The sequence below is a fragment of the Misgurnus anguillicaudatus genome, chromosome 21, assembly GCF_027580225.2.
Source record: "Misgurnus anguillicaudatus chromosome 21, ASM2758022v2, whole genome shotgun sequence".
Lineage (NCBI taxonomy): Eukaryota > Metazoa > Chordata > Actinopteri > Cypriniformes > Cobitidae > Misgurnus > Misgurnus anguillicaudatus.
In genome coordinates, this window is record NC_073357.2 from 40,912,785 (window position 1) to 40,984,873 (window position 72,089).

At 37.2% G+C, this 72,089-nt stretch overlaps 1 protein-coding gene across 2 annotated transcripts; it reads left to right on the forward strand.

The window, feature by feature from the left end:
- Window positions 1-39,921: 39,921 nt before the first annotated feature.
- Window positions 39,922-58,903, forward strand: LOC141352951 (uncharacterized). Of its 2 annotated transcripts, none has more exons than XM_073859188.1 (8): window positions 39,922-40,019; window positions 41,754-41,849; window positions 45,058-47,326; window positions 47,442-47,550; window positions 51,081-51,678; window positions 52,928-53,087; window positions 54,607-54,742; window positions 58,460-58,903. In XM_073859188.1, the coding sequence occupies exons 3-8, from the start codon at window positions 47,131-47,133 to the stop codon at window positions 58,488-58,490; spliced, it is 1,230 nt and encodes a 409-aa protein (XP_073715289.1). In that variant the 5' UTR covers window positions 39,922-40,019; window positions 41,754-41,849; window positions 45,058-47,130; the 3' UTR covers window positions 58,491-58,903. The 2 variants fall into 2 exon arrangements, with proteins under 2 accessions (XP_073715289.1, XP_073715290.1); XM_073859189.1 differs by having other exon boundaries at window positions 47,130-47,326.
- Window positions 58,904-72,089: the final 13,186 nt, after the last annotated feature.

Consider the following 72,089-nt stretch of genomic DNA (forward strand, 5'->3'; position numbering starts at 1 on the left):
ATGATGCACCCTTTGTAGTGTGCACACTACGAAGTAAATTTTTTAATAAAAAAACAATAAATCAAAGGTATTTTTGCTTTCTGGTACACTACGAAGGATGCACACTTTGAATTCTCTGAAGTGAACACTATGAAGTGATTTTTTTTATAAAAGAACAAAAAATCCAAAGGTATTTTGGATGCCTTGTACACTATGAAGGATGCACACTTTGCATTCTCTGAAGTGAACACTATGAAGTTAATTTTTTTTATATAAAAAAAATCCAAAGTTATTTTGGCTTTCTTGTATAATATGAAGGATGCACACATTGCATTCTCTGAAGTGAACTACGAAGTAATTTTTTTTTTATAAAAGAACAATAAATACAAAGGTATTTTGGCTTTCTAGTCAACTATGAAGGATGCATACTTTGCATTGTCTGAAGTGAACACTATGAAGTGAATTAAAAAAAAAATCTGAAGGTATTTTGGCTTCCTAGTGTGCATCCTGGATGCACACTATGAGGGATGCACATTTTGTAGTGTGCATTATTTTGGCAAAACAAGTAACATTTGGACACAAAAAATGATAAAAAAATTTAAAATAATAAATACAAAGGTATTTTGACTTTCTAGTACACTACGAAGGATGCACCCTTTATAGGGTGCACACTACAAAGTGATTTTTTTTAAATAAAAAATAATAAATCCAAAGGTATTTTGACTTTCTAGTACACTACGAATGATGCACCCTTTGAAGTGTGCACACTAAGAAAGGATGCACCATTTCTAGTGTGAACACTACGAAGGATGCACACTTTGTAGTGTGTACACAACGAAGTTAATTTTTTTTAATAAAAAACAATAAATCAAAGGTATTTTTGTTTTCTGGTACACTACGGAGGATGCACACTTTGCATTCTCTGAAGTGAACACTATGAAGTGATTTTTTTTATAAAAGAACAAAAAATCCAAAGGTATTTTGGATGCCTTGTACACTATGAAGGATGCACACTTTGCATTCTCTGAAGTGAACACTATGAAGTTAATTAAAAAAAAAAATCTGAAGGTATTTTGGCTTTAGTGTGCATCCTGGATGCACACTATGAGGGATGCACCCTTTGTAGTGAGCATTATTTTGGCAAAACAAGTAACATTTGGACACAACATTTAAAAAAAAAATAAAAATAATAAATACAAAGGTATTTTGGCTTTCTAGTACACTGCGAAGGATGCACACTATGTAGTGTGCACACTACAAAGTGATTTTTTAATAAAAAACAGTAAATCCAAAGATATTTTGACTTTCTAGTACACTACGAATGATGCACCCTCTGTAGTGTGCACACTACGAAGGATGCACCCTTTGTAGTGTGCACACTACGAAGGATGCACACTTTGTAGTGTGTACACTAGGAAGTTAATTTTTAAAATAAAAAACAATAAATCAAAGGTATTTTTGCTTTCTCGTACATTGCGAAGGATGCACCCTTTGTAGTGCGCACACTACGAAGGATGCACCCTTTCTAGTACACTACGAAGTTAATTTTTTAATAAAAAAACAATAAATCAAAGGTATTTTTGCTTTCTTGTACACTATGAAGGATGCACACTTTGAATTCTCTGAAGTGAACACTATGAAGTGATTTTTTTATAAAAGAACAAAAAATCCAAAGGTTTTTTGGATGCCTTGTACACTATGAAGGATGCACACTTTGCATTCTCTGAAGTGAACACTATGAAGTTAATTTTTTTTATATATAAAAAAAATCCAAAGTTATTTTGTCTTTCTTGTATAATATGAAGGATGGACAAATTGCATTCTCTGAAGTGAACTATGAAGTTAATTTTTTATGAAAGAACAAAAAATCCAAAGGTATTTTGGCTTTCTTGTACACTATGAAGGATGCACACTTTGCATTCTCTGAAGTGAACACTATGAAGTTAATTTTATTTATATAAAAAAATCCAAAGTTATTTTGGCTTTCTTGTATAATATAAAGGATGCACACAATGCATTCTCTGAAGTGAACTACCAAGTCATTTTTTATAAAAGAACAATAAATACAAAGGTATTTTGGCTTTCTAGTAAACTATGAAGGATGCACACTTTGCAGTGTCTGAAGTGAACACTATGAAGTGATTTTTTTATAAAAGAACAAAAAATCCAAAGGTTTTTTGGATGCCTTGTACACTATGAAGGATGCACACTTTGCATTCTCTGAAGTGAACACTATGAAGTTAATTTTTTTTATATATAAAAAAAATCCAAAGTTATTTTGTCTTTCTTGTATAATATGAAGGATGGACAAATTGCATTCTCTGAAGTGAACTATGAAGTTAATTTTTTATGAAAGAACAAAAAATCCAAAGGTATTTTGGCTTTCTTGTACACTATGAAGGATGCACACTTTGCATTCTCTGAAGTGAACACTATGAAGTTAATTTTATTTATATAAAAAAATCCAAAGTTATTTTGGCTTTCTTGTATAATATAAAGGATGCACACAATGCATTCTCTGAAGTGAACTACCAAGTCATTTTTTATAAAAGAACAATAAATACAAAGGTATTTTGGCTTTCTAGTAAACTATGAAGGATGCACACTTTGCAGTGTCTGAAGTGAACACTATGAAGTGAATTTTTTAATAAAAGAACAAAAAATCCAAAGGTATTTTGGCTTTCTTTTACAATATGAAGGATGCACACATTGCATTCTCTGAAGTGAACTACGAAGTACATTTTTTATAAAAGAACAATAAATACAAAGGTATTTTGGCTTTCTAGTCAACTATGAAGGATGCACACTTTGCATTGTCTGAAGTGAACACTATGAAGTGAATTTTTTAAAATAAAAAAAATCTGAAGGTATTTTGGCTTTATAGTGTGCATCCTGGAAGCACACTATGAGGGATGCACCCTTTGTAGTGTGCATTATTTTGGCAAAACAAGTAACATTTGGACACAAAAAATGTTTAAAAAAATAAAAATAATAAATACAAAGGTATTTTGGCTTTCTAGTACACTAGGAAGGATGCACCCTTTGTAGTGTTCACACTACGAAGGATGCACACTATGTAGTGTGCACACTACAAAGTGATTTTTTTTAATAAAAACAGTAAATCCAAAGATATTTTGACTTTCTAGTACACTACGAATGATGCACCCTGTGTAGTGTGCACACTACGAAGGATGCACCCTTTGTAGTCTGCACACTACGAAGGATGCACCCTTTATAGTCTGCACACTACGAAGGATGCACACTTTGTAGTGTGTACACTAGGAAGTTAATTTTTAAAATAAAAAACAATAAATCAAAGGTATTTTTGCTTTCTAGTACATTGCGAAGGATGCACACTGCGAAGGATGCACAATACGAAGGATGCACACTATGTAGTGTGCACACTACAAAGTGATTTTTTTTATAAAAAACAATTAATCCAAAGGTAGTTTGACTTTCTAGTATACTACGAATGATTCACCCTTTGTAGTGTGCACACTACGAAGGATGCACCCTTTCTAGTACACTACGAAGTTAATTTTTTAATAAAAAAAAACAAAAAAATCAAAGGTATTTTTGCTTTCTGGTACACTGCGAAGGATGCACACTTTGAATTCTCTGAAGTGAACACTATGAAGTTAATTTTTTTATAAAAGAACAAAAAATCCAAAGGTATTTTGGATGCCTTGTACAATATGAAGGATGCACACTTTGCATTCTCTGAAGTGAACACTATGAAGTTAATTTTTTTATATAAAAAAAATCCAAAGTTATTTTGGCTTTCTTGTATAATATGAATATATGAATTTTTTTTAATAAAAAATAATAAATCCAAAGGTATTTTGACTTTCTAGTACACTACGAATGATGCACCCTTTGTAGTGTGCACACTAAGATAGGATGCACCATTTCTAGTGTGAACACTACGAAGGATGCACACTTTGTAGTTTGTACACTACGAAGTTAATTTTTTTAATAAAAAAACAATAAATCAAAGGTATTTTTGTTTTCTGGTACACTACGAAGGATGCACACTTTGCATTCTCTGAAGTGAACACTATGAAGTGATTTTTTTTATAAAAGAACAAAAAATCCAAAGTTATTTTGGCTTTCTTGTACACTATGAAGGATGCACACTTTGCATTTTCTGAAGTGAACTACGAAGTACATTTTTTTAATAAAAGAAGAATAAATACAAAGGTATTTTGGCTTTCTAGTAAACTATGAAGGATGCACACTTTGCATTGTCTGAAGTGAACACTATGAAGGGAATTTTTTAATAAAAGAACAAAAAATCCAAAGGTATTTTGGCTTTCTTTTACAATATGAAGGATGCACACATTAGATTCTCTGAAGTGAACTACGAAGTAATTTTTTTTATAAAAGAACAATAAATACAAAGGTATTTTGGCTTTCTAGTAAACTATGAAGGATGCACACTTTGCATTGTCTGAAGTGAACACTATGAAGTTAAAAAAAAAAATCTGAAGGTATTTTGGTTTTATGGTGTGCATCCTGGATGCACACTATGAGGGATGCACCCTTTGTAGTGTGCATTATTTTGGCAAAACAAGTAACATTTGGACAAAAAAAATGTTTAAAAAATAAAAATAATAAATACAAAGGTATTTTGGCTTTCTAGTACACTACGAAGGATGCACACTATGTAGTGTGCACACTACAAAGTGATTTTTAAAATTAATACAGTAAATCCAAAGATATTTTGACTTTCTAGTACACTACGAATGATGCACCCTTTGTAGTGTGCACACTACGAAGGGTGCACCCTTTGTAGTCTGCACACTACGAAGGATGCACACTTTGTAGTGTGTATACTAGGAAGTAATTTTTAAAATAAAAAAACAATAAATCAAAGGTATTTTTGCTTTCTAGTACATTGCGAAGGATGCACACTATGTGGTGTGCACACTACAAAGTGATTTTTTTTAATAAAAAACAATAAATCCAAAGGTATTTTGACTTTCTAGTACACTACGAATGATGCACCCTTTGAAGTGTGCACACTACGAAGGATGCACCCTTTCTAGTACACTACGAAGTTAATTTAAAAAAAAAACAATAAATCAAAGGTATTTTTGCTTTCTTGTACACTATGAAGGATGCACACTTTGAATTCTCTGAAGTGAACACTATGAAGTGATTTTTTTATAAAAGAACAATAAATCAAAGGTATTTTTGCTTTCTAGTACATTACGAAGGATGCACACTTTGCATTCTCTGAAGTGAACACTATGAAGTGAATTTTTTATAAAAGAACAATAAATCCAAAGTTATTTTGACTTTCTTTTACAATATGAAGGATGCACACTTTGCATTCTCTGAAGTGAACTACGAAGTTAATTTTTTTATGAAAGAACAAAAAATCCAAAGGTATTTTGGATGCCTTGTACACTATGAAGGATGCACACTTTGCATTGTCTGAAGTGAACACTATGAAGTGAATTAAAAAAAAAAATCTGAAGGTATTTTGGCTTTCTAGTGTGCATCCTGGATGCACACTATAAGGGATGCACCCTTTGTAGTGTGCATTATTTTGGCAAAACAAGTAACATTTGGACACAAAAAATGTTTAAAATAATAAATACAAAGGTATTTTGGCTTTCTAGTACACTACAAAGGATGCACACTATGTAGTGTGCACACTACAAAGTGAATTTTTAAATAAAAACAGTAAATCCGAAGATATTTTAACTTTCTAGTACACTACGAATTATGCACCCTTTGTAGTGTGCACACTACGAAGGATGCACCCTTTCTAGTGTGCAGACTACGAAGGATGTATACTTTGTAGTGGGTACACTACGAAGTTAATTTTTTTAATAAAAAAACAATGAATCAAAGGTATTTTTGCTTTCTGGTACACTATGAAGGATGCACACTTTGCATTCTCTGAAGTGAACACTATGAAGTTAATTTTTTTATATAAAAAAACAAACAATCCAAAGTTATTTTGGCTTTCTTGTATAATATGAAGGATGCACAAATTGCATTCTCTGAAGTGAACTACAAAGTAATTTTTTTTATAAAAGAACAATAAATACAAAGGTATTTTGGCTTTCTAGTCAACTATGAAGGATGCACACTTTGCATTGTCTGAAGTGAACACTATGAAGTGAATAAAAAAAAAATCCTGAAGGTATTTTGGCTTTCTAGTGTGCATCGGATGCACAGTATGAGGGATGCACCCTTTGTAGTGTGCCTTATTTTGGCAAAACAAGTAACATTTGGACACAAAAAATGATTAAGAAAATAAAAATAATAAATACAAAGGTATTATGGCTTTCTAGTACACTACGAATGATGCACCCTTTGTAGTTTGCACACTACGAAGGATGCACCCTTTCTAGTGTGCACACTACGAAGGATGCATACTTTGTAGTGTGTACACTTCGAAGTTAATTTTTTAATAAAAAAACAATAAATCAAAGGTATTTTGGCTTCTTGTACACTATGAAGGATGCACACTTTGCATTCTCTGAAGTGAACACTATGAAGTTAATTTTTTATATAAAAAAACAAAAAATCCAAAGTTATTTTGGCTTTCTTGTATAATATGAAGGATGCACAAATTGCATTCTCTGAAGTGAACTACGAAGTTAATTTTTTTATGAAAGAACAAAAAATCCAAAGGTATTTTGGATGCCTTGTACACTTTGAAGGATGCACACTTTGCATTGTCTGAAGTGAACACTATGAAGTGAATAAAAAAAAAATCTGAAGGTATTTTGGCTTTCTAGTGTGCATCCTGGATGCACACTATGAGGGATGCACCCTTTGTAGTGTGCATTATTTTGGCAAAACAAGTTACATTTGGACACAAAAATCATTAAAAAAATAAAAAAATAAATACAAAGGTATTTTGGCTTTCTAGCACACTACGAAGGATGCACCCTTTGTATTGTGCACACTACGAAGGATGCACACTATGTAGTGTGCACACTACAAAGTGAATTTTTTAAAATAAAAAATAATAAATCCAAAGGTATTTTGACTTTTTAGTACACTACGAATGATGCACCCTTTGTAGTGTGCACACTAAGAAAGGATGCACCCTTTCTAGTGTGAACACTACGAAGGATACACACTTTGTAGTGTGTACACTACGAAGTTAATTTTTTTAATAAAAAACAATAAATCAAAGGTATTTTTGCTTTCTGGTACACTACGAAGGATGCACACTTTGCATTCTCTAAAGTGAACACTATGAAGTGATTTTTTTTATAAAAGAACAAAAAATCCAAAGGTATTTTGGCTTTCTTGTACACTATGAAGGATGCACACTTTGCATTCTCTGAAGTGAACACTATGAAGTTAATTTTATTTATATAAAAAAAAATCCAAAGTTATTTTGGCTTTCTTGTATAATATAAAGGATGCACACAATGCATTCTCTGAAGTGAACTACCAAGTCATTTTTTATAAAAGAACAATAAATACAAAGGTATTTTGGCTTTCTAGTAAACTATGAAGGATGCACACTTTGCAGTGTCTGAAGTGAACACTATGAAGTGAATTTTTTAATAAAAGAACAAAAAATCCAAAGGTATTTTGGCTTTCTTTTACAATATGAAGGATGCACACATTGCATTCTCTGAAGTGAACTACGAAGTAATTTTTTTTATAAAAGAACAATAAATACAAAGGTATTTTGGCTTTCTAGTAAACTATGAAGGATGCACACTTTGCATTGTCTGAAGTGAACCCTATGAAGTTAATTGTTTAAAATAATAATAAAAAAATCTGAAGGTATTTTGGCTTTCTAGTGTGCATCCTGGATGCACACTATGAGGGATGCACCCTTTGTAGTGTGCATTATTTTTGCAAAACAAGTAACATTTGGACACAAAAAATGTTTAAAAAAATAAAATTAATAAATCAAAGGTATTTTTGCTTTCTGGTACACTACGAAGGATGCACACTTTGAATTCTCTGAAGTGAACACTATGAATTGATTTTTTTATAAAAGAACAAAAAATCCAAAGGTATTTTGGATGTCTTGTACACTATGAAGGATGCACACTTTGCATCCTCTGAAGTGAACTACGAAGTGAATTTTAAAATAAAAACATTAAATTTAAAGGTATTTTGGCTTCCTAGTACACTATGAAGGATGCACCCTTTGTAGTGTGCATTATTTTGGCAAAACAAGTAACATTTTGACACTACAAAGTGAATTTTTTATAAAATAAAATCCAAAGGTATTTTGGTTTTCTAGTACACTACGAAGGATGCACCCAGTGTTTCCACTGTCTAATGTTGATCACTGAATGTTGACATGAAAATCGAGTGGCAATCGAAATCGAGTGAATTTTGAAATCTTTTCATTGTCAACCATATCTGTAGTGTTTTGTAGTTCTTTTGTCATTGGTCCGTTTGCTGATTGTTCCCCTGATTACGCTGTGTATTTAAACTCAGTGTTTCATTTAACAAGTGTATTTTTTCAGGTGATTATGACATTTAACCAATATTTGAGATGTATGAAACACTATTTGACTGAAATGGTTATCAGAAATAATCTCAGAAATAATTTATTTAAAAAAGACAAAAACGTTTTAACTAAAACACACTGATACCTCCAGTTGTCTTTTGATTAAAACTAGACTAAAATGATGAGACTTTTAGTTGACTAAAACTAACAAGGACATTTGGTACAACTAAGACTAAGACTTAATTAAAAATAGGTGACAAAATTAACACTACTTTGTAGTGTGCATTATTTTGGCAAAACAAGTAACATTTGGAAAATAAAGATAAACTTTCTAGTATTCAGGCTACAAAGCAGAATTTAAACTTCTGTCTCTGTTAATTTAAAAAAAAAAAAAAAACTATAAATCTAAAGGTATTTTGGCTTTCTAGTACACTACAAAGGATGCACCCTTTGTAGTGTGCACTCTACGATGTGAATAAAAAACAATAAATCTGAAGGTATTTTGGCTTTCTAGTATACATCCTGGATGCACACTATGAAGGATGCACCCTTTGTAGTGTGCATTATTTTGGCAAAACAAGTAACATTTGGACACTACGAAGTGAATTTAAAAAATAAAAAAAATAAATCCAAAGGTATTTTGGCTTTCTTGTACACTATGAAGGATGCACACTTTGCATTCTCCGAAGTGAATAAAAATAAAATAAAAAAACAATAAATCCAAAGGTATTTTGGCTTTCTAGTACACTTTGAAGGATGCACACTTTGCATTCTCTAAAGTGAACACTATGAAGTGAATTTTTTAATACAAAAACAATAAATCTGATGAAGTGAATTTTTTAATACAAAAACAATAAATCTGAAGGTATTTTGGCTTTCTAGTATTCATCTTGGATACACACTACGAAGCATGCACCCTTTGTAGTGTGCATTATTTTTGCAAAACAAGTAACATTTGGAAACTACAATGTGAATTTTTTTATTAAAAACCAATAAATTGGCTTTCTAGTACACTACAAAGGATGCACCCTTTGTATTGTGCACATTATTTTGGCAAAACAAGTAACATTTGTAAAAATAAAGATAAACTTTCTAGTATTCACACTACGAAGGAGAATTTAAACTTTTGTTTCTGTTTATTATCATTTTTTTTTTAAAATAAATAAATCTGAAGGTATTTTGGCTTTCTAGTATGCATCCTGAATGCACACTATGAAGGATGCACCCTTTGTAGTGTGCACACTATGAAGGATGCACACTTTGTAGTGTGCACACTACGAAGTGAATTTTTTAATTAAAAAAACAATTCATCCAAAGGTATTTTGGCTTTCTGAGAAACACTATGAAGGATGCACACTGCATTCTCTGAAGTGAACTACGAAGTGAATTTTTTTAAATAAAAAAACTGTAACTCCAAAGGTATTTTGGGTTTCTAGTACACTATGAAGGATGCATACTTTGCATTCTCTGAAGTGAATTAAATTTTTTTTTAAAAACAATAAATCCAAAGGTATTTTGGCTTTCTAGTACACTTTGAAGGATGCACACTTTGCATTCTCTAAAGTGAACACTATGAAGTGAATTTTTTAATACAAAAACAATAAATCTGAAGGTATTTTGGTGTTCTAGTATGCATCTTGGATACACACTACGAAGCATGCACCCTTTGCAGTGTGCATTATTTTTGCAAAACAACATTTGGAAACTACAATGTGAATTTTTTTATTAAAAAACAATAAATTGGCTTTCTAGTACACTACAAAGGATGCACCCTTTGTATTGTGCACATTATTTTGGCAAAACAAGTAACATTTGTAAAAATAAAGATAAACTTTCTAGTATTCACACTACGAGAATTTAAGGAGAATTTAAACTTTTGTTTCTGTTTATTATAATTTTTTTTAAATAAATAAATCTGAAGGTATTTTGGCTTTCTAGTATGCATCCTGAATGCACACTATGAAGGATGCACCCTTTGTAGTGTGCACACTATGAAGGATGCACACTTTGTAGTGTGCACACTACGAAGTGAATTTTTTTATTAAAAAAACTATTAATCCAAAGGTATTTTGGCTTTCTGAGAAACACTATGAAGGATGCACACTTTGCATTCTCTGAAGTGAACTACGAAGTGAATTTTTTTTTATAAAAAACAGTAACTCCAAAGGTATTTTGGGTTTCTAGTACACTATGAAGGATGCATACATCACATCTCTGAAGTGAACACTATGAAGTGAATTTTTTATACAAGAATCTGAGGGTATTTTGGCTTTCTAGTATGCATCCTGGATGCGTCTTGTTTACCCTGATTACGCCATGTATTTAAAACCCACTTTTTCCACTGTCTAATGTTGATCACTGATTGTTGAACCGAAAATGAAGTGGCGACCGAAATCGTGTGGCGTTGAAAATCGAGTGGCAACCGAAATCGAGTGAATTTTGAAGTCTTGTCATTGTCAACCATATCTGTTGTCTTTTGTAGTTCTTTTGTTCATTGGTCCGTGTGGTGATTGTTCCCCAGGTGTGTCTTGTTTTCCCCTGATTACACTGTGTATTTAAACCAAGTGTTTCCACTGTCTAATGTTGATTATTGAATGTTGAACCAAAAATCGAGCGGTGACCGAAAATCGTGTGGCCGCGAAAATCGGGTGGCGACAGAAATCAAGTTGAGATGGAAGTCGATTTGCAACCTGAGTTCCCTGTGTTCTGTAATGTGAACTAACTGTGTAAAATGAGTACTATATACAACGTTAACTACAGGTTGTCTGCCAAACCTCCGTTTATATAGTGGTGATCCATGATCGGCATCTCCCCTTGTCTTTAGGAAACGTCTTGATGAGGTATTTGTTCCAGAGTTCAGTTAAGCCACTAGTCAGGTCATTAAACAAACACAGACTGAAAGTTAACAGGACATATAATGACCAGTGTTGGCAACGTTACTTTAAAAAAGTAATTAGTTATAGTTACTAGTTACTCCTCAAAAATAGTAACTGAGTTATTAACTGCGTTACATCATTGTAAAAGTAACTAATTACCAGGCAAAGTAACTATTGCGTTACTTAAGAAAAGTTCACATTTTTCAAATAACTTGGATGGCCCCAATATAAAATGTGTTAAATGAATGAAGTAGACAATAAAGAGAAACCACTAATTTTGTGGCATCATGTGATGATGTGGGGTGCTTTATTAGATCAGAATTACAGATGTGAAGAGGCTCTTTCTTACTCGGCATAAGTTGCACATTACATAAACATTCTTGCGTTTTACCTCAACGATGGAAAAGTGCTTGTTATACTTTGTGTTTGCGACTGCTACCTTTAAGTTTGTTGTTCTTGCCATCTCTTTGTTGTTGCGGGTGTGTGGGACTCAGACGCAAGGACCGGGCTGCCTGTGAGTGGCTAGCAGCAGCAACCGCTGCTCTTGAGAAGAGAGAGCTCTCGCATCAGTCTCCAACCATTACAGAAACGATCACAAGATTTGTCCTTGTCGTTTTTTGTAAATAAAGTTGCTAAAGGGGTTTAGAAAGTTGCTAAATCTATCACCAAGCTGGCAACACTGCACTGTGCATGTGTTTGTGTATAAACACTGCCTGCCTCTGGTTGGCTAACGATGGAAGTTATCATCATCGGTTATGTGGTTGTCCCACCCCCCTCTAAAACACACACACACCAATCATCATCAGTTATGTGTCTCTCAGCCCCAACAGACACACACACACACACACACACACACACACACACACACACACACACACACACACACACACACACACACACACACACACACACACACTAGAGAAAAAAAATTGCCTGTCTGGATGAGAGAACCTACTCTGGTGAAATCACTTTAGTGAGATTAATTATAGCAATGCACAGCACTTATTGTCAGTAACAATAACAGCGTTATAACGGAGGAAACAGTAATTTTTTTACTAACGCCATAATTTTTTCAGTAACGATTAATCGTAACTGAAAAAAATAACGCCGTTAGTAACGCCATTCATTTATAACGCCATTATTACCATCACCAATCATGACTTTTTCCATGTTTAAGTGCTATAATTAGGTCCCCTGTGCTTCTATCAACATAGAAAATGTGATAAAAAAACCACACACTAACTTAGTTTTGGTAAACCATTCTCTGCAAGCATGTGGAAAATAGGTCATTGAAAAATCTCCCCTTTAAGTTCCGCCCAACCCTTGTGCGTCCGTTGAAACCGTCTATATTTGAACTTCTCTAAAGGCATATAATAAAAAACCATAGCTTTCAAATCTCATTCAGATTGCAGTGAAATCCCGGAACATCCAAAAGTCAGGGGGCGCTCTCGTGCAGAAACTCCAGTTGTGCCACAGAAGAAGTACCATTACAAACACTATTCCAGGAAGTGTCTAAGAATATTTATATCGCCATTCTTCAAATTGTTTCAGGTATTTTCATGATAATTAAGAATTAGGGGCCAAGCACCGCAGGTCTCTAGCGGTAACTCTATAGCGCCATCAGCAGTTCAAAAATTCAATGTTCAAACTGTAATAACTGGTGATTATTTTGATGTATGAAAATTCTACTTAGTAAATGTGATTGCTCTCGTCACGCTTATTGCTTTTAATGCCTTACAGTAAGACTCCACTCATTACAGTGGCGGCCATTTTAAAATTTACATTATAAAACGGGCAGTTCTGGTTCTTCATTCTGATTGGTTGAAACACGTTCCAAGCCGTGATAAAATACCCTGGTAAACCCACGGTTCAGACCGCATTACAGGAGTATTTCTGCGCCACTGTTGCTGCGTACTGATTTATAAAAATAAACATCACATTCTTTAATCATATTTTTAATTTGTATACAATTGGACAATTATGGTGATATCCAGATAAATTTCAATAAATGTTGTTGAGTCATCTCATCAATAAAGATAAAACTCTCCCTGTGGAGTTTCTAACTCAAATTCATATTTCTGCTTTTATCCACTGGATGGATCTTACCCAACTTAAACACTGACACATTCACTCAACACTAAAAACAGCGTGTTTTGAGCAGGCACTGAATCTGATCTCTTACAAAAGTTCCTCACAAAAATTGAATTATCTCCCCTTTTAGCTAAAAAATGTAAGAGGTAATAAGAGAACAAACGAAGGTAGGAAGAAACGTTTTTTTTTTTTTTTGAAAACGGAGCGTCTGTTCTTTCATTTGATATTTTATGTTTATTTAAAGAAGATAATTTTCCTGCAAGGCATTAAACTAAACTGGGTGGCAACTTAAAAAAAAAAAAAACGCTGACGGGGAAAGATTTCAGCGTGAAAGCATATTTGATCATCACTTCAACAGTTGCACGATATAAATGTTAATGTATAATTAGATGAATGGTGATTTATAAAAATAAACCGACAGTCTTAAGTCATTTTCATTGTGTCTTTGCTGCGTCTGTGTTGGTTGGGAACTGTGCTGTTTCAGTCACACTTGATTCTGAGGAACACCTTTGTTTGGCGGAAGAGTAATATTTATACTAATGTAATTACAACTTATTCGTGTTTTATTTTATAAAATCCCGGTAACGTTATGCATATGAAGTAACCGTTTTATAAACGCAATAACCCCCGCGAAGCAGTGGGGTTACAGTGCATTTTATAACAGCTAAGGGGGTTTAGGCACTCCGTTTCGCGTCGTGCCTAACAACGCCCCTTAGCTGTTATAAAATGCACTGGTAACCCACTGCTTCTTGGGGCTTATTGCTTTAATATTCTGTTTTTCCGCTACTCCTCCTTCAAATTTGATTCAATTGTTATGAAATTTGGTACAGATGATCTATGGAGTGAGCCGCATAGAAATGACTGAAAAGAATTTTGATATTTATCTTAATAAATGTGTAAATTTATCCACGTTGATATAATAATGGTTCTGAAGCTGTATCTTGTTCATTCTTTGATCAATTGAAATGAAACTTGGTACACAAAAGTTACATCGTTGCATACCCCCTATAGCTGTGTCCCAATTCGAAGGCTGCGACCTTCTAAGGACGTATTTTAAGACCGACTGCGTCATAGCAGCGCGACTTGATGCTTGTAAGGGCATCCCAATTCCAAAGATGCTTTAGAATGAAGCCTCAAAAGGATAGAACAAATGTATCCTTAACAGCCGAGGCTATCCTTAGATTCATTGCGTGCCTGAATAATGGCTGGAAATTCTAAAATAAACACTTAAAACCTTTTATAAATAAAAGCGGGCATTTATCAGAAAAAATTCTTGTCACTGTTTTAGTATCAAGTCATATTTTCTAAAATTAATATTTTTCTGACTCCATATTTATTTTAATAAGTCAGAAACGGCTACGCTGGGTCCTGCTGACAAATAAAAATGCAGCAAGGCAAAAGAAAAATCTCAGAAATCAATATCTCAGAGGTGCTTCTCCAAAAATGTCCACCAGATGGCAGAAAATATTGATTTGAAACGAATCGACACAGCTCTCGTCCTTCAGTTAAACATCATCAGAGGATTACTAACATCAGATGTCGTGTTAGGCGATTTGGCACTCTGAGAAAATATCTTTAAAAGGGCTTACAGAATAATGATAAGCTCTTTTCATTTTTAAAGGTGTTTTGACACAATGTTGGCAGGACTTGCTCCGTGCCTCCTCCGGCACCATACAGTGCAATCCAGATGTTTTTCATATATTCATGAATTCATTAACTTTCCTTGGAAAACAGCAAATAGACACATAAAGCCTCCATTAGCACAGAATATCTGGACCACTTATATAATCAGTAGACCGACTCTCTATGTTATGCAAATAGGCTATGCATAATTACTTAAAAACACTACTTATTTATTTACTATGATGAACACAATTAAATATTTCAAAATCCAGGTAATGGGACATCCTATCAATTTTTATGTATTTATTTATAAAACATAGACAGTTGTCAGAGGTGACAACAATGGGTACCGTCAACTGTGTGCTTACCATTATATATCAAAATATCTTCTTTTGATGAACCCTCACTTATAGTATAGTGATATGTTGTTAGATCATGGTGTAGAATGTCAAAATTAGATCATCCCTTGTTGAGATTTCCAGCTAATGGAAAACATTACACTTGACTTGTATTTAAATAAATCTTCCCTGTAGAAATTAAAAAGCTGAACTGTGATATTAAAAACAAACTTTTCCCCCACAGGATAAGCTTCCAGGGAACAATACAGTGTGGCAGTATATGTGAGCTGGCAGCAGCCCCTACTTGACTTGGCTTGGGATGACAGACAGTGTTGGAGATCAGGGGAATTCTGGGTGATGTATGATTTTACAGACAGATGAACTGTGAATGTGGGACAACAGGTTACTCCGCCCTTAGAACCCCAGGAATGTACATAAGAGGGAATCAGCGCTTGTTGGATCATGTTTACATCATCATACTGTAAACCGTAAGTTTTGGCATATCTGCCACACGTCAGATACCTAAATAAACAACCACATGCCTCGACACAATACATCTTTGAGCTGTAATGTATTTGCAGTATTGCTGTTTATTGATAATGGCATAGGCCTTTACTCTATGAACCCCTTGTGCTTGTGAACTTTCTGTAGTTTATATTGCAGTTATCCTGTCCAATATATTGTGCTGCATGCGTCATGTGTCAGTGAAGTACAAATACAACCCTATTGCAATTTAAAGGGAATATTTTTACAACTTTCTTCAAAATATTTACCCTCTTTTTAGTTTAATGCTCTCTCTCCCTCAATCGCATACACATTATTTTTACGTTCTCCAAGTATATTCGCATGCAATGCTTCAACAATTTGGCTCCTTCGAAGATATACCGGAAGCCAGTGTATAAAAAGCTTAAAATAAATTATAATTTATTATTGAAAATGTAAGCTCTTTATAGTCTCCTCACACTTCACAGTTGGCACAGGAGCAAGGAGACTGACACACACCCATCAACACATGATCTTGTGCAGAGATTATCTCACCAAGCAAACCTCTCCCTTATAAAACAAAACACCTTTAAAATCTTGGTAGCACTCCAGTCCGTGCAAGAACAATGAAGTCAATAAAGTTGCGTGAAACGCACCAATCAAAAAGTGACAGCCTGTGGAAAGTTCAATGGTCCAGTCTATAAGACCTCCTTGCAAAATAGTTTAAAATGACATGTAAATTGCTTTATTACATGTAGTTTGACATGTCAAGCGAGGGTAAAGAAAGAGAGAGAAACAATTCAGGAAATTCAACACTCAGGGTACCAATTACTATCAGGTTGTGAAAATTGAAGTTGCCAACCCCAAAAGCAAACACAAAGAGAACAATGGTATAATTTTGATCAATTAGTCAGGTTTGAACTTCAGGCGTGGAATTGATTTGGCATACTGCTAGATTGCCATTGAGGGACTATGCAAGTGTTGTAGCAACACAATGTATAAATAAAAGACAGAGGTTGCTAATGCGCTTCCAATTAGTATGATTGATGCCTGTAAGGTAACAGAGCTATAGTGCCATAAAGACATGCAAACGCAAGACAGTCACGCGCCAGATTATACATTATAACTGATTGATCTATTGAATCTCTCAACACCCCATACATCTGAAACACAGGTGGCCGGGACACCGTATTATTTAAATCTCCCAATATATTGTGCAACCTGGAAGCAATATTTCACTGCTGCCCATTACCCAAGCCTGTTTAGCATTCATTTGTTGTTCGATTAAAAACATTGCAGAGATTAATTCATGCATAGTGTTACCTTAATGGAGCATCAGTCACTAAATTATTGGTTTTTCTTCTTGCTGTCACATTGCACCCTCATAAAAAGTTGCCATTTTCTCTCAACAGATGGACTTGGTCTCACATCTCAGCCTACACGTCTGCTCTGTGTAAATTATTAGCCACAAGCAAATGTTGCTTTATCGCTATGTTTTTTCATCTTACAGAACAAATAGTGCTAGCATTTCAAAGCATTTCTTGGTGACCCAATGTCAACTGGCTGTGCACTCTCAGAAAAAAGGTATGTGAAAAGTTCCCTCTTCAAAATGTACACTTTTGTACCTAAAATATGCATATTGGTACCTTAAAGGTACACCAGTGACGGCTCGTGACTGCTCATGCGAGGGGCGCAAATTTAAAATATGTGTTCGGAGTGTCATGTGTTTTGCTTGCGTTTTCAAAATATGTGTTTGTTGCGTCATGTGAACCATGCGCATCACGTATTTTGTCAAAATAAGTGCCTGCTGCACACGCGTCAAAACCGTTTATGATAAAAAAGATGCTCACGTTCACAAAATACACGCAAGGCACTACGTTAAGAGTAAACTCTGATTACGCATGAGATTATGAAAGTATCTGGCAACGCGAGTGTCTCTTTATCATAAACCCTTTAGACACGTCTGAAGTAGGCACTTATTTTGACAAGACACGTGATGCACATAGGATCACTCGACACGCAGAACACATATTTTGAAATTACGAACCACACACATGACGGGCAACATGCATGTTGTGACGAACTTTGCATCGAGCACCCTCGAAGTCACCGGCCGCCAGTGCGGTACACACTAGTACCTCAGATTTTCATATCTGTACCTAAATGGTACACATTTGGACCTTTTTAAAAGGCTCCTTCACAGTGACAACTTTTGTACGTCATTACATCAGGCCACTTTGACAGTCTTTTGTGCTTTTCTGGCACTGTGATAAGTCACCAGTGAGTGGTTTGTGTTGAATGCCATTATCACCATGTTAACTGTGAACTGACAAAGCCCATAATTTACTGAAAGTATGATGTCATTAAGGTTTGGAAGGATAAAGAGATAAGGCAGTCAGTGAGCTTTATGTGAGATTAATCACAAACACCTGTGTTCATATTATACTCAAAATTAATAACTGATTCAAGAATTTTATTGTCATCTGCACTTAACGCAATAAAACCCTTAATCTTTCAGCTTTATATTTAGGCTTCTGCATAAAATAGTGAGCCAGAGCCTAAGGGCAGATAAGTCACTTTACTGAACACATAAAGAGCTATAAAGTGTTTGTTTATGGTGTAGTCCCACATGATGTTCCAATATACTTGCTTAAATAAAGCATTCAAAACTATAATAAGTAACAAAAGTGCTATGTTTTTAAGATGTTTAATGCTAATATCTCCTCGGCTATTAGTATGATCCATTAATTTGGGACATACAGTACAGGCAGATCTTTTACTGAAACTGTGTAGTAAAAAATCTTAAAGGTACACTGAGTAACTTTTAAAAGGATATCTTGACAGAAAAGCAATATAATATACATAACTATATTATCAGTGGTTTATAAAGACCTTACATAGTAAACTGAATTGTTTTTATTACCTTAGAATGAGCCCCATTTATGTACATATATCGCGGGTCTCCCTACATAAAAAGTCGCTGTCATCTTTCTACAGTATAGCCCTAAACGGACAAACTGTTCTACTGTGCGCATTTCGTCCCTACTTTGTCTCAAGCAATGGCATGTTTGTTCTGTGGCAGCTCCCGTAGCTTCTTATTGGATTTCGAAATTGAGTTTGGTTGCAATTCACCATCTAACCACTAGATGCTGCTAAAATCAGTAGTGTATTTTTTAAACTGATAAAAGCCCAACAGCTCACATGTAAACAATTCTTGGACAGGATATTTTTCTCCACCTATGAGTGGGGCTGTTAATATTAGTTTGTTGTTAAAAAGAGTTTTTGAAGCTTTGATTGTGTTTACAGTGTGCAATATAACATGTGTTCATGTTTCACGTGTAAAAAAATGTATTTTTCACACAATTTACTTCAATTTACTACAATTTATCTCTATAGCGCTGTTTTCACTGTCCTAAAAACGTGCTGATGTCTTCCTTGTTCTATAAAGTCCTTTCTTCAGAAATACGTAATAAGTTCTGATTGTGTAGTTTGTTTAATGTGTTGTGATTCGACAGCAGCTTAGCTTAGCAGAGCAGTTCGAGCCAAAGTTGCCGACTGATGTATTCCTGTGGGCGGAGTTTAGTCAAAAACTCTTGATGTCATTCAACCGGGAAGTAGACGGCTGTAGTTCAAACCGGCCGTTCGCTGTAGGCTTTGAAATGGGAATTCTGTTAAAGAAAATATATCGCCTGGCAGTGAACTTTGAGCTTTATCATTTTGCAGGTATTACTTATGCTATTACAGCAACATTACACACTAACTAAAGTTTGAAGGAAGAATGTGACCTTTAAAGAGTGTGGATTTGCTACTACTTCACTGTCTATTTAAATTAGAATTATTTTGACCCTATTGTTAGAAACCTCATGTTGCCAGCAGCATTGGCAAGCAATGGCAATATTATGTCCACAGTGCAGCATTCGAGCTACACGAATGCATTCATTTAATGACTGATTTAACAGATACTCTCGTTCACACTCCAAGGCATCTGCACGAGAGGTTCTTGGCCCATGCACAGTCAGAAATGACCTCTGCTAAATTTTCCCCATAGTCCTCTTTGGCTGGGCTCCTTGCAGTGCTACCTGCTTGAAGTAATCTTACCCCTAAACTTGCTTTGGATGCCCCACGAGGTGGATCATAACTGTAATGCTTTCTGCACATGGGCAGGGATAGAGCGGGAGTTCTGGAGCAGCAGGGATCTGGGGATGCTTCTCAGCAGGGGACAAGAGAATGAGGATTAGAAAGATAAAACAGATTGTGCCCGGAAAAAAACTCCAAACACTATATTTGGCTTAAATCAGGTGGGATAAGAAACACATGCATATTTGGTCTTAATGTCATTATGAATATTTAAACAACTTTAAAGGCGAGGTGCATGATCCCTGAAAGCAAATGTTGACATTTGAAATCACCTAAACCAGTGGTTCTCAACTCCAGTCCTCGTCCCCCCTCCCAGAATGTTTTAGATGTCTCCTTATTTGAAACACCTGATTTCACTCATTAGACTGCTTCCAGAATGTTTGAAACGTTTCCTTAATTAACACACTAACAAGCTGATAAACTGAATCAGGTGTTTTATATATGGAGACATCTAAAATGTTCTGGGATGGGGGGCCCGAGGACTGGAGTTCAGAACCACTAACCTAAACAAACACGCCCCTACCCAAATAGAATCTGGACCTTCTTTTGATAGACCCACCCCACACATACGCAACCCAGGCAACGATGTTGGTTAGTACGCCCTTTACTGCTGATTGGCTACAAGTGTGTTTTAGTACTCGGCCCGACTCCCTTTTCCAAAGTGTTTTTCAAAAATCATGCACCCCGCCTTTTATTTTATAATGATCATCCCCATAAACTTAACACTTGCAGAAATGTTTGCGATTTTTCACTAATTTAATATGTACTGTAATAATAAACCATTTAATTGGCGGAGATGATTGTCCAACTTTGTAAGGATTGTTTTATTCCCATAATGCAGCTGAAATCAAAACATACACACCTGCACAAACAAACAAATGTAGATTTGCTTCACAAGCCTTTCACATTGACTGCTTAAATAATCTGCTTACAAGCTCAAGTGCAGACATGCTCAAAATGATTGGTTTGCAGAGTCCAAAACACAGGTTCCTCAGTCTTTAGCCTCTGGGACTGGAAGGTATAGCTGCTTTAAGTAATTATTATGAATGAGTGACAGATAAAGAATGAGTGAGGCACCAGTGAATGGACTCATAAGAAGCAAAAAAGGATTAATAGGGTGAAATCAGTGGGTGACAGGGTAAATAGGGTGAAAACAACAAATGGAGATTGAAAGATAGAAATAAGAGAAGGTTTTCCTAAGTGCCAAACGTGGGTCAAGCAAGACATTGACCTTCGCATAGTGCAGATGTTGTGCTCTTTGAAGCACATTCTTACCATCCTAGAGGGAGTCTACCGACACAGGTGTCGACACACTCTCTCGTGCCGGCCTTCGTAATTTATGGCAATGGAGTGCCTGGGGGAGTCACGGGAGAGGGGTATTCCCTGTCAGAGTGAGATCCTGGCTGCTGGCAACAGCCCTGGACTCCAGTGATGAGAACCGATGTAGATAAAGTTATGAGTGCAGAACGGAAAGAGGCCCCTCTTGTCTCTTATATACACAAACCCCTCGGGCCGGCAAGCTTTGAGTTGCATGTTCTGCACTAACAGCCCGGCTCACCATAAACGGCCCCTGCAGCCCAACAGACTTCATGCCTGAGTGAGGCTCCTTCAACCCGCTGAATCATGAAATGTTTAAAGAATGCTGTCATTACCCTAAAGACTGATGTTTACAGCTTGCCACTAGGGGGAGATGGTGAGCAGCTGAAGAGGTGATGATAGCATATCAAAATATTCATAACCGTATCTGAGATCTGCTGAAAACTTTTTTGTTAAAATGTTTGTTTATAAAGGATTAGCTTTAAAAAATGGAATTACATTATTGGCCAGGGCCGCATTATCCATAGGCGGTATTGGGTGAATGCCCTGGGGCACCAGGCAATAGGGGGGCAGCAAGGGCTCTAAACCAGTGGTTCCCAAACTTTTTCAGCGTGCGGCCCCCCTTGTGTAAGGTACATTCCTTCGCGGCCCCCCAAAGAAAATTAGTGACAAAAACTGTTCTAAAACTCCAAATTTTAATAAAAAAAAAATTCAATTATACAAAAAAGTAGTGCTTTTGGTTAGTAGCCTTATTTTTTAGATTTAATTACACAGAATTTATGATAAATTAATGTATTTCATAAAATGTCATAAAACTGGGGCCCCCCTGGCACCATCTTGCGGCCCCCAGTTTAAAAACCACTGCTCTAAACCATAGACATTAAAGGCCCTGTACCAAATAGCACACTTTCGGAAATGTGGACTTTCTCACTTTCTGTCGAGGCCACACTTTGATTACATCATGTAGTGCAGACTTTAGGGACCCTTGACGTGAGTCCATGAGGGTGCATCAAAGTCATATTTTTTGAGTGTCATGCCAGAAATAGGAAGAGAAGTAGCCCATCAGTGGATCCCCTCCCATCCGTCATTTGATTGCTCTTTCGCAAGGACTTCTGAGTTGTTAAAGTATGTGAAGCCTGCATATACATAGACGCCTTATAGACTGACGCTGCCTACTGAAGCGACGTACAGTATCAGCGTGGCTTCTACCTTAGATGGGTCCCCAATGCACACCCCTCTGCATTTATTTCTACAGAGGAACTACAATAATCATAACTCCATGAATTTTTAATGGATTTTCACACGTAAGTAACGTTAGTTATGATGACAAAATATTATAAATGGTAAAATAACAAAAATGATTTTTCAGTGTTACTTATGAAAGGCAATCCCATGCGATCTGGTATCAATACTGCGCCAGTTATTGCAACAGTAAGATGCACAATATACGGGCATAGTTCCTTTCTCTCTGTTGACTCTGATTTACTCTGGTACTAGCATAGAGTCAAGAGACCCATCCAATATGGCGACAACGCTGGATACGTTCCAGCACATCATGTGGCGTCTACGTATATAATGTCTATGCTCCAGACTGCGACCAAGGCCCTGTCCCAAATGACACTCCAGACTTGTGGACTTCCTCAGAGTCCACACTTTGATGACATCATGTAGTGCAGACTTAAGGGACCCTTGACACAAGTCCTCGAGGGTGCATCGGAGTTATATTTTGGGACAGTCTCGAGCGTCACGCCGGAAATAGAAAGAGAAGTTGCCTATTAATTTGAACCCCTCCCATCTGTCTTCTGATTGGTCTGATTGCTCTTTCACAAGGACTTCTGGGTTGTTAAAGTTCATAAAGCCTGCACTAGTGCGAGCTTCACCGAAGACCACATCAAGGGTGCACACTTCGGAGCGTAAAAATGACAGATGGGACACCCTGCGGACTCGTAGACTAAGCGAGCATGCACAATTTAAGGCCACAAGACCGAGATCCACATGAAGTGCGCCATTTGGGACAGGGCCCAAATAGAGTTTTTGACACAGCGTGCCATGTTCGGGCACCCATGACAAGATATATGCAATGTGGTATGTATCTTATGGCTAGAATTACTCAAGGGGGTTGTATGATTATTTGGTACATAGCTTCCTATTCTGAAAGTTTCATCAATTGTCCATAATGACATGTGCAGCAACTGCATAGAGTTAAAAATATTTAGTATTTTTCTGTAATGAGGTTGTTTTAGGGAAAATGTAAATAACTGTATTGTAGTCTGATTTAAGGTGTGACCTAAATTTTCTGCTTGCGCTCCTAAAATTTTCAGTTAGGGGCTATAGTGCTCCTAATAACAAAACGTTAGTCTGGAGCCATGAATGACTAGACTTTTAACCCTTTAAAGGGCACTCATTGAAATCTTTGGAAATTCTCATTTTTAACCTCAGAAAGCTAATGGGGGATGTTACAGGACATTCTTTTAAAAAAAATGTAACAATATTTTTCACCTTTGGCTGAGAGAAAACTACATTACTCTATTACTTCAAATGAAGGCAGGGGGAGGGCACTTTGAATATGTGCGGAAGTGACTAAATATAGTCACTTGCCCCATAAAGGGTTAAAATATTTTTTTTTTGGGGGGGACTTTAAATGTGGTTACCCTAGGGCACTAAACTGTGTTTATCCAGGCCAGATTATCGGACATTTTTTATAACACATCTGTTGTTTTGCGTATAGAAGAAAATTATTATTGCTCAGTTAATTTTTGTGATTTGTATTTTTTTTCTCTTACTTTTTATGAACCTAAGTTACAATGAGGAAGTCACCCATCCTTGTGTTTTACACGTGGAGGTCATGTATGAAACTGACCGGGCTTAAGGAAGAACCACCATGTTACATACATACAATATGTCGCCTTAAAGTAAGAGTAATGTAACTGAATCTCAGAGCAGAAGTTGAAATGAAAATCTTTTTTCATGTCCTCAGCTGTTTGTTTCTCAGGGACAGAAAACACAATCTGTCCACTTTTCATCTCAACTGTGACAGCAGGCTTAGAGAGATCACTCTCTTTTTTTAATAAAGCCTTTGGATGATATTGTAACCGCAGTATTCCCTTTCTTTAATCTTTCTTTCCGGTGACATTTAATCCTCATCATTGTCCATCATTGTCCTCAACATTGTGCACATGTCGTGTCCTTAGTTGTTTCATAGATATACAAGTTAAACATTGTACAGTTGTTGCAAAATTAATAATTAATATAGCAATGACAATCTGCAGTAATTCAGGTGCAGTTAATTACAGCCATCCTGATATTCAGTATGCAAATGTGCCATTGTTTATATATGATTTTATAAATGAACAGTTACAGCAATATCAAACAATTTGCTTCTTAAAATTTCACAAGCTATTCTGAATGTTTTTTTCTGGACAAAAGGATAGTGCCAAAAGAAGGCAAATGTGCAACTTTATATGTTGCCAAGCAATGCACAGATTGACAGCCTCGAGCAGAATATCCAAGTAGATCAACAGAAATGGTCGAGGTGTTCTGTATTATCCCACACCAGTATCAATCTGGGATTTTCCTTGCCCACTCCTTGCTTGCTGGTGAGAGAACCCATTCCGATTGATCCTGGAGTGTAAGGAAACACACTTCTGGCTTTAGGCAAAATTACACAACTCTGCTTCCACTCTGCTAACAACTCACATACTTGAATGCAGTGAACACAGACAGAGTAAAACACTGAAACCGTATGTTGGGATATCATTAGAATCCAATAAAAAACAGTTGAATTTTTTTGCCATAGTATTACGGTAGACACATATCTAAAAAAATAAGTTTTTCCCATTAGCCATCTTATAACATTAATAAAATTTATTTTATTACACATCTGTTTATGTTAATTTGCTTTAGGGGTTTTTGTAGAGTATGTTAGCTAAACTCGATTACTAAAGATTTTTTTAAAGGGGTGGTTCAATGGTATTTCATGCATTCTGACTTATTAACACAGTTATAGAGTTGTTTCCTCATGCTTAACATAGGCAAAGTGTCAAAAAAGCAGTTGGGCGTGTTAGGGGCCAGTCACACCAAAAGCGTTTATGGCAGTTGCATGCGCCTTTTTTGAATGATATTCTATGGGCAGGGCGCGTTTGCGCGCTGTTTATGCGCGCTGAGCGCCTTGCGTTTTTTTGCCGCCTGCCGCGCACGCGTTTTTCAGGAGCGCTGAGAGCGGAGAAGCGCCCGACGTCATTCTTGTCTTTCCATTGTCCACTCGAATGAGGGGAGAGGCGGGCCTTACGGTGTGGTGAGGGAAGTTTACAGTTGCTTTGAAGAACCGGACTCCACTCGCTCACTCTCTCCTGTGTGTTTGTGCACCTCTCATCCTCAAACAAGGTCAGAGCAAGCGCCCTCTTTTTAAAGTTTCTGCTAATATGACAGTTAACAGCAAAAGAGCGCTCACGCTTTAATATTTGATTGACAAGACAGCTGACTCGATGGTTGCTTAGCAATATGAAAAGCCGCGTCGCACTGCTCTTTTTTTTTAAAAAGGCAATGCGTCGCGCCTTGCGTTTGCAAGTGTTTAAAGCGCTTTTGGTGTGACTGGCCCCTTACAGAGTATTTGTTTTATTTTACTGTCATGTCTCTGATTGTTATTGCAAACTGAAGTTCATTCACAAAAATAAATGTTTGATTAAAAACACGAATTGTAAATAACGTGACATTTTGGCACTATGCATATATTTGTACATCAGTATTGTTGACCTCTTATTGTAATAACTACATACCTAATTATTGCATCATTATATTTATAGACAACACTTATCAATTTGCTGGAGTTCAAACATTTCTGGGCACAACAAAAATGGTGGTTCCTTGTTCTACCCACCCACCCTCTATAAAACGAGTATATTGGTTAAAATGAGAACTTCAATCTTTAGCCAAATCACAAAATACAATACATTTGGCAGGAAATTTGAGAAAATTGTTAACAGAGAAAGTGCTTGTAAAAGATTTGTAAAAAGTACACACATCGGATCACCCATTACCTTATATTTTGTGAAAGAGCTTTAATTTTATGTGGAGAGTGCTGATATATTAACTGATGATAAAAAATCGAATCAAATAGATTTCATTAAAAAATGTATTCAAATTCACGGAGATATTGTTTGTACAAAGAATATATATATATATATATATGCTGGAGCTTAAAAGATCCATGTTTGTTTGCTTGCCCGTTAACCAAAAATCGTATATGAATGGTTATTGACTACACGCGAGTGTAAATACTGTCTCTTTTCTTCTGTGTGACAAGTGAGTGTCAGAACAGACGCATAACGTCTTGCAGCGCCACCTTGTGTACCGGCATATATCTGTTTTGTATTAAGCACCATCTAATGTCCAGGGAGGGAATTTGCACCTCAGCGCCAGTAAAAATCATTTGGGTGTAAAAAGCAGAAAAACGTCACGTAAAACGTCGACGATAAACGCGCACGAAAAACGTCGCGGTGTGTAAAGACCTTTATGGAAACAATGGATATAGTTTATTATCCGGGGTAGCAGCTGAGTTTTGTGTGTGTGTTTGATGCGCTTGATTTCATTGAAAAGTCCCAACCGGGTCATGAGTTGCATGCGCTAAGTAAGACTTCTGTCTTATGTTGAAAATAGGCGCATGCATATTATATAAATGACACGAACATGTAGAGAATCATAAGTTAAACAGTGTTGTATAGTGTTGCATGACTTGTACTCGCTCCTCCCGGGGTAGTAACTCCTCCTTCTTCAACAAAAGATTCGGTATAGATAATCTTTCTTTTATAAATCTGATTAAACTAAAGACTCTTAGGAGATATAAAGGATGTAATACTACTTTATAGATACTCCAGAGTAATATCAGAAAAAATCTTTTTTTTCATTAGCTAATGCATTAGCTAACATGAATTAACAATGAAAAATACTTCCACTGCATTTATTAATCTTAGTTCATCTTAATGCACAATGAACTAACATGAACAACTGCATTGGAATTAATGAACATTAACAAAGATTAATAAATAAATGTAAATGTAATAAATGTAAAAACTGTAGCATGCAAGTTGATGCATCAGATCTAATATCAATTAGATAAATTATGCAAATATATGTTCTCTTTAAAACCCTTTCATTTGAGTTACAATAGCACTCATTCACACTGGTCCAGATCAACATTCACGACGAGACATGTCGACAAACTGGACTGAAGCAGAGATTAGGGAGCTTGTCACTATCCATGCTGAAGCTGAGATTATTTACCATCACGACAGAACAGCGCATCATGCTCCTTATGATCTTGTCATAAACAAAAATGCACGCTTGCGGTTTCTCTAATGAGAAATCACTGATAATTAGCAAACTTCAGATGCCGTTGAAAAAACTACCAAGTGCAGGACTTTAAATGCATCACATGAATGCACACACATATTCTTGAAAATCATGAACCAAAAATCAAATCATCCCGCATGCATTTTTGGTGTATTTTCTGTAATTTCTGTGTGAAAATGGCTAGATATTATGAAAGATACAAGAAAATGCATCTGGGATTTGTCCGGGATCGTTTGATTTTTGGTTTTACAAACATACTGTAAAGATCCCATAAAGACATGTGACCTTTTTAAAGTCCTATAGTGATGAGCTCCATGATCTATGCTTCATTCCTTTTTGCCGTCATTTCTCGTCGTGAATGTTGATCTGATCCACTTCATGTTGCGATGACCAGGGGCGTCGGACTGGGGGTAAAACCAGTACTGATTACCAGGGCCCCAAAGGGAGAGAGGGCCTTTGAAAATCTGGAATCTATTTTATTTTACCTGGATATTGTCATTTCTTAATTTAATTTTATAATGTAAAAGAAATGTAAAGTTAGTGGATTTGCTGAATAACTGTTTGAATATATTTTGTATAAGTAAAAACTATCTAAAGTCTCACGGTCCCACCCCTTGCTAATGCGCCAAATGGTTTAGTCCATCTGCACGCGCATTTTGTTTGAAGTTGAGCGTCTGGTAGAGCGCAAACTTCTGCGGTGCGGTTGAAATGTCTTTGTCAAAGAAAGCTAAATTGGGCCACCAAAACAGAAAGAAGACAGTAGAAGGAAAAACAAAACTAGAACACGAAATGTATAATGCTAAACTCAGAGGTGGAAAGAAATTACATTTATTACTGTAATTGAGTAGTTTTTTGTGTACTTTTACTTTTTAAATTGTTTTTAAAATCTGTACTTTTACTTTTACTTAAGTATGTTTTGTTTAAAGTATTGTACTTTGCTACATTTTAAATCATATCCGTTACTGAGTAATGAATATTTTTTTAAAATGCAAAGTAATCACGGATGAATGATGATTGATTGATGGGCACGGGAACGCGCTTAACTCACAAAAAGAACCATGGAGACGGACGAGACAGGCACACGCAAACGCAGACCCCAATTCATTTCTTATGAAAGAAACCTCTGGGCGACCACTTTCCACTGACGCGAAGGGACTGTTTCATTCCTATGTAAGGTAGGATTCATGCTCTTCAGTACGAAATGGCCGTTTTTACCGCTCATTTGCACAACGCGTTTTTAATACCATGCGCATATCTTCCGAGGTCAATTAGCTTGCGTCAAGTCAAACACAACTTAAGAACGTCCTCGAGAATGCGCAGGTCATTAGACATTGGAGAGGAATTAAGGTCTTACATCAGGTACCCAGGTCAGGGAAGCTGGATAAAAGACAATAAGGATGAAAGTATATAGCCATGCACTCATCTCATGATACGCTCATTTAAACTATATAATAATGTATGTTACCAGCAATACATCAATTACAACCTTACTAGTGATTGTATTTACCAGCAGCTGACCTCATATCATATTATTTTTGCTTTAAAAGGGCATAACTCACCTGTAAAAATCATTAAACAATTTCATAAATGTTCTTAGTTATAAAAAAGCTTTTATTTTACTAACTTTAATTGTAAAGATGTTCCTAGTAGTAGTTTGAGATTTATATTCACTTGTCGCTTTTGAACTATACTAGAATTATCCACATTTTCTCGCTGTAATTTACAGCCTGTAAAAAGTAACTTTTACTCTGAGTAAAGTTAAAGTGACTTACTTTTTACTTTTACTTGAGTAGATTTTTAGACCAGTAACTTTACTTTTACTTAAGTAAAATATTATTAAAGTAACTTTACTTTTACTTAAGTAAGATATTATTAAAGTAACTTTGCTTTTACTTAAGTACAATATTTTATTACTCTTTCCACCTCGGGCTAAACTGTTTGAATATCCCTGGCTGCGATTGTTAGTCCTAAAATGAACTGAGACAACCCATTGAAAAAGCAGAATATACACTTTCAGATGATAATTTGGTTATAGGCTACATGCAAATTGAGTTGAAAGGCTAAACAAATAAACTGTATACTAACAGCTGTTTGCATACAAAACAATAGCCTAATTTGAAAAATGTTTACTTTTAAATGAATAGACTATAGTATGTAAGCAATAGCATTTGTTTCATTTTGCCTTTTTTCCAGATAAAATGACTAGTGTTACACGTTTTGTTCATCTTTTAATATGAATGGAGCTTTTTGTTAATGTACAAAACTAAAATGGCATATTTAAGATTTAATTTATGCCTTAAAGTAATAAAGCATAATAAAAATAAATGTTCTAAGTAATGTAAAAATGTAATGACTTGTTCATTCAGCAAAATAAAATATGACTGAATCAAGTCTTGTTTGGTTAACATACAGTTTGTTCATGTAGTGTTTAGAAAACTATGTGGAAAAATGGGGGGGGGCCCGTCAGGACTGCCTATGCATAGGGCCCGGGACCTTGTGCTACGCCCCTGGCAATGACATACACATCCTCCCTACAGCCACCCCTTACCGCATTGTTTCTGCCTTTTGTTCACACATTTTATGTGTTCTGTAAATGTTACGGCAATGTTACTCACTGTAAAAAATTAGCTGTAATTATGCAGCTGGTTGCCAGTAACTGACTGTAAACGATAAAAGTGGTGTCTTATCCTTACTGCGTAAATCAGCCCGCTATCAGCACATCTGAGTCTGACAGTGATGAGAAAACCTGCTGGAAGAGTGTTTACACAACACACTGCGTACCCACAAGCTCATTGAGGTGGTGTACTTAGAAACAGGTGATATCCCACATCCCGGATGATTTTGGCAGGCGTAAAATCTTTTTATTGTTGACGGGGATCTAAGCGCTCGGGTTACGGGACCTTTCATCCTGCGCTCAAACTAATAGAAAACATCTTTCTGAAGATATGAGGGAGCATTTATCTGTGTGCCTGAACGTGTGTGAGTACAGCACGATTTCCATATGCTCGATTGAATTTTAAACATGTGAAACTTGGATTCTTTTCTGCAGTAAGTGTGGGTGTGTGTGGGTAACCCTTAGCCTCTGCTGCGGTCTCTAATCAATCATGTCTGCTCCTGCTGTTTTATCTGCTGTTTGGCTGGACTCGTATGGCCTCATGGGCTTTATAGGATTTTTTTCAAAACCAGCCCCTGATGCAGGAAATGACCTGGGAAAGAGCTTTACATTGCAGGATAGAGATTCAGGATGCAATTGCTGGAGTATACTGCTGCAAATTAAACCGAGACTCTATTTAAACTAACACCTTTCCTCATCTCTCCCTATTCATTTGCTACCAGTTGCTACCTGCATCAAGTTTAAGACATGCTCACATTCAGATTGGTAATGGCTCTGTACCGACATACCTCTTATCCCTCTTACACATCCTGAACCTGCGGTTAGCGAATGAGTAAAGCATTGTAGTACCTTCACTAAAGGACACAAAATCATTCCCTGCTTATTAAGTATCATTGTTCCTTGCTGGTGGAATGATCTTCCAAACTTCATGAGCCACATCTACTTACATCTGAAGCACATCTTTTCGGTGAACACTTGACAGGAACATGTCAAAAACCGCCTAAAAATACCCTCTAATCTTGTGTCTCTCCCTAAACAGGTTGTGTCTCTAAAAATGTAAACTTTGTAAATTGAAAGTGACTTTGTACGGTTATTGCTTTCCTATGACAAATTGCCTTGCTGTTTTTTTTCACTTAAATGCCTATATGTAAATATAAATGTAATTTACATTTTATTAATAGACCAAAATACTTCCACTCCCAGTTGTCATTCCTGAGCCCCCTGCAGCTGACACAAAGAAAACACATGTGAGATCTAAGTGTAGGGGACCTATATAATTTACTAATTTACCTGTATTTATTTACCTATGTAAGTGTTTTTGAAAGAGACTTTTATTTTGACGCTTGCCATGGGCGCCGCCATTTTGAGCCCTTGTAAAGTGCGTTCGTTTTTTTGCGTGTTTCTAGAGAGTTACGCGAGTGAGCTGGAAGAAACAACTTCACGCTGAAGAAGTGTACGGTTGGTGTGATTAGTGTTTATAACGTTAAAAGTGAAAGTAAACAACGTTTAAACTCGTGATACACATCAGAACCGTGTGATGTTGTTTTTGAGTTTTAAATTGCGTTAATTATTCAGTTATTTAACGTGATGCAACAAGTTTTACATCGTGCCAGACTACGAGGAAAAGAGAGAGAGTTTGTTAAGAGTTAACACGATACGAGCCGTGTAATTTGAATATACCCGTGTTTTATTTCGTGTATGTTACACAGTATTTGTTTTATTTGTTCAAACGAACATAGTACATAGTGGATGTCACAGTGTTATTTGAGGAAAGCCTGCTGAGTCGTCAGACAGGGCTGTGTATCGTTCGTCTTCTCATGTGTCGCCTGCACGTGGTACTGCAGCCTCGTGGATCGTGCTGTTGTTGTAATGATCACGGGTACAGTCGCAGAAGAGCATTGAGTGAAGAAGCTTTACCCTGCCATCCCTGGACGTCATTCAGAGTCTTGTCCACAAATTGAGTGGTGATGTACAATATTTCTATTTTTCTACTGAACACTGGTAAGCAAATCATTGTTTTCAGTGAGTGAACTGAATTGGATGGTTTAACTATCATTCGTGAAACTGTGATTAGTGCACATTTTTGCCAAGGAAAACAGAGACTTTTCCTGTGCACAAGTGCATTATTCATCTTTAAACCCATGGACATGGAAATGGAAGGGGTTTAAAATTCTATTTTTTCCTGGAACTGTTAACTGATTTATACATTCCTAAAGGTGGATTGGACTGAATAATCAGTGACTTCATTTAAACAAGGGTTACTTTGAATTACTGTTCATGTAAAATCTGTGATTTATAATTCAAGGTTGAAAGTGAATTCCCTGTGTAATGTTGTGTTATTTTTGAAGGTTTGAATTAAGCTTACTGTATAATATTCAGTGAGATAAGAATTCATTCAGATCAAAGGGTTGCACAGATTTATATTTCAATTTGCTTGGTCTTACACAGACATTGAAACAAATCTGTTGATTTAAGTTTATTTATTTTTATTTGTCATTTTATTTTGTTCTTCCTTGAATGGGTGAAGTTTGATACTGATTCTTTGCTCCTGTGAAAGAAACAAAAGAGAACACTAAACAAACAAACAATACAAATTCATTTAGGTTAAATAAAAGATTTGTTAGTTAAAATTTAATATTGTTCTGTTCATTCTAATATCTTATATATTCCCTTATACTAAGGAGTGAGGGCGTCTTACCTGTTCTGTTGAATCCAGGAAGGGTGGAATTTCTTTGTAGCCTATTATACTTACCAATAGTACTGCACATATAAACTTCAGGAAGCTGCCGTGTAAAATTAAGACCCTGAAGCCGCCTTACTGAATTCTCAAGCATTTTATATTGCAACACAACAGGCGCTACATACAATTTATGTTAAATTGTACAAAGACTAAAAAGTATTGGGTGGGGGTACTCAGATATCGTTGCTCACTCAGTCTTCCTTAGTTAAGTGGTTTAATTTCCCCTCACAAGGCGGTGGCATATTTCCCCCCGCCACATAGTGGCGTCACGAACAGGATCCATTGCGTGTAATTGTTTACAGTAACAGATCCCAGGTCTTTGAGTGCAGCCATGGCTGAACTGGAGGATTTAAGAAAGCAGTTTGAGGAAATGCAGCGCAGGTTTGATGAGCAGGCAGGGATGCTGGAACAAGCCCGTGCTGATCAGAGAGAGGCTCTTTCCCTGGCTCGAGTTGTCATTGATCAACAAGCCTCCGCACAGAAAGCAACGCCTACTGTTTACATCCCCAGAGACCACAAAATCCCAGAGTTCAGTGGGTGTCCTTCTAAGCCTGGTGAACTAAGTGTTGAAGAGTGGATAAATTCAATAAAGTCTGCTCTGAAGGTAATGAAGATTCCTGAAGAGGACAGAATTGAGTTTGTCAAACAGTATTTGAATGGTGAGGCAAAAGCAACGGTTAAGTTCATGCTCAATGGAAAAGAACGCTCAGTGGACGATATCTTTCATGTTTTGGAGCAGACTTATGGTGATAAATTCCCCATTGGCACCAGACTAAAAGAGTTTTACGACCGCAAACAAATGCCTGGAGAAACCATCCGCTCTTAAGCTTACGATTTGCAAGAGAAGCTGAGTATCATTCAGAGCCGGGATGCATCCAGAGTCCCTGATGCTGATGGTGTATTGAAAGAACAACTTGTGTTAGGCTTTAAAGATGATTCACTACGACGTGAAATGAAGAAAAGATTGAGAGATGAAACAGACTTGACATTTATTCAGCTAATGCAAGAAGCTATTACTTGGTCCGAAGAAGAAGAGGTTCAAACTCAAAGCCATCCAAAAGGCATTCCTCGCTCACGGGGTGCTGTTAATGCTACCATGGTAACAGAGAGCTCTTCATCCCCTCTTACTTTGGAGAAACTTCATGAAGCTATTCAACAGATTGCTGCCCGACAAGAAGAACTTTTTCAGATGGTAAATAGCAAAGAGAAAGTGAAACTTACAGGAAAGGAGAGCAAGACAAAAAGTGCACCTTTAAAAGATAGTGAAGGAAGATACATCTGCTATACGTGTGGTAAGCCTGGACACACTAGTCGTCGATGTCCTCAGAGCACGGAAAACACCAGTAAAGCACAATCTCTGAATTCTAAAGTGGAGATGGAAAAGTCGCCTGATCAAGCTACCTTGGTGCTGGAAAGTCCCGGTCCATCTGTCATCAGAAGTCACACCGCTGACTGTGATGGAGGGAATGTTTCAAAAGCTCTTTGTGATAGTGCATTTGGAGACTGTCTTACTATTGAGGTGAGGATTGCTGGCATTAGGACTGTCTGCCTCTTAGACACTGGATCTGAAGTCACTACCATTACAGAGTCACATTTTAAGGACAACTTTAAAGAAGTCGTGCTGTCGTCTGCTAACTGGGTCCGACTCACAGCAGCTAATGGTCTGGATATTCCCATCGTAGGATGTTTGGAAGCTGACATAGTCTGTATGGGGAAGACGTTGCATGGAAAGTGTGTATTCGTGATCAAAGATAACAATCCCAGTGGAACAGAATTGAAAGGATTACCTGGCATTGTTGGAATGAATGTGCTGAGTGATCTCAAGGATATGTTCATGGCTACCGAAGGCATTGGAAAGATGGACAGGTATACTCATGGAGGCAAGGAGGCAAGAATTCAGCGAGTGCTGGCTGACATCAAGATGCAGGCTGATACCTTGAGCCATGGGGATATGATTGGCTTTGTTAAAGTAGCTGGAAAGCAACCCGTCACTATTCCTCCCTTCAGTGAATGTGTCTTAGAAGGTCGTTGCAGGATCCCACCAAAAGTGAGCTGTCAAGTGTTGGTGGAAGCCTCATCCAAAGTCAGCTTGCCCAAGAGTGTTCTGATTGCCAATGTACTTACCAAAGCAGTTGATGGTAAAGTCCCTGTCAGAGTGCTGAATTCCAGTGAAAGACCTGTAAAGATCCCACCACGATGTAGGATTGCAGCACTGTCCAAACCACAGGAAGTCGTTCCAAAGATGCTGGTTGAATTTGAAGAAAATGAAGGAACTTTACATGTAAAGACTGTGCAGCAACATCAGATAAAGGCAGAAGAAAACACCACAGAGCAATTACCTGTTCCAGTGCAGACAAATCTTGAGAACCTGACAAAAGCTCAGATTGACAAACTTCGGGAACTACTGACAAAGCATAATGATGTGTTTTCGACAAATGATGGTGATTTCGGCTATACGACGACTGTTACACACTGTATACCTACAGGAGATGCTCCTCCTATCAAGCAAAGGCATCGCAGAATTCCACCACCGGTGTTTCAAGAAGTGAAAAGGCATGTTCGTGATTTAGTGTCTCAAGGTATACTCCGAGAAAGCTGTAGTCCATGGGCATCTCCAGCTGTAATTGTGATCAAGAAGGATGGCAGTATTCGCTTTTGCTGTGACTACAGAAAGTTGAATAAAGTGACCTGTAAAGACGCTTACCCTCTTCCCCGGGTAGAGGAGTCACTGGATGCTTTGGGGAATGCGCAACTTTTCTCCACACTTGATCTTACTTCTGGCTATTTCCAAGTGGCTATGAACGAGGAAGACCGAGCAAAGACTGCTGTTACCACACCCTTTGGCCTATTTGAATGGTCCAGGATGCCCTTTGGACTTTCTAATGCCCCTGCGACGTTCCAACGGTTGATGGGAGTGGTGCTCGGTGACCTAACGTTTGACGTTCTGCTCATATACCTGGATGACATAATTGTTTTCTCAAAGGATTTTGACAGCCATTGTGAAAGACTGGAAATCGTGTTCAACCGGTTAAGACAGCATGGATTGAAACTAAAACCCAGCAAGTGTTTCCTTTTCAAGCCTGAGGTGAAATTTCTGGGACATTTAATTTCATCTGAGGGAATACGAGTTGATGGAGAGAAGACTCAGGCATTAGAAACATGGCCTGCTCCAAAGAACGTGAAGGAGTTGAGACAAATCCTTGGATTCATGAGTTATTACAGGAGATTTGTTCCTGGCTTTGCTCAATTAGCCCAGCCGCTTCATGCCCTGGTTGGAAAAAGTGGGAAAGGAAAAATGATGGAGCCCTTTAATTGGACAAGTGAATGCCAGACTGCATTTGATCGACTTAAGCAGTGCTTGATGAGTCCACCAGTCCTCGCATATCCAGATTTCAGCCAGCCTTTTCTGCTCACAACCGATGGAAGCCTGCAAGGTCTTGGGGCCGTACTGAGTCAACGTCAGGGAGGAGTTGAACGTGTAATTGCTTATGCGAGTCGTGGTCTCCGAGGTTCTGAAAAGAATGATCGACATTACAGTGCTTTTAAGCTCGAGCTGCTTGCATTGAAATGGGCTGTGACAGAGAAATTTAAAGAGTATTTGATCTATTCAAAGTTCTCCGTGATCACAGATCATAACCCCTTACGCTACTTGGAGTCAGCAAATTTGGGAGGGTTTGAACAACGGTGTATAGCTCAACTCGCAGTGTTTTATTTTGAAGTCTACTACAAGCCAGGACGACAAATTAAAAACGCATATGTGTTATCAAGGATCCCCTTAACGGAGGAGCCAGAAGAAGAGGACACTGCTAAAGACTTTATTCAGATGAATTCTGAAGAAGTGCGTGCTTGTTTGTGGCCTGTTAACGAAAAGCAGAAGAAACTACAAGCACTGATCCAAGTGTCTATGACAAATAAAATCTCAGGATGTAGCTGGAGTGAAATCGAAGAGCAACAAAAGAATGACCCTACTGTAGCACCGATCTATCACGCTGTACGGATTAACAAGAATCTGAGTCCAGTGGAGCAGCGAGATCTGGATCCGACAGTAAAGAAACTTGCAAGACAGTTCATACGACTCAAACTCAAAAAAGGAGTGTTGTTCCGAACTATCCTTGACCCACGAGACAGTGAAGAAATTTGTCAATTGGTGGTTCCTGAATCCTTACGTTACAGAGTGTACGAAAGTCAACATGATCACTGCGGACACTTTGGAGAAAGAAGTACACTGGAACGTATGAGACGGATCTATTACTGGCCCACAATGGCTAAGGATGTTCAAAACTGGATCCAAGAATGCAAAAGATGTACTCTTGCGAAGGATGTGTTCCCTAAAATTAGGACCCCAATGACGTGTACTAATGTGTCTGCACCTCTTGAAGTTCTTGCTATGGATTACACTGTATTGGAGGAATCTGTAGGAGGATATGAGAATGTTCTTGTCCTAACCGACATGTTCACTCGTTTTACGGTGGCAGTGCCCACCAAGAATCAGACTGCTCTAACTACAGCAAAAGCTCTTGTGCAGTATTGGTTCGTTCACTATGGATGTCCGGCACGATTACATGCTGATCAAGGCCGATGTTTTGAAGCTAATGTCATCAAAGAATTGTGTAAAGTCTATGGAATTGGAAAGAGTCGTACAACTCCATATAATCCGCAGGGTAACTCCCAGTGTGAAAGATTTAACAGAACCATGCATGATATGTTGAGGACGTTACCACCAGAAAAGAAAAGAAACTGGAAGCAATACTTACCTGAGTTGGTCATGGCCTATAATAGTCGAGTCCATACTTCTACCGGCTATTCGCCATTTTACTTGATGTTTGGCAGAGATGCTCGCCTGCCAATGGATATCCTTGACGGGAGAGACGTAGAGGACAGTGATGTGGATAATCTGGATGACTGGGTGAAAAAGCACCACGACAAGTTGAAAGTGGCTGTTGAAGTTGCTAACAGAACCGCACAAGAGGCGTCAAAAAGAAGAAAAAGAGCCTATGACCGCAGATCATATGGAGCACTCATAAGACCTGGTGATCGTGTTCTGTTACGAAACCATTCACATAGGGGTAGAAATAAAATACAAGACCATTGGGAGTCTCAGCCTTATATTGTTGTAAAACAAAATCACTCTGACACTCCAGTGTACACTATTCGCCCAGAGAAAGGTGGCCCATGCAAAGTTGTACATAGGGATCAACTTAGACATTGTACCTTTCAGACACTGTCAACACCTTGTAAATCTAGACCTAAATCTAGAGAACAAACAGGTCAGGATCATACTGATTCAGAAGATCTTGGTGTTTTTGTAGTCCCTGTTGTTGCACCTGTTACACCTGCTACTGCTATACACACAGATGCAGTGGGTGGAATAGATGATGGGGATGATGTAGGAACGGGTATTCAAGACCATAATGATTTAATGCCAGATGATGATTTAGTAAGTCAATCAGTGCATTCAGGTGGTTCTGATGCTGAAAGTGAGAATGAAAGCATACCTGAGCCTAGACGTACTCAGCGTCATAATAGAGGTACTTTGCCAGTCAGGTATAGGACTGATTATGTCTTAAACTAATTATATGCAAACCTAACTGTGTTTAAAGTTCTTGCTGTGAAGATGTATACCAAAATTTCAAGTGAAATGACTTTTGAATGTTTTCACTGTTGTATTAATGTTTTGCACTAAGAGTATTCACCTACTATTCTCTGTCTTTGTTTTCTAGGGACCAAGCCACTGAATGGAAGTCCAATGGTATGGCAGGGTTTGGTAGTGGGGAATGTAGGGGACCTATATAATTTACTAATTTACCTGTATTTATTTACCTATGTAAGTGTTTTTGAAAGAGACTTTTATTTTGACGCTTGCCATGGGCGCCGCCATTTTGAGCCCTTGTAAAGTGCGTTCGTTTTTTGCGTGTTTCTAGAGAGTTACGCGAGTGAGCTGGAGGAAGCAACTTCACGCTGAAGAAGTGTACGGTTGGTGTGATTAGTGTTTATAACGTTAAAAGTGAAAGTAAACAACGTTTAAACTCGTGATACACATCAGAACCGTGTGATGTTGTTTTTGAGTTTTAAATTGCGTTAATTATTCAGTTATTTAACGTGATGCAACAAGTTTTCCATCGTGCCAGACTACGAGGAAGAGAGAGAGAGCCTGTTAAGATTTAACACGCTACGAGCCGTGTAATTTGAATATACCCGTGTTTTATTTCGTGTATGTTACACAGTATTTGTTTTATTTGTTCAAACGAACATAGTACATAATGGATGTCACAGTGTTATTTGAGGAAAGCCTGCTGAGTCGTCAGACAGGGCTGTGTATCGTTCGTCTTCTCATGCGTCGCCTGCACGTGGTACTGCAGCCTCGTGGATCGTGCTGTTGTTGTAATGATCACGGGTACAGTCGCAGACCCAGCAAACACTTTTATGTGGGGCCCACATGGGTTACACATAGGTTACAGGGGTACAGAGTGGGCATGGGCTCAAAATGGACATCTTATCTGGGGCCCATCTGGGGTCAACTAAGTGGTTCCCACATGGGCAAACCCAGGTGGGCTCCCCATGTGGGACCTACTTGGTTTAGTCATGGGAAATGAGTACATGGGCTGAAAATGGGCTACTAATTCAGTTTAACAAGAAAACAAGTGCAAACACTGTAAATCCCAAAGTTTAATTACATGAGTAGATAGTACACAAATATGGTCCTTGAAAATGCTTTTATTGTTATTTTGCCACTGTAACACAATCTAATCAAAGTTTTGTCAACACAATACACAATTGCTATTTTACCCAATTTTGTGCAATTTAAAATATCAAACTCAGTTTGAATTTCATGTAACTGTAAACCGTAAACACGAAAAAAACTTAAAAATTAATTTGAGAGTTTTCAAAACTGCATGATGGATCTCGCGAGATTTTATTCAGCAATACCCATCCCCCACCGTTCCCTGATTTTCGCGGGCGCGCTCAATTACTTGCCATTCTGCTAAAGTTTTCATGAGGAGACTTCGCTGTCAGTGTATTCAAGGTAAGAACCCAATAATTGCATACAATATATATATATATATATATTTAATTTTAATTAAAATACATTGTTTTCAAAGCATGTTTAACAAACATGTGTTCTTGTCAATTGAGAATTTCAGTTAGACATCTAGTTCCCAAGATCGCGCCATTTTCCGCCTTAAAAACGATAAAAATTACTGTACGCCATCACTGTATAAATCTTCAAAATATGGTCTGAAAAGTAAATATTTTTTTTACTTTTACCCTTATGAGCATATTTTTAATGGAAATTGTGCTTTTACGTTACACTGTGCGGCGTTCCTTCGTAAATGTTTTTAGTTCATGACGAAATGTGTATTTTATTTTAAAATTGCAGTCTCGTGTAGGGTATTTGCGAATTAATGACTCGTTTAAGTAGATTCCTTACAAAGTATTGCAAATAAATGAGTCTTTTGAATCAATTCTTTACGAAGCAAATGGGCCAAAACGTTTGAATTGGTTCGCGAATCAGTTTGATTTGTTCAGATCGCTTCAGAAACTGAGTCGTCTGATGCGGTTTCATCAAGAAACACGCAGAACATTGGATGACGTGAATATCAATCTACTATTAAAAGCGAAAACTTCACACGTGTACTCGCCAAATGCGCGTGCTGTTTGCCGTCATACACACGTGCGCAACCTCCACGTGACTGTAGCACAGAATGACGAAAATCCACCAATGATTGACGTCTGATTCGCTGCATACTTTACTGTATAATGTAAGTGCTTCTCACACGTGACATGAGATTTACAGCATCTAAAATCAGTTTGAATTTCATGTAACTGTAAACCGTCAATGTACTTAGACCATCTTAGGAGATTCTCTGAGTTTACTTTATATGCATTCCATAGTAAATGCAAAACTCGGCAGGTTTATTTGTCTAATATTTCAGCTATAAGCTGTAAACATTAAAATTGAGACTAAAGTTAATTTCATAGAAATGCTTTTCTATTATGTGTTTGTCTAAAGTATTCTTTAATATGTATTGTTTGTTTATGTTGCAGTGTCACACATACTGTAATAGTGACTTTCATAAGTATTGGGACAATACAGACAAAATGTATCTGTTTGCTGTGGAGTCAAGAAATGTCTAAACATTAAAATATGAACGTGAGAAAAGTACAGAATGTCACATTTATTTATTTTTTACTTCTTAACATACACAATATACCAACTAAATGGAACAACAACACATTTGTATTTTACTCTTATCTAATGTGGGCATATTGAGACCATTGGCTCAGAAGTGTTGAACTGTGTCCTCATGTATTAATTGTTCACACATGAAAATCAGACAATGTGTAAGATCAGTTTGACCTTAATCTTGCATTTGGGTAAAACACATATAAGTCACCATTTAAGGTTGTTGTTCTTTGTGATAAAGCATGCATGTTTTGTTGAAACACAAGCAAAGGTTACTAAAAAGTGACATAGTGATATTCATCTTTTCAATTTCTGGTGTCCACAGCAAACTGAATTTTTTTGTCTTTACTGTCCTGATGCTTATGAAGGGCACTGTATATGCTGTGCGTGTGTGTGTGTGCATATGTCTATAAATATATATATATATATATATATATATATATATATATATATATATATATATATATATATATATATATATATATATATATATATAATTATATTATATTATTTATCATATATTGAATCACGAAACCCTTTGTATTCCTGTGCTCTTTCCCCCCATTAATTTAGTTGAACTCAGCTATACTTATCCCCCACACCTCCTTGAATCTCACAGCGCGCCATCACTCTGCCATTCTGCTGCAATTCACTGTCAGTGTGTTCAAGGTAAGAACCTAATTGCATACAATAATAAAATGAAAAATAAAAATTTAATCAGAATACATTGTTTTCAAAGCATAATGTTTAACAAAACATGTGTTCTTGTCAAGTTAGAATTTCTGTTAGACATCCCAGTTCCCTAGATCATGCCATTTCTAATGTAATTACGAGACGAAACTGTTTAATTGTGTCTGCTCCCGTTTGTTTTGTGATCACAGAACCACTTTTAGTTTTTATTCTAAAAGTGTTCACATTTAGTTCAATATATGCATTCTTAGAAGTTTAATTTAACATTCATCTTTATAAAATGTCTATTTCCTCTCAAAAGAACCCCCTTATTTAGTGCTAATTCAAATAGCAAATGCACAAAAGATACTCAAAATACTAAAACTTTAGAATATTGATAATAATTAGTAATGTGACTGATTTGGTAACACTTTCATTACTTTCATGCTCACTAGGTAAGCATGGTCTTCATTTTAGAATGAATTATACATGCATTATATAAATTGTGAACCTGTATATAATAAGTCTTAGTAGTTCTCTATGAGAAATAAAAATGGTTACATTGATTAGTTAACAGTTAACTACTGCATTCAACTTAGTGCTATACTTCTAGGAGCCGTGAGACAGAGGATCCATTTGCAGTTTTATTAATAATCACAGGTAAGGGGCAAACCAGAATCATAAACAGTAGACAGGCAGGGTCGAGACAGGCAGATAACAATCGTTAATCCAAAAACAGGCAGTGGTCAGTGGCAGGCAGATAACAATCAATAATCCAAAGACAGGCAGTAATCAAAGGCAGGCAGATAACACTCGAATAATCCAAAGACAGGCAGTAATCAAAGGCAGGCAGATAACACTCGAATAATCCAAATAACAGTCCAGGTCACAACAAGAAATACAATCACAGGATAAACGCTCGGAAATGACTACACAGGGCAAATCAAGACTTCGCACAGTTCAGAGTCTCACAGGGGTTTAAATAGGCGGTTCATGATAGGTTGCAGGTGGCGACGTAATCAGTCCCAGGTAAGAGGCATTATGGGAAATGTAGTGAAATGTGGAAAAAACTAATACTCTGGTGAAGGCGCCCTCTGGCGGCCGGGAGGACGTGGAGAGGCGGGTTCATTCGTAACATCTACAAATTCGTTAAAGGAATTGTCTACCCTTTTGCCTTATTAAACTATGTTATTACCTCAACTTAGACAAATTAATGCATACCTATCTTTTTTAAATGCGTGCACTGTACAGTGCGTCGTGAATGTGTTTGCATTTAGCCTAGACCCATTCATTCCTATGATACCAAACAGGGAAGCCACCAAACACTTCCGTGTTTTCTCTATTTAAAGACTGTTACCAGTAAGTATGGTACCACAAAATAAAACTTTTTTTTTGGTACCATAGGAATGAATGGGGCTAGGCTAAATGCATAAACACATTCACGACGTACTGTACAGTGCACGCATTCAAAAAAGATAGGTATGTATTAATTCGTCTAGGTTGAGGTAATAACATCGTTTAATATGGCAAAAGGGTAGACTATTCCTTTAATCGGTTCTTGTTATTTAATAGTAGTTCCTGAAATGTTATGTACATCCATTCAGTTATTATCTTAGAATAAACCCAGAAAGGGTCTTGTATCAGCCTGAAGGGGTTTATTCAGAGATAATAACCGAATAGATCTATGTTATCCCGCTTATTACATGGCTACTTGTAAATAATTTGACACGTAAATAAATAAATATATAACACAAAATATTGATCTGAGGTGATCTCAGTCAGTTTCCGCGGAGAGAGCTTAAACTGATTTTGTACCTGTTTGTTATCTTAGGGTGCTTTCACATATACACTGTTTAGGTTGGTCAAAATTACGTTTCGCTCCGAGTACGGTTCGTTTGGGTCAGTGTGAACACAACAGCCGCACTCGGGTGCGCACTAAACGACTACTCCGAGACCGCTCTAAACAGGTGGTCTCGGAGCGGCTGTCGTCGAACTCTGGTGCGACCCACCTGTGGTGTGAACACTGCTGGACCTCGCGCCGAACAAATACAGGAAGATATCCACATGTTTGAGCCACTGGGCTTCCGTCGTGACGTGAGCCGGGTGTTTTATTGTGGGTTAACAACAAACAAAGCAATATTGGTCCGTTGCAGAGATTCGCTGTCTCCTGGACGTTTGAGCTGATGATTTTATAAATGCATAGCTGTCCTCCACACACACAAATAGTGACATTAAGGGGTTTTTAGCAAACGGCTCCGCGAGAAAGGCTTTAATAGAACAGCTGCACAATTTCGCGTTTAAGCAAAGAAACTTCACAAAGACGTGCATCGTTTATCTCAATATCTTGATAGCGGCGCTCTTCCTGTCAGGCTGGATGTCGTGGAAACGGCAGGGGGGGGTCATGAGACGGTAAGAGCGGTCAAAGACCAATGACAGCGCCGACCGTTGTCACGTGGTGTACGGTGCGGCGCTTGGAGTACAGTAAAAAAAAAACATATGTGAACAAGGACCGCACTAACTGAAAAATGATACAATGTATTTTGGTGCGCTCCGAGGCCGCTCCACGGTGCGCACCAACATATGTGAAAACACCCTTAATCTATTTGTCATCTAGTGTTTTGAGTAATTCGCTGTATGTTGATGATAATGCAGTGGAGAGAGAGAGTTTGGTGTGCACTTCTTGTGCTGTAATGTTTAGCTTTTGTGGTGATTTGTTTGGAGTGAAAATGGATGCAATTAACTTTATAAAACATCAGGTTTGGTCATCATTCAGATGGGGTCCGCTACACTTATGGAAGTTACAAAAGTTATTTAGAATAATGTGTGATTTATTTGTTATTTGATTAGCTTCAAAGTACAGAAAGCAGCGTTAGTACTACGCAACAGCCATTATAGCTCAGTGCCTTCATGCAGTTCATTAATAAACCATTGCTTTGTTCTAACAGCCATTTTCCTGCTACAGCCGATATGCCAATGGCTGTAAATTTAGCAAAAAATTGGATGATAAATATTGGCAGCCCTTTACATCGGTGCATCCCTATTTATTATGCAAGCAGGTTTTTCTGCCTTTTGTAAATGTGCATCAGCTTGCAGTCAGGTGTTACAAACATTTACAAATACTTATTATGATCATACAAATGATTTTACCTAAATTAGAATTGTTACCTTTTAGGGTTTAGAGTGTCATACCCCTTCCTTTTTCTTACAGAAAGCTATGGAGCATTCTCAGAGGACAAAAAGGAGGAAAATAGCTGCGAAAGTTGCTGAGCATTTTCGTGTTGTTTCACAACAATTTGAACAACCACTAGATTTCAATTTGCAATCTGAACCATTGGAGGATTCTGTCTATTATGACTGTGTCGAACATGTAGCAGAGGATGAAGTAAATGAATATCCCAGAGACATGTTTTATGATGCTTTGGACAATAACTTCTTTTACAATGATTTTGACAATGGGATGTCTGATGATTCCAGTAACTTTGACCTGGACTCTGAATGTTCTGATTCAGAAGATTCAGCTTCTGGCAGACTAGATGACACAAATGGTCTTGCAGACTGGGCTGCAGAATACAACATTTCTCAAAATGCATTGTCTGCTCTTCTGAAAATTCTCAGAAAGAAAGGCCTTAAAGTGCCATTGGATGCTAGAACCATAATGTCCACAGACCGCAAATGTGATGTTAAAAATGTAGCAGGAGGATCATATTATCATTTTGGAATAAAAAATTCAGTTCTAGCAGAATTGTCATCTTTAGATTTCAATCTGACAGATCTAACTGACACTTTAACAATTAGAGTAAATATTGATGGTCTTCCATTATTCCGCAGCAACAATGTAAGTCTGTGGCCTATTTTGGGTAGGATTAAGGAGATCCCAAATTCAAACGTTTTTATGATTGGCTTATACTCAGGTGTGACAAAACCATCAAATGTGCAAGAGTATTTAAATGAATTTATTCAAGATGTTAAAGTTGTTGTTCAAGAGGGTCTTCATTATAATGATGTACATTTCACAGTTGCTGCTCCTGATGCATTTATATGTGATGCTCCAGCACGTGCATTCCTCAAATGTGTAAAGGGCCACACTGGGTACTACGCATGTGAACGCTGCACTCAAAAAGGTGTCCATGTAAATAGGAGAATGTCTTTTCCTGAGTTGTCTGCAGAGATAAGGACTGATCAGACATTTAGGGAAATGGGCTATAAAGAGCACCAAGGAGGAGTTTCACCACTGTCTGAGCTAGGTGTGGGATTAGTTACAAGTTTTGTCCTTGATTATATGCACCTTGTGTGTTTGGGGGCGATGCGCCAGTTAATTTATCTTTGGTTAAAAGGGCCTTTGAAATGCAGGCAGTCCGTTCAAAATCTCACCACTATTTCAGCATACATGGCTTCTGTCAGACAGTATTTACCAAGGAATTTTGCTAGGAAACCAAGGTCTCTCCTTGAAATTAGCATGTGGAAGGCAACTGAATTGAGGCAGTTTTTGCTTTATACGGGTCCTGTTGTTCTTCTTAAACATATTCCCAATACAATGTATAGAAACTTTCTACTTTTGTCTGTATCTATACGAATTCTTCTTAGTCCTGATTTGTGTACTGAAAACTGCGACTATGCTGAAGATATTTTGAAACTTTTTGTCCAAGATTTTGGCTTGATTTACGGCATTGAATTTGTTGGATACAACATCCATTCATTGATACACATTGCCCAAGATGCACGTAACTTTGGTCCGTTGGATAACATTTCCTGCTTCCCATTCTAAACATATTTAGGTAAACTTAAAAAGATGGTACGGAGGCCCCAAAATCCTGTCCAGCAAATTGTCAGGCGCATCCATGAGAAACAGAAAGTGGCGAAACAGAAGAAAATGTCTATTTACTCACCCCTCAAACAGCTCCATTTCTCTGGACCAGTGACTGATGAACTTGGAACATGCCAGCAGTACAGGCAGTACAATGATGGACAGACATTAATTTCTTGCTGTAAAGGCGATAACTGTTTTTCCTTAAGGGGAAAAATTCTCATTGTGAGAAATATTTTGCTTTCTTCTTGTAAAACTGTCAAGGTACTCTGTCACTTCTTTGAAAACTATGAAACTTTTTTCAGCTACCCAATTGACTCGGCATGCCTTGGAATTTACTATGTTTCAAATTTATCCAAAGACTTGCATGTGGTATCCATTGAGGAACTAAGGAGAAAAATAGTGCTCTTGCCATTTAAATCTGGATATGTGGCATTGCCACAGCTGCACTAGCCTGCTTGTTTTCATTTTTTCAGCATGCTACAATTCGCAGTTGTGGATTTTTTGGATGGTGGAGGTGTAGCAATTGTTCCTTGCAAATGGTTTACTGGACCAGAAGAAGATGCTTGTTACTGGCCACCAGGGCGAATGAACATCACCAAGGCAGTAAAGGAAGAACTTGTTCCAGACTCTGACTGGCCGAAGTTTAAAGTGCGTGTTTTGGGAAAAGCAGGTAATATGACTGTTTTTGAAGGTGATTGGTGATAATAATATTGTAAATTTTTAAATAATACAAAGGCATGCGGCTAAAATACTAGTTGCTATTTTTTTGTTACATGTCTATTTAGGAAACTATGCCCACGCCACAGCAAAACTTTTGATGTCTGAGGCAACCTCAGACTTGCAGACTGAGTCTGATTCTGGAAGAAAGTTGGGAAAAGGGAAGCGCAAAAAAAGGTAAGATATATTTCTTGAATATATAGCTTTTAAAAGCAACAATACTTCTCAAAAGGATCATTATCATTTAAGCACAAGAGAAACGAGAATGTGTTGTCTGTGTATCTCATGTGTATGTGAAAACCTGTTTGCACAGGAAGAGATGCACCAGTTGTCTTTTTCATGCTTGTACAAAAATTAACACATAATTATGCCAAAATGTTTTTTTCCCCGAGTATTCTCATATGAGCAGTCTTAATTAACCCTTAATCAGTGTTCAAAAAGGATAATATTTATAGTGTTTGGGGTCAAATAGACCCCAAACATTTAAAGAGCGATTGCATAAGGAATTTTTTTTTTAAATTTTAATATGAAAAACTATATATCATTTTTTTAACTTCTCAACTATACATTTATGCTGTGTTTTTGTGGAAATTTGGAAGTGTTTTACCTATTTACTGCACAATTACTTAACTAGGCCATAAATGGGCTTATAAATATTTTTTTGAAATGAATTGAGTCCCTATGGAGCTCTATTGGATATATGTGCTTAGAGCACTTTCTTTCTTTAATTATCATTACTAAATCATTTCTGGTTTGTGTTTTTTCCACAAACCAGCAGATTTCAGTATTCTATCCCTAACACATAGAGCAATGTCCAAAAACTATTTAGATTAAATGAAGATCCACATTCCGTGATTTCTTTCTTAAAAAAATCATTTTCATGAGCCAATTTGTCCTAGTTAAGTAATTGTGCAGTAAATAGGTAAAAAACTTCCAAAATTCAATAAAAACACAGCATAAATGTTTAGTTGAGAAGTAAATAAAAAAGATGTAGTTTTCCATATAAAAAAATTATATTTCCTTATGCAATCACTCTTTAAAAGTTGGGGTCTATCAGACCTCAAACACTATAAACGGTAAAAAAATTCACACACCTTTAGAACAAGCAAATCAAGCCCATTTTTTGTTCATGTTTAGATAGACTATTTAGGAACGGTCACAGAGTTTCATGCCCCTGACAGGGAACTACACTGCCACCAAAATGGTCGCATATGCGACCTTTTGAACTGCCGTTGCGACCGTAATTTTTAATGGGTCGCAAATGTGCTACCTAATGTTTTAGACAATATGCTATGATTTACTATGAGCATTTATTAAAACAGAAATGTGAATTTTAAGAATGCGTTTTATAACGTGCTCTGAGCCATCAACACGTTGGCTTCATTTTGCGTGAAAGCACGTCGTGTCTCCGTGTCTCTCCCTATGAGTGTGCGTTTGCGTGCTCAGCTGTTTCTCAATTAATTGGGTGGGACGCGAAGCAAGCTCAGTGTCTTCCATGTTTCTGAACTTGAGCAGATGTCTTTCTTCACTGAGGACGCGGGACCCGTATTGTTCCGGGTTTATATTTTAGATGGTCAGTCGGGTCCGGTTAGGACCTAGTTTAATTACTTTGGGTCCCAAGTCTGATTTATATTGTGTGTATAACCCGAGTCGATCGGAAAACGGCCATGAGCGCTACCGCGCTAAAGCTCGAGTGCAGTTTCAGCGTGCCTCCGGTTTCTATGGCGATGGTTCTTGTTACGATCACACGCATTTTCTTTCTAACATTTTTTTAATAATCGTATTATTAATAAACCATATCTTTTCTAAAACCATATCCATATTTAAAACGTTTACATAGAGATTGTAGCAAAAAAGCAGTGCTAATGTCAAGCCCATTGCACTGAATGAGCAAAGCTTAAGCTGACCAGGGCAGGGAGCTACACTGCGACCAAAATGGTCGCATATGCGACCTTTTGAACTGCCGTTGCGACCCTAATTTTTAATGGGTCGCAAATGTGCTACCTAATGTTTTAGACAATATGCTATGTTACTATGAGCATTTATTAAAACATAAATGTGGATTTTAAGAATACGTTTTATAACGTCGTGTCTCTCCCCATCAGTGTGCGTTTGCGTGCTCAGCTGTTTCTCAATGAATTGGGTGCGACGCGACGCAAGCGCAGTGTCTTCCATGTTTCTGAACTTGAGCAGAGGTCTTTCTTCACTGAGGACGCGGGACCCGTATGGTTCCGGGTTTATATTTTAAATGGTCTGTCGGGTCCGGTTAGGTCCTAGTTTAATTACTTTGGTTCCCAAGTCTGATTAATATTGAGTTTATAACCCGAGTCGATCGGAAAACGGCCATGAGCGCTACCGCGCTAAAGCTCGAGTGCAGTTTAGCGTGCCTTCGGTTTCTATGGCGATGGTTCTTGTTACGACCACGCGCTGCGTTTTCTTTCTCACATGTTTTTAATAATCGTATTATTAATAAACCATATATTTTCTAAAACCATATCCATATTAAGTTTGCACAGATTGTAGCAAAAAAGCAGTGCTAATGTCAAGCCCATTGCACTAAACGAGCAAAGCAATGTAAAGTTTGTCACCGGGACAGCAAGTAGATTTGAAAATAAAATAAGTGGAATAATATTATTGAAATAATAAGTGGATTAAGCTTTTTAAATCGGCAAGAGAGAAATAAAAAGATAGAGCAGAAGCAGTAAAAGTGCCTATTTAATAGAAATTATTACCATTATAACATCAGTCATAACATCAGTCACATTTATAATCTATAGACCTGCACTGTCTATTAATATACTATACATAGTGTTGTATTATATTGAGTTTGATAAAAGGGGTCTAATTGCTTCATATATCAGTGCAAAAACAGTAAGTGTTTTCGTGGTGCTTTGACAAACAGTGTCAGCTTTGTTAATGGCAGAGAAAGTTTGGAGTGGTTAGATTAATGAAATATAATGTGAAATTAATATACATTTTTAATAAATCAAAGTATTGTGTTGTGTCACACATTATTAGTTCTTCGTCACATGTATAGTAGACCATTATTTGTCAGTGGGTAATGACTACCACCACAAGTACATTTCAGATCTTTGGGAAACACTGCAACGTTTAAGAAAACAAGGCGGCATGTGGTTTAAAAGATGGCAAGTAAGATAAAAAGCATATCTGTATGCAATACAGTTTTATTATTGTTCATTATAATCCAGAGCTCCTTAATATAACTTGAAAAAAATATGTGCGACCAAATCATATTTTGCGCCAGTAACTGAAAAAGTTGGTAGCGCAAGTGCAACCAGTGGAAAAGGTTAGTGTAGTTCCCTGCCTGAGATGAAGGTAACACTTAAAAAATGAAGGAAACGTCTAGTGGGGTCCCCTGGGGCCCCAAACACTGATTAAGGGTTAAGTTAAAAATCATCTTAAATGAAGTGCCAAGTGCATGCTTCAAAAGGGACCCATTAATGTTATTTAAACAAGTCAAAGAGAATATCACTTCCTGCTTGACTAAATAACTTCAGATTTAATAAGAATCAATGCATATTATATTAATACAGTAAATTTAAAGTATTGCCTCTTTAATGCAACCAAAAATGTTTATCCTTTGCATTTCATGCATTACTATTCATTATCCTACATTGCACATATACTTATGTAATTTTAAACTTGTACAACTACTTAATTATGCTCTACATTTTGTGCATATCAAGGGCAGTATGTCTGTCAAGCTCAGATGAGGATAGTGCTGGACAGGATCATGCATCTAGTGGGCCTTTATCTTCCCCAATTCCAAACAACCTCCAACCAAAGGCTCCCCACTCACTCAAGACCCGTCCATTTATCCAACCCCCTCCACTTTCAGCTCCTTTAATGTCTGTTACTTCAGAACGACCCAGTACAATTCTTCAAGATCCCAGTTCTGTAGTTCGAGATCAGCATTTACCTCCCCGAGTGCCAGAGAACCGCCAACCGGAGACTCCCCACTTACACAGGGCCCATCCATGTATTCAGCCCTCTCCACCTTCAACACCTTTAATGGCAGTTACACCAGAGCACCCCAGTAGAGTTCTGCAAGGTGCTAGTCCTTCATTTAGAGATAGCATGTTTGCCCGGGTCTTAACTGTCCTGGAGGAAATAAAGGAGACGCAGAAGGTCCATGGGAGGATGCTACAATCACTTCTCACACAACGGGATGCAACTACAGTTAGAGCTGCTCTTCCAGAGGACATCGTTTTCCCCCTGAGGACAGTCTCGGATGTTGATGCAATGGAGCAGAAATTGTCAGACCCCACCTTTCTCAACCAAGTGGTATGTTCTAATGTGAATAATTTACCAGGTTCACAGGTCTTAATTTTACATTTTTTCACATACAGTACTGTGCAGAAGTCACAATTAAGATATTTCTGATTAAATCTAAGTAATGTCTTTCTCAAGATTCAAACATATTTAAAACAATTAATGCAAGTTCAGTGGTCTTATGTTAATATAATAAAGTGATGAGAATAGTTATGTGCGCCAAAAAAACGAAATAATGAATAATTTCAAAACACTGCTTTGGAGCTTTAATGAATCGAATCAGCGACTCGAATCTCCTATCAAAAGGCTAAACTGCTGAAATCACGGAATTTTATTCCTGCCTCAATAAATTAAAGTCTGAATAATAAATTCATGCCAGTCTATGATGGCCATGTTTTGTCAGGTGTTTTTCTTTCCAAATATGATTGGAAATGGCAAGTATGGTTTAAAACCTGTCTGTACTTTTAAGCATTTATGATGCTTTTTTAATACTGCCTATAAATTTACTGTATTTCTTGGTTTTATTTAAAAAACTATAGTTATAATTATATATATGGTCATTATACCTTTTCTTAATCCACAAATCTAATGGTGGTCTAAGATGTTTGCACAGTACTGTAGCTTTTTTGCTACAAAGAATAGTGGTGTAACTGATCGACCCACGGTTCGGCTCGCATGTGATTCGCGGATTAATACGCAAATTTAAATAGGGAAAGTTTATCATTTGTAAGTGTATCAAAGGTTTGCAAAATGTTAACATTCAAGTGATTTTAAACAGTTTAACTGCAAAATGGCGCTAAAGTGATCAGTTTACTTTATGCACAAACGCACGTGCATTTGAATTCTTTTTTTTTTTTTTTTTTTTTTTTTTGTGCATTTGAAATGCACGTGCCTCTTACTTCTGTTGCCAAAATGCGCACACATACGTTGCCACGTCATCATTGTGTACAAACAGTAAAAGGGTCTTATAGAGTACAGACGCAAGCATTTTTTTATTATGTCCTCACTCAAATCAACACGTTTAATCGCTTGCCATCACAGCCGTGATCCTGTCGAAATCCTATAAAACGTAAGCCCCTTGGTGGAATATTGATTAGTGCAACCGTAAATGCAACAACCAGACATTTTGATGCTGGGAAACCGTTGCTAACACGTTAAAACCAATGGGGAACAACACCACTTCCGTTGCCAAAATGCATACGCAACTATTTGATCACGTGGCCTGTAAAAGGGTCTATAATGATAATCTTGTTTTCCATAGGTTGCTGTGGTGGCAGATATTGGAGGGAGTACTGTGGATGAAGCCATAAGAAGGATGATGGCTTTTCTTTTAGATCCTGCTCTATCTAGGCAGTATAACTTTGTTGGCCGCCATGGAAAGCGAGAGTTTGGGAGGCTCAAACTGTTTGAGGTGGTATATGGTATGTATATATACTCACTGTTTAACATATTCATGTGCAAACTGAGGTTATTCTGAGTTCAGTTGTTCTTCATAAATCAGTGGTAATAGATCCATATTGATTGTCAATCAAAATAATTGTCAATACTTACACTGAGACAGGGCTGTAGTCAAGACCACCTTTGTCGAATCCAAGACCAGGACTAGTCGAGACCGAGTCAAAAGAGGTTTGAGTCCAAGACAAGACCGAGTCCAAAAAGATTTGAGTCCGAGTCCAGGAAAGACTCAAGTCGTATGTATGACAGTATCAAGACAATCATTTTGGGTTATTATTTGGGTTATAATTTATTGATCTAAATGCTCTGGGCCGTTGAATTATTAGAAAAATACTGCACACCCGAGGTGTAACGGCATCACCACCTTGGGTATGCATTATTTTTCTAATAATTCAATGGCCCGTTGTCAATTATTCCTTACATAATAGACAACTGGACTCGGTCGAGACCAAAAGCCATATTTGGCAAGACCAGTGGCAGAGACCGAGACAAGTTCAAATACCAGCGAGTCCGAGACCATAGAAAAACGTAAGAAAAACTGAGAATAACCAGAATAATGACAATATGGACAAGGTATACTGCCAATTTCAGTGATGGGTAACTGTTAATTAGTGGTGTTCACAAAACTCACAGTTTCTAATAAATAATCAGTGATTTGTTGTAATCAGTGATTGTTATTTTTTCAGTAATGGATAATCAAACTAATAACTTTTTCTCCGATTACAATGCTGTTACCATTACTGACAAAAACATTTTGGCATTACTATATTGAGCTTGCTGAAGCAGTTTTCATCTATTTGTGAGAAGTAACTATAAATAATTACTTTTTAAAGTAACATGCCCAACACTGTAAATAATAAAATTAAAACATTATTAAAGAAAAGTGAGGTAATAAGAACAAATATACATGTTACTAGCATAGATAAATACAATAGAATGAAGTTAAATTAGGTCAAACAGTACTATTCAGCTACAAAAATATTTTATAAATGAAAAATAACACCATAGTATTAACTGTATCATTACAAATATAGATTAATCTTTGTAAAATTATTTTTGTTTGATTAACACCAATGACAGCAGCAGGTTTTTATAGGCTGTTGTCCATTTTAAGACCTTATACATGGATTTCAAATAATGAAACAAATCCGATTTCTTTTATGTTTACTTTAGATATAACCAACTATGTTTATCTGAATCCTTGCTGAGATGAGTATTTTGACATTGTTGACATATTTATGACATTATGTATAAATAATAACACAAATTTCTGTTTCTGTGTTTGTTCAGTTAATAAACATTTGCACTAAAAATGTTGCTCTTATTGCTTTTGTAAAAATACAGAAAAAACATTTGTGTATGACAGAATATTATATCCGATACCATTATTGTATCTCCTGAAAAATGTGGAGATAACTGCTTCTTTCTTGAAAGAGCTCAGATTAAATTTAATATCACTTTAATGCTTTTTTATGTATTTTACAGGAAGTTTGAAAAAAAATGCCCTAACGAATACAACAACAAGAAGAGAGGCAGAGAAGGCAGTGTCCAAGTGGCTAATCGGTGCCAGGGACAGGGGAGGTTATCGCACTGCCAGGGCACGAGTTGGACAACAAGATGGGTAAATGTCTTAAGATTTACATTTTAAATGGAAATACAAACTTTAATAAGACGAATAATCAATGCAAATTCAAAAAAGTTTTACCATTTGTGTGGTATTACATACAGTGACCGGGAGGGGACATGTTCTGTTAGCTTAGTTTTGTCTTGCAAATTTTAACTTGTGGGAACATGTGATCCTAATATTATCATAGCCAAAAGATATTGAATCATGGCTTTTCAAACATGCCCTGGGAACCCACAGAACTGTACACCTACTTCTGGTTGGGGTTGTAACGGTATGAGATTTTCACCGTATGATAATTGTCTCAGAAAGTTTTACGGTTTTAAAGGTATACACTTTGAAACAATGAGCTTTAAATAAATGCAAACACATAGGTTTTTTTGTTATACATATGGTTTATTATATCAAACTTTTTACGAAAAAGAAAACTTTTTATGGAAGTACGAGTCTACCATTTGAAAAAAATAAAGATAAAATAAAGCTGCACATCTCGCATTTTAACAAAATACACTGCAAAAAAAATGAACGTCTTACTTAGTATTTTTGTCTTGTTTTCTAATAGGGGAGAGCGGGGTATGTTGTCACACTTTTCACACTGTCTAACATTTACTGAGCACCATACATCAAAATGGTATAAATCTCATACCAAATGAAAGAAGGAAGTCTTGGGCACATATGTTGTATTCATAACATCTTTATATCTTATCTCATTACAGAGTTGTAGACTGTTGAATAGTGACTGTGCACTTGTGACAATTTGCCCCATCGGAGGGTAAGTTGTCACACTAGGGCGGGTAAGTTGTCACACTAGATTATCTAAAAATAAGAACACAACTACTTAATTGTGAATATTGATTTTAATTTTTAAACTCAAACCAAACTGGAAATATAAACATCCGTGCCTGGAGAATCTGGAAAAACAATTATTTCAATCCAAATAATGCACATTTCAATTAAGTGGCAAGACCACTTTACTTTGAACTTTGGTTCAAATGTTCTATGGCTTTCACATAAAACCAGATAACTGAATGGAACGCTGCAGATAACTTGCTTAACTTAACATGTTTAACCTCTGAACAAAACAGATGCCCTGTATGACTAATAGGACTCATCTCCAGAATCACAATTCTGACACACATAAATTGCCTGGCCTGAGGTGCAAGCATCATGGGCCCAATTGTTGCATTTTACACATTTTACCCAGGTCTCCTTTGGACGACTCTTTGAAAATGGCTCTACACAGACGAGGCAGAAGCACTCTTCATCATCTGATGATGACTCTTGCATGATTTTTCTTCTTTTAGCTGCCTTGTTTTTCATAGGTCCAGATTTCTGCTTCCCTTTCTTTTGAAACAGCTTTTTGCTAGATTGAGGCTTATTCTTTTCTATATCATGTTTTCTGAGCATGTTCGATGTGTTTGTTTGTACAGGGGCAAGTTGTCAGATGTGACGACTTGCCCCAAAGTCATTGAGACAACTTGCCCCATACTTACTTGTGTGCTAATGTTGTCTAAATCTCAAGTTTAGCTCATCATATCACTTTAGCTAAAGTATCAAAAGACACTTTACGGTCTCCTCTATTTTGTGCAAAATAATCATTTTAAACATTCACACCTAACAAAGTTGTATTGCATAAAATGTAAAGTGATTTTTTTTTACTTTTTAAGCAGAAAAATAAGAAAATTGTGCTAACCTCAGATTACAGTGATCTTGACCACATGTGAACAGGAAGTTCACTATAGAAGAAGAAGTCACATAAAGTGGCTATTTGATTTTTGAGATAGAGCCTCTAGTGTTGGAGTTATTAACAGTGTGACAACTTACCCGTGTGACAACTTACCCCGCTCTCCCCTATAAATATCTACAAATTCTTAAATTAAGATGTATTTTCTTGATGAGGAAAATGACCTAAGAAAATAAGTCTAGTTTTAGACAAAAAAATAAAACGTTAAGTAAATTAGTGCTTAAAACAAGCAAAAAATGTTCTTGAAATAAGTTTTACTTTTGTCATAAACACTAAATATCAAATTTAAGTCAATTTGTGCATTAAACAAGCAAAAATGGGGTAATGGGGTAAGCACATTTTTCTTGAATTTGTCTTGAATTTAGTGTTTAAAGAAAAATGTTCAAGATTACCCCATTGGCAGATTTTTTTGCTTGTTTTATGCACAAAATCACTTAAATTTGATATTTTTGGTCTAAAACTAGACTAATTTTCTTAGGTCATTTTGCTCATCAAGAGAAAGCATCTTCATTTAAGAATTTTTTAATATTTTTACTGAAAACAAGACAAAAATATTAAGTAATTTTTTTATTGAAAGTCATTTTTTTGCAGTGTATGTGCAGCAGTGCATGCTAAGATCTGCTTTCATTTTTTTCCCTAAACCTTGGATAAGGAAATGTTGGCGGTATGATAACCGTACATGGCAATATCATGGTATACCGCCATACCGGTATACCGTTACAACCCTACTTCTGGTCTTGCAATTTGTACTCAGGCACAAACATATCAGGCAGTGTTTACACACTAATGGCGAGTTCTTACTGGACAATTTTAGGCCTTATTGTCACCCACCGACAGGTTTTGCAAAGTCGCAAATGCCCGAAATCATAGGTAAATTGCTGCTCATTGCGAGTGACAATCACTGTGTGAATTATCAAAGATTGTCAAGAAAATGGTGTGATATTTGGCATGCTAAATATTTTGACCTGTCTGTGAATTAAAAGGGTTAGTTCACCCTAAAATGTAAATAATGTCATTAATTACTCACCCTCGTGTCATTCTACACCCAACCTTCACTCATCATCAGAACACAAATTAAGATATTTTTGATTAAATACAGTGCCTTACTGAGGCCTGCATTGACCAGTCCTTCCAGAAAAATTCAGTTTTTTTGTGATTGTTGCGGGCAAAAATCCTTGATCTTGCGGCACGTTTTCTTAAAAAATGCGAATGAATATGCGGGATGTTTATGTAATTTTATGCGATGAAATTCCGGGTTCTTCGACTCGCCTGAAAAAGTCCGCTCCCCTTCTCCCTCTCATAATGGGAGAGGGAGGGTGTTACAGCGCCGAGTCGAAGTACTCCCATAAGTGCTATTACGCCATACAATATAGTTCCTCTTTTAAATCCGCTTAGAAAAGCGCTACGTTTTATTTTGTACCACCAAACTTGCTCGTATAACTACTCGTCTTAAATAGGAAAAACGTTGATGTGTTTGATCACTTCTAACTTTATCTCTAAATGGTACCATTGAATGAATGGGGCTAAGCTAAATGCTATCGAAGCGTCGCAGCGCGCTCCAGCGCTTACGTGCACGCACACAGATGATAGAGGGATGTATCAACAATTCTTAGTTAAGGTAATAACATATTTTAATATTGAAAATGAGTAGACTATTCCTTTAACCATTGTACTCACATGAACTGTTTTAAATATATGTTTAGTACATTAATGGATCCTGAGAGATGAAATGTCATTGCTGACTATGCATATCTTAATTTGTGTTCTAAAGATTAACGAGGGTCTTACGGGTGTGGAACGACATGAGGGGGAGTAAAAAACTACATTAGTTTAATTTTTGGGTGAACTAACCCTTTTAAATCATGATATGTCATGAAGGGTAACCTGACACATCTGTTTGAACTGTGAAAAGTGGAATTTATGAAGAAAAGTGGCTTAACGGTTAATTTATTTTCTTTTTCTTTTCAAAGGGCCGTTGGTACAGTAACAACAGAGGAGTGAGGAGCTGCCCTAATGTTGTTTTGTTTGTATTGTTCTATGCAGTTAATAAGTTGAAGTTAATTAAACTTTTTAAAGAGTTAATTAAAGGGTTGCTCCACAAAAAAAGAAAAATTTGTCATAAATTACTTTTCCTCATGTCGTTCCACACCTGCAAGATCTTTGTTCATCTTCAAAACAGAAATTAAGATATTTTTTATGAGATCAGTAGGCTTCATTTGTGTTCTGAAGATGATTGAAGCTCTTATGGGTTTGAAACGACATGAGGGTGAGTAATTAATGACAAAAAAAATAATTTTAGGATGAACCCTGTAAGTTTAACTTTTCTTTTTTTTCAATTTTTAATGTTGTGTTTTATAAAGTTTTAAATGTAATTTTAAGTCAAGATCAAATTGTTAATAAATTGTAAAAGTAAAGCATGAACTACTGTTTTCTGTTCATTGAATAACTTTAAGATTTTATTGTAGTGTATTGCATGGAATTTTTGTATTTAGGGGTTTATTGTAAAATAAGGTAACCCAAAACAATATAGTATAGCCCATAAATATACCAGTTGTGACCCATAAGTGCCCTATATAAGTCCTATCTGGGCCCCATCATTAACCCATGTGGGTATTTCCATGTGGGTCCCAAATGGGATTTACCTGGTCTACCCATATGGGCCTGATAAGGTGCCCACCAAGAGCCCATCATTAACCCATGTGGGTAGTCCCATGTGGGTCCCAAATGGGATTTACCTGGTCTACCCATATGGGCCCGATAAAGTGCCCACCAAGAGCCCATCATTAACCCATGTGGGTAGTCCCATGTGGGTCCCGAATGGGATTAACCTGGTCTACCCATATGGGCCCCATAAGGTTCCCACCAAGAACCCATCATGAACCCATCTGGGCAAACCCATGTGGGGGCTCCATGGAAACTGAGGACAAAATTAGCTGGGTCCCAGTTGGGTAGCCCAGGTGGGCCCCAGATATCAGCCCAGGTGCAACCCATTTGGGCCCCACATGGGTGTGTTTGCTGGGGAAGAGCATTGAGTGAAGAAGCTTTACCCTGCCATCCCTGGACGTCATTCAGAGTCTTGTCCACAAATTGAGTGGTGATGTACAATATTTCTATTTTTCTACTGAACACTGGTAAGCAAATCATTGTTTTCAGTGAGTGAACTGAATTGGATGGTTTAACTATCATTCGTGAAACTGTGATTAGTGCACATTTTTGCCAAAGGAAATCAGAGACTTTTTCTGTGCACAAGTGCATTATTCATCTTTGAACCCATGGACATGGAAATGGAAGGGGTTTAAATTCTATTTTTTCCTGGAACTGTTAACTGATTTACACATTCCTAAAGGTGGATTGGACTGAATAATCAGTGACTTCATTTAAACAAGGGTTACTTTGAATTACTGTTCATGTAAAATCTGTGATTTATAATTCAAGGTTGAAAGTGAATTCCCTGTGTAATGTTGTGTTATTTTTGAAGGTTTGAATTAAGCTTACTGTATAATATTCAGTGAGATAAGAATTCATTCAGATCAAAGGGTTGCACAGATTTATATTTCAATTTGATTGGTCTTACACAGACATTGAAACAAATCTGTTGATTTAAGTTTATTTATTTATTTTTATTTGTCATTTTATTTTGCTCTTCCTTGAATGGGTGAAGTTTGATACTGATTCTTTGCTCCTGTGAAAGAAACAAAAGAGAATACTAAACAAACAAACAATACAAATTCATTTAGGTTAAATAAAAGATTTGTTAGTTAAAATTTAATATTGTTCTGTTCATTCTAATATCTTATATATTCCCTTATACTAAGGAGTGAGGGCGTCTTACCTGTTCTGTTGGATCCAGGAAGGGTGGAATTTCTTTGTAGCCTATTATACTTACCAATAGTACTGCACATATAAACTTCAGGAAGCTGCCGTGTAAAATTAAGACCCTGAAGCCGCCTTACTGGATTCTCAAGCAGGGGCGGCGTTTGCGTATGGCAGGGTATGGCAGTTGCCATACCCTAGCATTCAGACAAAACACCAGAAATTCACAGGCTATAATGAAGCTCATTAAAAATAATGTTAAATATTTTCAGTAGAACATTTCTGAACATTGGTATATCACTAATATGGATAATTTACACGTGTGTTCGACTTCATGCTATAATACAGGAACCGACATGTGGATGACATCAACGTGCCGCGAGAGCGGTCTGAAAGCAAACTCTTCCGATGATTTCTCCCCTCATCCTCGCGGTACTTTGATGTCATCAACCTGTCGTTCTTGCAGCGCAGCTTGAATTGTGCAGGAGGTTTCATGATGACCGCTGTTGTTATAATCTTTATTTTCGCAAGTAAACTCCTTTTTTTGTTTTAACATTTAAACAGACTCACGGTTCTCCCGCACACTCGCGCAATGCATATTGCATACATTATTCCAGAAGTAAAATGTGGATAAATAAACTCTGTGGATAAATAAACATGTTCTCTTAAATTGTAGCGCAGTCGAAGTGAATTGTATTAATTATTTGCGCGCGTTTTTGAATAAGGCGACTTGTGGAATAAAAACTGCACGACGACAAAAGGTAAGACTTGTTTTTGCATATAGCCCTGTTTTACTAAGAGTTTTATTTAGTGTTTTAGTCTTAGTTGGTTAGCTGGCTGGGTTAACTACGTGTGCTCTATCACATCATTAAAAGTCTTTATTGTGTTTTTATAAGTGTTTATTGGCGGCTGTCATGACAAGATTTGTGAAGGGATGTTACAGTATGTTTTGATATTATCTTGTTTTAGTTTATCTGTTGCTGGAGTTGCACTTGACAACATTTGAAAAGCATTTTAAACAACCATGATTTCTATTTTGTTTTTCATTTGTATTGCTTCCGTATTGTTGTCAGTAAGTGTACATCCGTGCAATCATAGTATGATTTTATACAGGTTGGTGGAGTATGTACACATATGAATATAATGTGGTTTCATAGATTCGTTATTTGAATGGCCTTCTTGTACGAAGAGTTTTTGCCATACCCAGGTTTTCGTGAAACGCCGCCACTGTTCTCAAGCATTTTATATTGCAACACAACAGGCGCTACATACAATTTATGTTAAATTGTACAAAGACTAAAAAGTATTGGGTGGGGGTACTCAGATATCGTTGCTCACTCAGTCTTCCTTAGTTAAGTGGTTTAATTTCCCCTCACAAGGCGGTGGCATATTTCCCCCCGCCACATAAGGTTAAATTAAAGGTAAAATTTCATTTTAATGTGCTATTTAAAAAAATGTTTAAAGATAACATTTTGTGTATTTTTTTGTGTACCATTGTTTTCAGTGTTGACAAGTAGCAGCTGTACCATTTTGATGACTAGTCACGCAGACCCCTAGTTTAAACTTAATATGATACTGATCTGATTTCTTTCATTGGCTTTGGTTTTCAACCACAGTACGTCTGGGTGATATTTCCTACAAGTAGGGATGTGTATTAAAGCTTGTAATAAAGTTCCATTATTTGAAGAATTTAAGTCAATATTGGCTTTTGATACTAATGACTCTTATTTGAAAGTACTAATGTGGCAAGCGAGATTGTGTTGTAGTGCAGCACGTGGGTGTGTGGGTTACGGGTGGATGGAGGTGGTGGTGTAAGGCCAGGGCTCTACGCTATGGATTCTGTCTGTGATCTCGCTATGATCTTCGTTCAAAATCTATCCTTCAGCTTGGGAAGGGTCTCCATCCATCATCTATTTCTCAAGAGCTGATTCTCTAGAGTCATCATCAAAAGTAAATCAATTTCACTTTTCATTTTCACCATTGGCCTTCAACACACATTTATCTGTTAGTAAACTCTGACCTTAAATCAGCAGGTTTTTAATGATCTAACAATAAAATTAAGTAAGAAATGCCAGTTAGACCAAATTTCCTCAATGTAATATAATAATACACCAGTAAATTGATAAATAAGGACAGCTCCCCAAAGCCTTTATTGTCGCTTTCTTCTATAAAGTTTAATAAATAATCAGTTTTCATAATACAACATCCTCATTTCATTAACTATAATATGTTGTGTATCAAGGGCCGGATTTACTAAACGGGGCAAATGAGCGCAATTCCAAAAAGCGCAGATGGGAGTGGTAATATCTATGGGTTATTTACTAAAATGGCGCAAATTAAATAACACAGGCGCAACAGGTGATTTCCATAATGACCAACACAATATACTAAGAGCAGCGCAAATTAATTCAGGGTCGCAAATAAGCAGAGCTGATGAGGTGCGGGTGATCTATTAACACCTGATGCGCTTGAGTTTAGCACCATGAACATCATAGCTAACAAAGCCACAGGACACTGAAAAGTGAAGATTTACAATAAGTTTTAAAAACACTTGGTATTGTGTGACTTCTCATAGTGTGACTTCTCCAGGAAATAAAAATGGATCGGCATACAATAGTTTTAAATAATATGTTCATCTGGCATTCCAAATAAACTGTTATTATGTAAAAAATCAGAGCTCTCTGATGCTTCTTCTATCAGCTACAATTTCAGACATTTCAAGCGCAAAATTACAAAATGACATACCACTTTATTTGAAAATATGCTTATTTTCCAGCTGCCCTAGAGTTAAACATTTGATTTTTACCATTTTGGAATCCATTCAGCTGGTCTCCGGGTTTGGCGGTACCATTTTTACCATAGCTTAGCATAATTCATTGAAATCCACTCAGCTGGTCTCCGGGTTTGGCGGTACCATTTTTAGCATAGCTTAGCATAATTCATTGAATCTGATTAGACCATTAGCATCACGTCTAAAAAAATAACCAAAGAGTTTTGATATTTTTCCTATTTAAAACTTGACCCTTCTGTAGTTACATCGTGTACTAAGACCGACAGAAAAGTTGCGATTTTCTAGGCAGATATGACTAGGAACTATACTCACATTCTGGAGTAATTGTCAAGGACTTTGCTGCTGTAACATGGCTGCAGCAGGCGTAGTGATATTACGCACTGCCCGAAAATAATCCCCATGGTTACTTTCAATAGCAGGGGACTATTTTCAGGCGCTCCGTAATATCATTGCGCAAAAACATTAGTAAATCGCTTTGTGTGAATCATTTAAATAATCTCCTCCCATAAATGTTGCATCTGGAAGGGAAACTCCTAGAAATGCATATGCAATAACGTCAGTCACCAAAATACCTAGACCACACCTTTTCAGCACTAATTATCCACTGCGTGTCTTTAGTAAATCCCGACAGTCATTATTTAACAACAAAATGATGGTTTGCGTTAGCGCAAGCTGTTAGTAAATCTGTCCCTAAGTCATTGAATCATAATGCCAATTGTTTTCTCTGTGAACAGCAGACGTGGTGTAACTCCAGGACCATGTGGTCATATCAAATGAGTCACTGGTCTTTCTGAGCAATCAGAGCGGAAAATTGGAGACAAGAGACCTGACCATGGCCTTCTAAAGCTGGGCTAACATGCACCAACCAATGGATAGGGCTTTTTATGTCTTATATAGTCCTTTTGAAAGTTTCCTCGCAGATCACACTAACAATCCCTATTGTAACACACATCATTAGGAAACAAACGTCAACCCTTTGATATATGTCATTATTCATGCAGAGTGGTGAGCCGTGATGGGATACAGTTAAATTTTATGTCACTAAGGGTTTGTTGTAGGGGTTAAACTACCATGGCAAAGAGAACAATAAATGGTCTAACACAGAGGTCTTCTACCTTTTTCAGGCCAAGGACCCCTTTATGGATAAGATGAGTAGAAGGGACATTGTACCCCAGTACATGTATCAAATTAGGACTGCATTTACATGCTATGTTATGATGGTTACATTACCAAAAATATAAATATAATATAACTATTTTTGGTATTCACAGCCACATTGTTAACACGGGCTACGATAAGTAACATTTTAATTTTACTAAAAAACTTTTAAACCAGGAACGTTATGATCTTTCATTTTAATCAAGTTCTATTTGTTATTATTAGCCTATTAGTGCATTTTTGTTTGATGCTTAATTTCATTATTTAAAAAATTAGTAAAAATAAACTAGAATTCAAACGATTTTTGGAGGGCCTCTGAATACCACCACAACCCCCCTGTTGATTACCCATGGTCTAACACAATAAAATAAAAAAATTCTTCATAAGCATTTCCGCTTGCGACGGTAAAGACAAAGATGGGTCAAGTTGAGGAGTGATATTACTTAAACTGCAAGAGAAGTCGCTGTCAATTTAGCTCCATCACTGCTGGTCTTCTCAAATCATACACAACAAGCTGCTGCTGCTTCATAGGCCCTGTCCCAATATCCGCACTTCCCCCCTTGTACCCCTCAATGCGCATTCTCGCTTAGGGGTGCAAGGCTGTAGTGTGTCCCGATCCTCTAATGATGTTCTCCAGGGGTGATCATAAGGGCACTTAATGCACCCCTTTCGCAAGTGCGCATCAGACTGCACTTTGCTATAGGCTATTACCGAGAATCCTTGTAGTGTCCTGAACGTTTCAAACAGCTAAGCAATGAGGGAGCAAAACGATTGCAATGGTCGGACGCCTGGGAAAACATTTAAAATGTTACTTCACAAAAATTAGTTTAATGAGGAATTTCATACTCCTAAAATAATAGAGTTTAATGGCTTACTTCAGTTATATGTCACGAAACACATAAGTATTAGTGATAATATTAGCTAACATTTAACTTTATAATACATTCATTGTGAAATTACTAATAGCGCAAAAACGCTCTGAGCAGGAGTCAAACCGGCAATCGATCTGCCCAGTGAGTCGAACGCCCAAAAGCCCGGGCACACTTCACCCTCCGCGTCCATCTCTGTCTTGCGGACGCATGTGTGCGGGAGACAGAACCGGGCACATAGAGTGAAGCACCTGCATGATGGACTGATATTTACTCACTGCACCGCCTTCATACACTAGCTGGTCTCTGTTGCAACAGCAAATAATATCTTCTACAGTCTTAACACATCACTCATTTATGTAGTATATATCACGTTAACGATTACAAGGAGGTAGAAAAATAAATGGACGGATAACCTCATGAGCAGGGTAGAATAATTCATTTCAAAGCTTGTCATTTTGTTCTTAAGAACATCTAAAATGTTTGTCTTAAGTAAATATTTGATAACTTCTTAAGAAATGTTCGAGAATTGCACATAGGAAGATTCTTACGAACTTCTTATAATTTATCTAAAGAACTTCATATTTTTTGTCTAAAGAATGTTTTTGTCAATCCAGCCCCAGATCACAACAGAAGTGACTTAGATAGTGACGTGTGCAAAACTGTCCCAATTCTGCTCTTCACAGCTTCGGGCCCTTGCGCACTTACTCTGCTAAGTGCACTTTCAACAAGTGTCCACTTCGAGGAAGACCTTAGCGTAGTGTGAATATTGGAACAGGGCATTAGTTTGGCCCTGTCCCAAATGGCACACTCCGGACTTGTGGTCCTCCTCAGAGTCCACACTTTGATGACATCATGTAGTGCAGACTTTAGGGACCCTTGATGCGAGTCAACCAGTGGTGGCCGTTGACTTATTTTTTTGAGGGCACACGATGCGAAGTTCGTCACAACATGTATGTAGCCCGTCTTGTGTGTGGTTCGTAATTTCAAGGTATGTGTTCTGCGCTTTGGGAGATCGTGTGTGCATCATGTGTCTTGCCAGAGTGAGTGCCTGCTGCAGACACCTCTAAAGGGTTTATGAAAAGAGACACTCGCGTTTGCCATCTCATGCGTAATCAGAGTTTACTGTTAAGGGAGTGTCTTGCATGTATTTTGTGAACGTGAGCGTCTCTTTTATCATAAACGGTTTGACACAGGCACTTATTTTGACAAAACATGTGATGCACACAGGATTTCTCGACACGCAGGACAAATATTTTGGAAAAGGGAACCACACACATGATACTCCGAACAATTATTTTGAATTAGCGCATCATCGAATGAGGAGTCACGAGCCACCACTGGAGTCGTATTTTAGTACAGACTCGAGCGTCACACCGGAAATAGGAAGAGAAGTTGCCCGTCAGTGTGACCTCCTCCCTTCTGTCGTCTGATTGGTCTGGTTGCTCTTTCGCAAGGACTTCTGGGTTGGTAAAGTGCGCAAAGCCTGCTGCAGTGTGGGCTTTGCTGAAGTCTGCATCAAGGGTGCAAAGGGGGCGCTGATGAGCACACTTCAAAGCGTAAAAATGACGATGGGACACTCTACGGACTTGTTGACTAAGCGAGTATGCGCAATTTAAGACCACGAGACGGAAAGTCCACATGAAGTGCGCTATTTGGGATAAAGCCTTTGTGGGTTTACTGGCCAAACTGCTTCTTCTTTGACTGTTGCACTGCTACTGTGAGTTACATGCGTGGATACTGTAAAATTGCACGTTGATGCGGACAACGACTCTAAAGTATATATGAAAACCGACACTGTTGAGGCTACACCTTAAAATTAGCAGTCACTTAATTTGGTGTTCACTGAGCACTACCCTGTTAAAAAATCTAACCAGCATGTGATGTTAGATGCTGATCTTCAACATGAGGTTGAAAAGCCCAAGTCACATCTTTTCTGTAGCTGGCTACAATTTAAATCTCTAACACTGGCCTTAAGGACAATAACAGCCCTTGTACCTAAATTCACTCCTACAGGTATACATGCCATCTCTAAATTTACACACTATAAATGAGTGATGCCTAGTTGTTACATCACAACGAGGCACTAAATCACTCACAAAAACATTTACCACCTCTCTGGTGGAATTAACTGCCAGTCTCCATCTGAATCCACCACAACCTTTAAGAAACAGCTGAAAATACACCTGCATTTACTTGACCAACCACATTTTTAGTATTAGTATTATAACTAGCGATTACCACAGACAAACATGTTTGAGCGGCTGGCCGCATTGTGCTCACGTGGTTTACGGTGGATACATTTTCCCGAGAAACAAATTGTCTGTGGTTTTCTTAATTGATGACTCCTGAATTTACTTCTGCTCCGCTGCTCTGTCAGCTGTGTGTTTCTTGATTTAAATGTTAAAATGTCTGCTGAGATAATAGGTTTTGTTTTGAGAGTTTTCAGGACATGTGTGAGTGTATTTAGAGATCTGCTTGAATTCTTCTGTTTAGACAAGAGCGATAAAGGCTTTCAGTGAGAGAAATTAAGCTGATGACAGAATAATTTAGGGTGCGAGCCAGGCACCAGTTATAATCTGTATTGCAGGGGTGGATTTATTGTTGATCTCTTTGGCTATTGCGTTAGAAACACACAAAAAATTACCAGGTAATAGAGCATTATGTCCAAAGCCCCTGCTAACTGCAGAGGCAAAATAAACATGTTTGATTTATCACGGAGGAAAGAGCTTAGGAACATTACAATGTAGAACAGAGTTGGACACGACAAAGGCAAATTGCTCTTGGTGTTTATCACCCGCTGCCTGGTGCCAGTGTTTTGATCTGTTTAATGCATTACGTAAGCCTCAGATGATACACACCCCTTAGATCAAAAGATTACTGCTTGAATTGACTATTATGTTAAACTGCACTATTGTAGGTGCGCTACACATGTGCATTTGTTTTGTTTTGTCTTATTAGTTTCTACGTTTCACATATTAGTGCAGTTTGCCCTAAGATGTATTTAGTAAGAGTCTGCAGCCCAAAATGTTTAACATCTTCCCATTGAGTTTCCTGTTTTTTTCATGACATTGAGATAATTGCACTTTATCCTTCCATTCCAGTCAAGTTGACTGAAGGCACAAACATTTATATTCAGCACTTAAATCTGCTGGAGTGCTTAATAACCAACAAAAGCAAATCCACACATTGTGCAAAGAGGAACCACAATCAATTGTTCTTTCAGACCTGAGAGATTTTGTTCTTATTGAAAAGAGGATGCAGAGAGGATGAGACACACCTCCGGGAAAATCATGGACTCCTTCACACCAGTTTTGGCAAAGTTGTACCCAGCCTGGAAAGTGAACAAACGATCTTTGTTTTCAATGCTTGGTTAAGTCTTCAAAAAGGAGAGGAAATACTTTGTGTGTAGTTGGGACGTTGGCAGAGACTGACAGAAAGGAAGTAATGCCCAAAGAATCAATTGAAGAAAAACTAAAGTGGGTACGCAGGTGCATTGGAGCTTAGGGCGCACTCACATTAGGTAACCCAACCAAACCGTGCTCCAGCACAATTGTCCCCCCTCCCTACTCAGACGCACAAACTCACACTGTAGTTTGATTGATTCAAGCCTGGACACGCTTTTGCATTAGGATGCAGTTTTTTTTAAGAAAACGGGAAGAAACGCGCTCTCTTAACACTGGAACCCTTCGTAATCTTGAGTCTGTGTTTTTTGTTCTAAGTGGTTTAGTGCACAATGACACACAGCCCTCTCACATGCCATCATATTGCTTAATTGATCTGTCACATGTGCAGCTGCTGCACACATCAGAAGGTTTTTGTGAAGCAGATTGCACTTTTCTGTCCGTTGCTAAAAAAAAATTAACGGGTTGGTATAGATGGTTTCAGCAGTAACAACATAAACAAGCGGCTTTCGTGGTCATCACGTAACTTCCGGTAAACTCTGCGAAGAATAAATAACAACAAAGTCCTTTTAAAGTAGTAGTTTATATAACAAGCAAAATAAACAACAGGTAGATTACATAGGAACTCAAAACATTTGTTATTTTCGATGAGGTATTTGTTTAAGAGTTCAGTTTCAGCAACTAGTCAGACCATCAAACAAACAGAAACCGGAAGTAAAGTTCGGACCAGACGCTTATCGCGTCATCGCACGTGCACCCGATGAAACCGTCTATACAGTGGTGTTAAAAAAATAGTATTGAAAACATTACAGACTGAATTCTAAATCAAAGCATTAACAAAATGTATCAAGTCTGTCTTGTTCCTTTAGCAAAGAATATTTATATTTTAATGCTGTTTAAAAAAATAGCATGGTCAACATCTGTTTTAAACCAACGTTTGGTACCTAGAAACATGTTTTTTAGCCACGGATCCACAGTTGCTGTGAATTTTTAGGTTTTGGTTTAGAAACTGCTTTTTTAATGTCAGCCCACTTCCAAGAGCAACATAATCTCTCCAAGTATTTTGATCTATTCTGATCCATGTTCCCTTGTATACGGTACATAGGCCCAACGCAGTAGTATGACAAACATCCCAATACCATGCTTTTGGCACCACCATGCTTAACTGTCTTTACACCGTACTGTGGTTTAAATTCAGTATCCGGGGTCGCTGGGGTTTTTTGCTTTCATGAGGGCACAAAATGTTACACTAAAAACATGTATATGAACAATTCAGTTGATGATATTCTGCACATGCCTTCTTTCAACACTGATGCTTTACGGGGGCTTCTTGGAAACAGCTAGCTTCAATCAGATCTCTTCTGACTATTACAATACTTACAGATCATTTTAGATCATCTTTGATCTTTCTAGAGGTGATGTAAGTCTGAATCTTTGATTAACTGTTAACTGCAGTAACTTTTCTCTTAAACTTAACACTTCTGGCAAAAAGTAATTGAGCCTATTTAAGATAAATTTAGGAAGTGCCGTGCACACAATGTTTTTTCAAGTTCAAGGCAGCAGTCCAGTCCAACACAGTTAATCTCATCAACACATCAAAAAGATCACTTCAATAATAAAAACATGGCATCAAATTTTTTTTGGAAAAGAGTTCAGAAAAAAGAAAAAAAATTCCCAATCTATAAGCATAGACTTCTTCCAGCCTACAATGAAGTCATTATGTCAAATTTGCAACGCACTTTAATATTTTCTTAATATTTGTTTTTAACAATGAAAAGAGTGAAAGTAGAGCATTAAATTTGGACACCCCAGACACCCCTCTAGCTCTGCCACATTATTGGAGTATTATTGCATAGATGGGCTGAAGGTGCTGAAAGTCGCAAGCCGAAGTTTGCTCTGCTGCAGTTATCAAATTAAATTTAAAGGGGAATGAGGTGATCACGAATCCCTGTACAGTTTATGGAGCTATCAAAAAAGAATTTTTAGGGGAGCTAAAGCCTAACGACGCTCCTGGTGCCAAAGACTGCATTGAAAAAACTTAAATTGTTCTCTGAAGGTTTTCTACATAGAAGGTATGTGTATGTGGCTTTATTAAAGGTGCAGATTGTGAATTGCAACCAACGGCTCAGTCCACTGCTCACCCCTCGCTTTTGAAACACATAGAGAAGCTACGGTAGCGCCACCGGACAAACATTTTGTCCGTTAAGGGCTTCTGTAGAAACATTGCGGCACAAAATGGCAACTTCCATGGAAGGGGACCCGCGGTGTATGTAGATAAAAACGTCTCATTCTAAGGTAATAAACACATAACAGTTCTTTTTGAAAGGTCATTATACACCCCATATAATATAGTTTTGTATATGATTTTGCATTTCTGTCAAGAGATCCTTCTAAAAATTACACACTTCACCTTTAAGTGCAAAAATGACCCAGAGATGGTTTTACACGTCCATTTACAACTCTAAGATTTGCCCTTAGAATGAAATGGCCTATTATTACCTTATTTGAAAGGGTCATGAATAATAATGTTGAGCTCTGCTTTGATTGGCTCACTGGTATTTAACTAATTTCATTGCACACCATGCAAGCTTTTTTGGGTGGCAAAAACAATTTGGATAGTGCTTTGGACAAGACAGTAAACAGCTGTGAAATGAAATCACTAAAGGTGCAACTAGAAACACCGCAAATGATGAAAGTCAGAATTAAAAAGCCAGGAGGCACACGAGATGCAAAAGTATTTAATGAAAATATAATACATGCAGATGCATTCGGTTAATATAATTATCTAATTCTATTAAAGTATTTTTGTGCACTTTATGTTGCACTTTGTCTCTATGTCATTGTAGTGCAGTTGATATTAGAAAGAGGATTTAATTAAAGCTCCAGATGGAAATGTAGTTCTGTTTGACCCCCTATAGTTGCACACATTCTGTTCAGTGGAAGTTTCTTTCACTTTGCCACTAGAAAGATCTCACCATTTCAGTTACTGCTGTTAATGAGCAGCGCTGGTTTCTCTTCACAGACACTCACCATGGGAGAGAAAACGGAACTTCACACCCGTCAGTAGTCTTTCATGAAAACTCCCAAATGCCCTTCAAACTATCGGAGCTGTTGGAAAACATTACTACTGTTCTTCACTGACTTTTGCTCATGTGGACACTAGCGTATTTAAAGAAATAGTTTCTAAAATGAAATCCTAAAATTCTGTCAGCGATTTACTCCTTATACTACTGTACTACCCATTCAGTGTACCATACTGTTGTATTATACATTTTCATCACTTAGCTGACAAAACTGAAAATATGTCTTTGTTTACATTGGACAGGCAACCTATTGGCGGTAAAAATCACATAATGCAACATATTGAACAGACAAAACTATACAGCTGCATTTTCATGCAGCTTGTCCTTCTGCCAAACCAATTCTAACCGGACCTTAGCCGTAAAACACTGGACCCATCTTCAGCACATGTTCCTTTAAGTTAATAATTATAATGTAGACCAAATATTATGGTTTTTCAGTTTAGTGGTCTGTAAAAAAATATGAATAAGCAAAACTTTTAAGG

Excerpts from the sequence above, each read along its gene's own strand:
- LOC141352951 (XM_073859188.1), top strand. The coding sequence starts at position 47,131 with ATGCTACAATTCGCAGTTGTGGATTTTTTGGATGGTGGAGGTGTAGCA. Across the intron at positions 51,679-52,927 it reads CCACCTTTCTCAACCAAGTG|GTTGCTGTGGTGGCAGATAT; the intron begins GTATGTTCTAAT and ends TGTTTTCCATAG. Across the intron at positions 54,743-58,459 it reads CGAGTTGGACAACAAGATGG|GGCCGTTGGTACAGTAACAA; the intron begins GTAAATGTCTTA and ends TTCTTTTCAAAG.